General features: G+C 39.6%; 2 protein-coding genes across 2 annotated transcripts; one reads left to right on the forward strand and one right to left on the reverse strand.

Annotated features, from left to right (window-relative positions):
• Positions 1-5223: 5223 nt before the first annotated feature.
• LOC139711525 (uncharacterized) lies at positions 5224-33519 on the reverse strand. The gene is made up of 10 exons (XM_071623402.1): positions 33385-33519; positions 22033-23222; positions 20882-20928; positions 18670-18878; positions 17329-17419; positions 16595-16926; positions 13116-13248; positions 8530-8626; positions 7044-7151; positions 5224-5476 (listed from the first exon to the last, which is right to left on the reverse strand). Exons 1-10 carry the CDS (start codon positions 33517-33519, stop codon positions 5224-5226), a joined length of 2595 nt encoding a protein of 864 aa, XP_071479503.1.
• A 379-nt stretch (positions 33520-33898) lies between these two features.
• LOC139711535 (vacuolar protein-sorting-associated protein 36-like) lies at positions 33899-58473 on the forward strand. The gene is made up of 14 exons (XM_071623412.1): positions 33899-34030; positions 36638-36709; positions 38310-38377; positions 42332-42446; positions 43218-43301; positions 44139-44222; positions 44961-44993; positions 45858-45935; positions 49194-49328; positions 55086-55151; positions 55535-55599; positions 56883-56967; positions 57484-57560; positions 58268-58473. Exons 1-14 carry the CDS (start codon positions 33902-33904, stop codon positions 58365-58367), a joined length of 1191 nt encoding a protein of 396 aa, XP_071479513.1. The 5' UTR covers positions 33899-33901; the 3' UTR covers positions 58368-58473.
• Positions 58474-65377: the final 6904 nt, after the last annotated feature.

Below are 65377 nucleotides of genomic sequence, written 5' to 3' on the forward strand. Positions count from 1 at the left end.
GGAGAATTGAATTTATCGTAAATTAAAGAAGGCACAACCACCTGACAGCAAAACTTTCATTTGGCAATGCTACTACAAACAGTTTGTTAATTTATCAAATACAAAATAATAATACTAATAACAATGATAATAATAGTGATAATAATAATAATAATAATAATAATAATAATAATAATAATAATAATAATGATAATGATAATAATAATGATAATAATAATAATAATAATAATAATAATAATAATAATAATAACAATAATAATCTTAATGCTTCCCCAAGAACAGTGTTGATTGCCGGATCATTTTGGTCACTTGGTATACCCCAAGTTCATTCTTTGTTTGAAAATTAATTTCATTAACTGTCACGCCGGGCAAGCTTATGATTTATCTCGCTTGGAAATTGAGTGAAGTGCCTAACCAAGGAGGTTCAAGAGAATGGAGTCACAACTGTCGTATTTCCTTTGAAGTCACGTTCGATGCCGCCACTCGAAAGTATTTGAAGCATGTGGCAAACTGGATCTGCCGCGCAGATAGGAAGACAATTGACTCATATCTCATTGCATAATCATCAGCCACTTTCTAACGAAAATGTTTTCGCGATGGTAATTACTTTTCGCCATCCCTACTTATAAAAGGTATGGTAAAGACACGGGGATGCGCGAATAGAAATTTGCGCAAAAAATGATGAAGTGAAAATGAAAATTATTCGGCTGGCCGTACCCGGCCACTAATCTGATACAGTGTACATCTATCAATATAGAATTATACTCGAAGATTATCCATATCAGTTTTATTTGGAGGAATTAAGTGGAAAAGTGATAAAACCGGCTTTCCGGGAGGGTACTGTTTTAAACACTTTCACATGATACAGCTCTGATTTACACTTTTGCACATATTTCTTGAAGGGATTGACCTTTGTTTAATGAGCTTTATCATTAAGTGAGATTTCGTTTCATTTGATAGATAAACAAGCAAAATATAGCCAACATTAAGTTAACGTTCAAAATGAATCTTCAGATTGCTCAGCAAGACGGCAGCATCAAACCCCGTCACCAAAGGCACAGATGCACCTGTGGAATTTTTTTGTACATCAATAGAAAAGTGACAACTGTTTGAATAATTACAGCCAGTTGGAAAGTCTCCATCTCTTAAACCTCCTTGGCCTAACCAACTGCACATTAAAAAATAGTGAACTGGCTTATTGCAATGATTGACCAAAATAAGAGTCTGCAATGACTGAATACTTCACCAAATCAGCATCGGTTATCTTCACATCTCACAAAACACATGGTGATCGGACATTTCGTAGTGCACGAAATGATATAAATGACGAATATTTTTCCTCGAGTACGTATTTGTTTTGTGCAATCGGCTACTTTACCCCCCCCCCCTTTTTTTTTGGGGGGGGGGGGCGTCACTGAAGGACATCAGCTTTAGCGGGGCGAAGAACTTGTCTTTGTTTCTCAATTCGATTCAACGACAAAATGGAAAAGAAAAATACAACATAGCCCACATAGACGTACTTCCAGAGTTCCGATTTTGAGCTTGAAAGTTTCGTTTTTGACATCTTTTATGCTCCATTATACCGTAAAAGAAGAGCAAGGACCGGCAAAAGCAAAGCTGATTGTTAATTGTACTAACGAATTTGTTTTTATTTTCTGCAGTTTGTTCCACCTCGGTATGCCCTTGGTTGTACACCTCAATGAGATCTGCGATCTCCACGGCCGCCAGGGCCGGCACCTGCTCCTCGTCGCTGTACTCTCTCATTTGTAATGTGTAAAGTTTAAATTAAATGATGTTATTTAACTGATCACTAATTCGATTCTGTGATTTTTGTTTGAGCTTTAGCAGGCAAGTTTTTACGGGTTTCCTCTGAGGACCACGCAACAATACCCGAGGAGAATGTGTGTGTGTGTGTGTGATTTTTTTCCTTTTCTTTTTTTATCACCGTAAATGCTCATCAGCTTATATTTCTTAATGCAAAGTTCACTGCAATGGTATGGGAGAGTTCAGGATGAAACAAGCACATTTGTCGGAATGTTCATGCATATATATACATGTCCACATACACACATTCATACGCACACACATGCATACCTCTCTGCCTCTTTATCTAGATTCACAAACGCATATACTGTACATACAAAATATTAAACTATAAAATCAACACTTCTGCTTACTAAGGAAATGGAGATATTAATATAAAACAGATATTTATTACAAAATCTTGAAGGTGGTATGGCAATGATTATGAAGCTTATGATGAAGGTCATCATTACTGGACTATTAAGTGCTCATCATTCATACATTGTAGTTGGTAACATTATCACCCTGTATGAGGTTCACAAATAATTCTATGTAGGCGATGTGCAATGCAGCAGTTGGCATTGCACACTAAATAATGCATATAAAGTTTAAAAAGCTTAGACTGGAGAAATAACATTTAACTCTAGGTGAGCCCACCCCTTGTTAGTCTCAGACGTGGTTAAATTAAGGCCCAGTGAGGGTCCTTTTACATTAATTGTATAGAAGATTAGAAGAAGAAAAAGAAGCAGAAGAAGCAGAAGAAAAAGAAGATCCAAAGATCCTCTAGATCCAAAAACGCACTGTTAGTGGATTTTCAGGGTTTTTTTAGTTCTCTACATAGCAAACGGTCACAACCTGCATCTTGCCTGTACCAAGCATATAATCTATATGTGTAAAAGAAATATGTTTGAATTACTCATACAATTTCAGAGAGATTTTCTTTAAAACTTCTTTTGATTTCTTTTTGTGAGAAACTAGACTGGAAGGGGTAAAAACTGTAGATAATACTTTGGAAACACAGTAAAATAACTACAGTGCAGTGATGGATACCTACAAATAAAAAACACACCAACACTGAATTAAGGGCACTGAATATGACTAAAACTTTAAATTTCTAAAACTACACACTTTCCACACTTAGAAAATAAATGATCAGACATGGTGAACTTGTTTAAAATACCACACACTGCTGGATAATTTGCCTTTGTCAGAAAGCTCCCCTAATTAAGGGCTTCCCTTTGTGTCAGCATATGATTTCATATTTGAACAGGATTATAGAAAGGCAAGTTTATATATCCGAAAACAGGCAGTTACAATGGCACAACACCACTGCTTTCATGCCATCATAAATCATATCATTGTACGAGTTAGCAACTTAACACTGGCATACAACACCTTGTACTGTTTTTAATACATGTATTGCAGTGAATATAAAGGATTCGGTCATTTTCTTCTACCATAAGAGAGAGAGAGAGAGAGGAAGAGAGAGTTAGAGAGAAAAAGAATACATTTCCTCTGTTTCAGTATTGTAAATGATGCAATCCTTTCTTCTTCTTTTTTCAGGCTGCTTGATTGAAAAGTTCTGAATTTCATTCCTGTTCTGCTGATCCATGAAGAAAAAATGAAACATAACAGAAAACGACATCCAAAGTAGATGCTCAATTTCCAAAGGAATCTTCATCTGAATTATGTGCAAATTACGGAATGACAAACAAGGATTTTTTTTTTTTTTCCGAGAAGCCTTGCCTAGACAACTTACACAATAAATCGGTGCTTCACAACAAACATGCTAGATTATGCCACCGAATATGGAATGTTTCATGATGTGTAATTTTCAGGTCTACATGCTATGCAATACCAGGAAAAATGAAGACAAATACATGTAAAAATAAAAACATGCAAACATTCTGTATCCCATATTCAAATATATAAATAGATTCCACTCCATCTCATTGCATTTTGAGATGCAGTGAAATTTAAAAAACTACCTTTCGGTAGATATATCGCTACGACGACTGATATGCCTCCGTCATAATGCATGGTTCTCCTAATAGGTCTATAGTACAATGTCTTGACAATGTGTGATGACAGTTTCACACAATTGGCAAAATATTAAAATGACAGGTTTGCCACAAATGTGCTGAATGTTCACTTTCCTAGAACTAGGTTCAATTGGATGAATGATTAAAATGTCAGAGTGCAGGTATTTGGGGAACTGATGATTTTTACTTGACTTTTGACCCTTTTATAAGTTTATGCATTGAGTAATTTTCAAGGTATTGAGAAAAAGTATAATTTCAGTATCAAATGGGAAAATAGCATTATCTAAACCTGGCCTTTGACATTTGACCTCACAGTTCCAAAGAGAATCGCTGTTAGGTTGAACATGCATAAATATGTAAGTTTCATGATGATACCTTGAGTTACTTTTGAGATATGAAGGAAAAAGTGCAATTCAACACTTTCACTTGACCTTTGACCTTTTGACCTTTGACCTTTTGGCAAGAAACTTCCCACAGAATATATGTCGGGTAATACATGCATACATCAAGTTAAAAAAAAAAACCTTCAGGCATTGCATAAATATAAGGAAAGTAGTGATATTTTGAGGAGTTGACCTTGACCTTTGACCCCCTGACCTTTGAACCATGACCCCCAACTTCCCTAGATAATCACTGTCCATTGGAACAAGCATATATTTGACCCCGTGACCCTAAAATCCAAACAAAGTATTATCCCCCCAGGATATACCCTCATACCAAGTTTGATGTAAAACCACCACACGGTTCTTGAGATATCGACAAAAACAAAACGGGACGGACGTACGTACGGATGGACGGACGGACGGACGACCCGAAAACATAATGCCTCCGGCCACTTCGTTGGCGGAGGCATAAAAATGTTCACATTACTGCCGGATCATCCCTAATTATTGGTGATTACTAACAAATTATCCATTACTATATAAAAACAGAATTTCTGAAAGTCGGTGCAAATGATTTTACACACATAATATAAGAGGATATGCAAAAATAAACAACACTTGTAATCTGCACACAAGGGATGGCACACACTTATATGGAATAACACAATAATGATTATTGTTAAGAATTGTTAAGAAATTTTCGATTCTCAAAGTTGCAATTATCATTAATATTTATTAATTTATTAATTATTACTTTTTACTATTCTGTAAAAGTGACAGGAAAGGGTAATTCCAGAGTGCGATAGCAATCTATAAATACAAATCGATGACTTTCCATTCTGACAAGACATAAGCACATCAAACAATCACTGAGCATGATTAGACCTAAGTCCAATCTGTAAAAAACAGACATTAAAAAATGCTATCTGCATACTAAACGTGGTGTTTTGATTGTGAGTTAACTACAAAAGGAGGCAACAGAACTAAACAGCACCTCAAGACTTGGCGATTTTTGCCTTGTCGGCAAACTCCTGACTGAGGAGGCGCATGACATCTGCATGATTTGTCGCTGAGTGAGTCTTCTTAACTGATGCATAGTTCTGCTTAACAAACATGGCGAAGGGATTTGGGCCCCGGGCCTTGGCAGGGGTGCCGTCCTTGTTGAGTGTTGGCTGGAGCTCCAACCTGCCACTGCAGTAGGCACAGCAGAATCGAGAGGTATCCACCGACTTGGAGTGGCGGCCGATGCTACAGAGAGAGAGAGAGAGAGAGATAAGACAGATACATGCATAGATGGGGCCTGTTTCGTACAAAGCACATCACAAGTACGAGAAGTAATAGTGTCAGCTATTGACACAATATCAGCTACTGTAAAAGTGGATATTTTCGCGCAACTAATTTTTTGCACTCGGCCGGGTAAGAAGACTTTCATGTGTTTTTAATTTCACGGAATCAAGACATCAACTACTGGAACAATATGGCAAGCAAAAATATGTGCTTTTCTTTCCGCGCTAATTTCTGGTTGCATGAAATGCGTAAAAATGTCAACACTGCAAAAATTTCCACTCTTACAGTATACATTCGTTTAAGCTTTCCATGGTGGTAAAACTTTTAGCCGTTGGTGGTTACACAATATACCATGTACTCTTGTCTTGGATGTGAATTTGGTCCGAAAACGGACCTACTCGGTCCTGGCATTTCCGTAAGCACGTTCTTACCACCCTTTCTTACTGTGTAAACACCACTGACCACAAACAGCTATTGAAATACTGGTAGCTAATTGGCTATTGCCCAGCTGCTCATCACAGAAACCCAAAAGTATGGTAAGTCATAATCATCGTGGATTGCTCAATGAAACAGGATCATGGTGAAGAATTCCCCCTCCCCCTCCATTTAACTACTGTTTACGCCAAATATTTCACGAGAAATGCATGTGTGCATGACACATTCATGACGGGACCAGAGTTAATATTCTAATATTCTTTTATTAGATTAATGAAGAACACCCAACTCACAAAATTTAAGAAAATAGAAACCTATCTGTAACATAATATTCAGCGAATACAGTATCTACTTGCTTATGTACATATGGACATGTACCATATACTTAATAATACAAACATACGTACACACACAAACAAATATACATATACAGTATGTACTTACATTACATGGCCGGTGGAACGGGGGGCTTGGGCCCCCCACACTTTTTGTGCACCACACAAAGGAATACATAAGGTGTCATCACTTTGGGGCCCCCCCCTACTTTTTTTAAACCGGAAGTACGTAAGTGGCGCTACAAAGAAATAGAGATCTTGAAGTGTGAGCGCGGTAAGGTTATGTTGTTCCGCTGAGGACCCTTTTTTTTTCCTTTGCTTGTCAGCTGAAGAAACCTGGAAGTGGTAGGGGAGAGATGAGCTTTTTTTTTTTTGCTTATTAGCTCATGAAATCCGGAAGTGGGCCCCGCCCCCCCCCCCCCCCCACACACACTTTTGAAAACGCTCCGCCGGCCCTGCATTATACATACTTCGGAATTGTTCTGGTATGTCATTACCAAGAGAGCTACACAGCATCATTCTGGGGCCTGTTTCATCAAGAGGTCAGCACTAACAGTCTGAAAGTTGCAACTGTTACAATTACCATGGTAGCAGCCAGATAATGACCAAGCACTAGCCCAGGGAATATTTAAGATTAAATGTTAGCTCACACAAACTGCACCTCTCCCAACTTACAGCACTTGTACGAAACCTCTTTACGAAACAGGGGCCAGGCGATTAAACAAACAAAAACAAAAACAGTGCCAGATTAGACTCACATGTTTCCACACTGGACACACTTGTACTTGTACTTGGTGTGGATCTCATAGGTGTGGCATCGCTTGATAATGGGGATCTCTGGATGAGCCAGATTGGCCTTGGCAGCCCTACAAACAAGGCCAGACAAGCATACACAAATCTTATACCATGCAGCCATACCTTTCAAAACCTGGGCATTAATTTGCAGACACTTTCAATTAAAAGATCATCAAGGAAAAGAGGAAAAGAAAAAGCAGAACATTGCTGTTCTGTTGAGTATTCTGAAGATTGCAGCTCATGTTGTGTACCAACAAAGATTTACAGCAGCAAATTTCTTTCCAATTTCTTCATCATATTTCTAGAATATGATTTTTTATGAATGGAAAAGGATTATAGTCCCATATGTCCATGTCCATGTTGGTACAATACTTGTCAGCATACAGAGTCTTCAGCATTTCTCCTGCGATTTCACTGAACTTTGTTAGTTCAATAGAGTCAGAAAACATAATAGCATACATTAGACCATTTGGAGCAATGCAATTGCTCAATAAATAGTTTTTTTACTGAAATTATATATGGGGCTTTTTAATACAAGGACATTACATTAAACATGGTGTGACTTTCAACAGACTCTCATCATGTCTAATGATACATTTGTAAAGAACTGTTTAAAAGGGGAAGATTCACAGCAAGTTGGTTCAAGACAGTCAAATGAAGTAATATTATGGTATTGAATATCAGAAGGCTTTGGGTAGTTAAAAGGAATGAAACCAGTAGTGCATCATTCAATTAAAAACAACTGAGGAATCCAGAAATGTGAATTTACATGAGGAATGCCTCCCCCCACAGTTCTGCATTCAAAATGGTTGGATTTTATGTGCTTCATGACATTGTCAAGAGCAATCTTCAAGCTTGTCAAACTTGATATTCTACAGTATTTGTGCTGTAGCGAATGGTGCATACACTTTTGCAGTCAGCAAAAGTTTGCTAACAAGAACACACCAAGTAAATTGTCTCACCCAATGACATACTGGTATCATGTCCAAATTGGGCTCTGTTCATTTCTGAAGCAAATATTCAATGCAAACAGGGTTTGAACCAAAATGCATGGGCTTTCACTTAATACATGTATGACATCAAAATGCAGTATAGTCACAAATACAATGGACCTTTAAATTAAAGTGCTCATGTCTGCTACTTACTTGATGGAGCTCTCTCGTCAAATGCTTTCATCTTGTCAACATGTCGTCTTCCTCCACAATAGCTAGCACTTGATTCACATAAATGACTTACAATAACAATTTTCATAAATCCTATAGTTGCCATTATTATGTCACCTGATGCCCAATTGTAAAGCACAGGTAGCATCCCAAAAACAAAGTTATTATGAATGGTACACAGACAGACATCGATGTGGTGGGAAAAATAGCCTCACATACAAACACAAAACTAAAGGAAATACTTATAATAGGATGCTACAACATGTAGGATACAAAGATGACCCACCAGTATTTCCAGAAGCGGCCATGACCATCACTGACCCCATGGATCAGCCATGCAGCAGCGTGACACAGCTCATGGATCAGAGTGTCTCTCAAGCGTTCTGTAGGAAATAAATTGGACAGTTGAATAGTGAAATGAGATTCAAACCATCAGACTACAACATCAGAATACCCTGGATGTGCAAGACCACACCATCAGACTACCCTGGGTGCACATGACCACACGATCTGACTACCTTGGGTGTACATGACCTCTCCATCAGACTACCCCAGGTGTACATGACCACACCATCAGACAACCCTGGGTGTGCATGGACGCTCCATCGGACTACCCTGGGTGTGCATGAACATCTGACTACCTTGGGTGTACATGACCACACCATCTGACTAACCTGGGTGCACGTACGTGACCACACCATCTGACTGCCTTGGGTGTACACAACCACTCCATCAGACAACCCTGAATGTGCATGAACACTCCATTAGACTACCCTGGGTGTGCATGAACATGTGACTACCTTTGGTGTACATGACCACACCATCGGGCTACCCTGGGTGCACATGACCACACCGTCTGAGTACCCTGGGTGTACATGACCACACCATCAGACAACCCTGGGTGTGCATGAACACTCCATCAGACTACCCTGGGTGTGCATGAACATCTGACTACCTTGGGTGTACATGACCACACCATCTGACTACCCTGGGTGCACATGACCACACCATCTGACTACTGTACAAGTGGTTTCTTTCGCGGTGGTTTTATTTTCGCGCTTTGATGTTGAACCGCGAATTTAACATCACGTGAAAATGGTTTGAAAAGTCGCGCGAAATCAACCACGCAAGGAAATGTTTTGAACTCGCTGCTTGTTACAACGCTAATGTGCACATGCACATACAAAGATTCCGCGCATTGAGTGTATTGATGGTCAACACACACACAGCGATACCGCGCAATGTAGGTCAACTCCTGTGCGCGTGCCCCACACGTGCGGTCATTGTACTGTTATTTACTAGGAATTGGGAGTGTGTTAAAACAGAAGAATTCATTCATGTACAGCAGTGTGCATTTTAAGAATGCATACAAACACTGTTAATCTCATTCATGTCACGTTCTCTTGCGCGTTGTCTACTAGTACTAGTATTTCAATTCCTTCATTATGCGTCGGTTTTTCAAACCAATTAATGCTAAAAAGGGTTTGGGATTGCCGAATCCTGCGGATGATAAGCATGGATTAGATGCTCAGTCGGTTCATGCTGCAAACGAAGAAGTTAGTTCTCTTGGTGATGAGCTTGGAGGGGCCGGGGACTCTAAACTGGACATATCCCAGCTACGAGTACTACAACATCGACGACTCGTAAGCGGGGCTCCTATGGGGTCTACCCGTCAGAGCTCAGGGCCAAGATTGGACGCTATGCCGCCGAGTATGGAGTGGCTTCAGCTGGACGCAAGTACTCCCAAGGAGTTTGGAAAGACATTAAATGAAAGCACAGTTCAGGGAATGAAGTCTACCTATTTGAAATGCAAAAGTGCTGATCCTAGTGTGGAAATTAAAGAGCTGCCCAAAGCTAAACAAGGACACCCTTTGATACTTGGGAAATACGATGATGATGTCAAGGCCTACATCAGAGCTATCCGTGCAATTGGTGGCATTATCAACACAAATATAGTTCTTGCCCGGCGTACGCGGTCTACTAAAAAACAAAAAACCGCCTGTTCTAGTAGAGCATGGAGGGGATGTGCTCGTTCCATCATGGATCGCATGGGCTTCACAAAGAGGAAAGGGACCAAGGGAGTCAAGAATCGTCCCGATGATCTTGCTGAAGTGAGTGGGAAGTTTTTCCGCCGCATTGGACGTCGAGTTCGCAAGTATAATACACCTGCATAAATTGGGACCAAACAGGAGTCGATGTGGTGCCAGCGAACAATTGGACTATGCATGTGCGTGGAGAGAAGAAAATTCCAATCAAAGGGATTGACGACAAGCGCCAATATACAGCTTTGTTGGCATGCACCCTGTCAGGAGATTTTCTACCACCCCAGATATTATATTAAGGGAAAACTGAGCAGTGCCATCCCCGCAATACACCATTTCCAGATGATTGGGACATATGGCACTCTGAAAGTCACTGGTCGACCAGCGATACCATGCTTCGTTACCTAGATGTGATCAAGCCATACATTGACAAAACACATGCTCGTCTGGGGCTTGATGCGAGTGTAAAGCCCATCTTGATTTTTGACGCTTTTCGAACGCATCGTACGGATGACGTCAGAGCGAAGATTGCGAAGACTTGGGAGCAGCATTTGTGTATGTCCCTGCCGCGTGTACCGATGCATTGCAGCCTCTAGATGCCACGGCAAACAGTGCGTACAAAAAGGAAATCAATGCACAATTCAACACGTGGTATTCGAGCCTCATGGCCAAGGGCATCGAAGATGCGAAAGACATGAGTGCCATTGTGAAGTCAATTGACTTGCGGATAACAGCAATCAAACCACCACCCGAGGTGGCTCGTATGCACGCACAGCATCGTGTCATCAAACAAGGAAATGGATTCAAGATGACGGATTTCAAAGGCCGTTGCTGAGGTGAGGATGGCACCGCTGCCCGACAACGAGGACAGCGACGCGGAAGGGGAGTGGGAGTAGAAAAACACGGCTATCATAGCTGAACATTTCCTGTAAATATGTTTGTTTATTTTGACTTCACACTTGGAATTGTTGAGCAAGATATCAACAGTGGGAACATTTCATGTACATTCCACATCAGACTTTCCTCCTTGCCGTATTCTACACAAGATTGGATGATATCAAGGAAATTTATTAAGGATATTAAAACTTTACAAGCATGTTTGTAAAGTACTCAAGAGACGGGATTTCAGGTAAACCTGCATTTAATTTTAATTTCTGTTTGAAAAATAAAAGAATAATTGGATTATAGTTTGGGTTTTCATGTGTAAAATAAAACAGGTTTTGCCAACTGTGAATTCACAGATTTTGCCGACTGCAAATTCAAACACACACGAAAAAGTCGGCACCGATGGAAACCATGAAAGTATTTGTACGCGATAGAAACCAGTAAACCATTTTTGCAGTACCTTGGGTGTACATGACCACACCATCTGACTGCCTTGGGTGTACACGACCACTCCATAAGACAACCCTGAATGAGCATGAACACTCCATTAGACTACCCTGAGTGTGCATGAACAAGTGATTACCTTTGGTGTACATGACCACATTATCTGACTGCCTTGGGTATACACGACCACTCCATCAGACTACCCTCGGTGTGCATAGCAACACCATCTGACTACCCTGGGTGTGCATGAACACTCCATCAGACTACCCTGGATGTACATGACCACGCCATCTGACTACCTTGGGTGTACTGTATGACCACACCATCTGACTACCCTGGGTGCACGTACATGACCACGCCATCAGACTACCCTGGGTGTACATGACCAATCCATCTCACTATCTTTTCTTGTACATGACCACACCATCAGACTACCCTGAGTGTGCATGACCACAACATCTGACTACCCTGGGTGTGCATGAACACTCCATCAGAGTACCCTGAGTGTGCATGACCACACCATCTGACTACACCGAGTGTGTATAACCACTCCATCAGACTACCCTTAGTGTACGTACATGACCACACCATCTGACTACCCTGGGTGTGCATGAACACTCCATCAGACTACCCCGAGTGTGTATGACCACACCATCCGACTATCCTGGGTGAACATGACCACTCCATCAGATTACCCTGAGTGTACCTATGTTTATATTTTCACAAATCCTGCTGTTTAATCAACATGCAGGATCGTGCATACACACTTTCCACCTACCATTTATTTGCATGGCTTCTTATTACTTTAGAATGAGTTATCATACACAAGAATTCCATCTAGATATCATCTTGTATTCAAAAGAGGTGAGGCAAATACCTACAAGTTGTAGATATGCATAACAAACATTAGAGTTTCAACTTTAAACATTAAAAAAAAGATAGAACTAGAAAAGCACTCTGAGAGCGCAGACCTCCGCCTTTCCACCAATTATCTTGTTCTTCCATAGTGATCAGTGATTTCCACTCATACGTATGCATGCTGAAAATTGCCCTATTTCCCAATATAGAAGCCTTTGTTGCGTCATAAACCCTCTACTGCGTGGCGCGCCATGCCCTAGCAGAAACTAGAGCACGCACTTTCGTGCGCGTATGAAAACCTCAAAAATGCGCAACTTGAACTCCCAAGTTCATTGACCCTACCTACCAAAATATCGAAAATCCTTCATAAAATCAATAAAAGTTTCTGGATTACTACCAAAGTTTAATCATTTGTTCCATGTGTCATTCTCAACCTTCCCTGTAAGTTTCATCTAAATCCGTTCCCAACTTTTGAGTTATTTTGCACACGGACAAACAAACAGTAACGAAAACATAGCCTTCCCCCTTGGCGGAGGTAATGAAGGTTTCTCCTTGCTGAAACCATTTCATAGAGATGGCCTTGTCTCAGCAGAATATAGTATAATTTGTCAATTGCTACAGTTTTTATATGGGACATATTTACCTGCAGAGTCACACACTTTTATAGAGAGTTCAATTCTGGCAGTTCGCTCATTCCCAAGCCTCTTCTTGTAGAAACAGAATCCAGCCGTCTTCCGCATCCTTGTGTTCCATGTGATGCTAAAATCTGCAGGAAGCTGCAAATATATGGATGTAATCATGTGACAACAGTGGGATGAATGTCAAGAATGACCTTTGAACCTCTCTAACCCTAAATGGATGATAGCTGTCTTCAACCAAAAATAGATCTTGGAAGATTCCTGCACATATCATCATTCTATTCCAGGAGATAGGCTGAGATAAAAATGTTTCTTATAAATGACTGAAAATTCATCCATATTTATGCTTCTGTTCATGGATATTCATACATATTCATACTATCAAACTCAGTGGTCATTTTTTCAGCAATAGCTTGAAATGTTTTTATGAGTCAAAAAAGTGGAGTGGTATTCTGAAAATCTTCCTAAGTTTCTTCCTAAATCAGAACTTAGGAAGTGCCTAGGAAAGACAGAATTGGTATTCTGAAATTTCTTCTTCAGGACTTCTTAATGCAAAATAGGCAATCCTTATCCCCGCCCACGTCCTTTAAGCCAATACAAAATGCCGTATCATAAGGGACCAACCAATGACAATCGCAAATTACTATGACGTAGGGTCAAATACACGTGTGCGCAGCATGTTCCCTTTCTCACGCTCATTTCGTGCATCAAAGTACATGTGCGCGCAGTTAATGACAAGTGCGCCTATCACAATGTTTGCAGCTTGCTATTCTGAACAACGTACTTGGGACAGGGGTGGAGCTTTTCTAAATATTTTTCCTGAAATTCTTTCCTCAGTGCATTCTAGAATACTAACTTCTTCCTTAGTTAGAAATTTGCATGCTCCCACCCCCTTCCTAAGTTTTTTCCTAAAGCAAGTACAGGAAAAACACTTAAACTTAGGAAGATTTTCAGAATATCACTTAGGAAAAAATCCTGACTTAGGAAGAAATTTCTTCCCAGGAAGGATTTCACCTATCAACAGCAAGCTAAGACTTAGCTTACACGCCATCAAGAACAGCTCAATAGCTTATCCACGCCTGAACAATTCTGCATCATGCATTCAACCTATTGATTTCTTGCAATGCTGGCATTGTTGCATTGTTGACAATGAATACCCTACAATTCTAACACTTTATGTGCTTTGAGTGACAATTGGTACAGAAAACCCCACAGCTAAATTTTTACATTCTGTCCGAAGTCCCCGGCAAAGAGAGCATTAATCAAACCTGTATAACACCCTTTTAAAGCGATTGAACAAATGAAAATCAGCAAAGCAGCAGGTGTGGATGGAATCCCCCCAGAGGTATGGAAGGCTGGTGGAAAAGCCCTACACACCAAGCTTCACGAGTTCTTCACGCTTTGCTGGAACCAAGGCCAACTACCTCAAGATCTTCAGGATGCAATTATCATCACCCTGTACAAAAACAGAGGAGAGAAATCAGAGTGCACCAACTACAGAGGAATCACACTGCTTTCCATTGCGGGCAAAATCCTTGCTCGAATTCTTCTCAATAGACTAACGCCTAGTGTCGCAGAAAGTGTTCTCCCAGAATCTCAGTGTGGTTTTCGTGCAAACAGAAGAACTGCTGACATGGTCTTTGCCCTCAGACAGCTCCAGGAAAAGTGCAAGGAACAAAACAAGGGACTTTACATTACCTTTGTTGACCTAACCCAAGCCTTTGACACAGTGAGTAGGAAAGGACTCTGGCAAATTCTGAAGCGCCTTGGTTGTCCCCCGAAGTTCCTCAATATGATCATCCAACTGCATGAAAACCAGCAAGGCCGGGTTAGGTATAACAGTGATTTCTCCGAACCCTTCCCAATTGACAACGGTGTAAAGCAAGGTTGTGTTCTTGCACCGACCTTGTTCACCATTTCTTCAGTATGATGCTCAAACAAGCCATGGAAGAGTTCAATAATGAAGATGCTGTTTACATCCGGTACTGCACAGATGGCAGTCTATTTAATCTGAGACGTCTGCAAGCTCACACCAAGACGCATTAGCTACTCGTCCGTGAGCTACTCTTCGCAAATGATGCCGCTCTTGATGCTCATTCAGAGTCTGCTCTCCAGCGTTTAACGTCCTGCTTTGCAGTTACTGCTAAAGCATTTGGCCTTGAAGTAAGCCTGAAGAAAACCGAGGTTCTTCATCAGCCGGCTCCTCGACAGGATTACCAGTCCCCCCACATCACCATAGGGCAAACAGAACTCAAAACAGTTGATCAATTTACTTACCTCGGCAGCACCATCACATCAAACGCAAGAGTCGACAAAGAAATTGACAACAGACTTGCTAAGGCAAGCAGCGCCTTTGGTAGACTGCATGAGAGAGTCTGGAAAAACAACCACCTGAAAAAGCAGACAAAGATCAGCGTGTACTGAGCCGTTGTCTTACCAACTCTCCTGTACGGATCCGAGTCATGGGCCCTCTACCGGCATCACCTACGCCTTCTTGAGCACTTCCACCAACGATGTCTCCGTTTCATCCTAAACATCCACTGGAATGACTTTGTCACCAACATCAAAGTTCTTGAGCTGGCAGAGACTACTAGCATCGAAGCCACACTGATGAAAACTCAACTGCGCTGGGCTGGTCATGTCTCGAGAATGGAAGACCATCGCCTTCCAAAGGTCATGCTGTACGGTGAGCTCTCTTCTGGACACCGAGACAGGTGGACCCAGGAAGAGATACAAGGACTGCTTGAAAAAAACCTTGAGCACCTGCAACATCGATAACCGACGGTGGGCTGCTATCGCCTCTGATCGCACATCTTGGCGCCTTACTGTTCGACGAGCAACAGCAGCCTTCGAGGATGATCGCAGGGCCCGACTCAACAGAAAAAGACAACAGAGGAAAAACCCAACACCCAACATCAACTAACCGACTTTTCCGTGCAACCGCTGCAACCGTGCCTGCCTGGTCCCGCATCGGACTCATCAGTCACTTGCGAGCCTGCAGCAGACGTGGACTTCCTTAAATCTTCGTTCGCGAAGCAAAGCCACACTATAACACCCTTTTCACCCTGCTGGCATACCAAGAAAATCCAAGTTGATTTCATTTGGACTGCAGAGTAGTTTCAACTTCAATATCTCAATATCCATTCATTTTTCATTATTTTATTCATCAATCAAAGACTGACTGTAAAACCACATTATTGCTAGTTTCAAGTACTGTATAAGCCACTATTTTTGCGTACAGATAATTTTGCGAAATAAGGAGGTCACAGACATTTTCGCAAGATGTTGTTTTCATGAATTGACACTGAGGCTGTCATAAGTGCACTATCACCCTTGCGCATAGCGACATTTTTGCATGTTGTTAAACCTACAGTCCAACAATGATTTGCAAAATTAAACCCTCGTGAAAATAATGGCTTATACAGTGGGCAGATATCATAACTTCCAGACAGTTGACTTGTGTATTGGTGACTATCAAACGAACCTTGTCATCAAAAATGGTCTTGTTATACAGCTTGAACAACCTCTGAGTAAGTTCGTCTCTGTTCCTCTTGAAGTCACTGACATATCTGGATCTGGTGGGCATTCCTTTGCTTGGGGTTGACAGAGAAGCGAGGAAGGAGGGCGTTGCCGTGCCACTCGTTCTGGAAGGGGTGGCGAAAGACGGGGGAAGATTTGACGATGAGTTAGTCTTGACCTGCAGTGGACGTCTGGGTTTGGTGGATGTGGTCTTTGCCGATGTAGTCTTCGCAGATGTAATCTTTGCAGATGTCTTCTGTGAGGGTATTGATGTTGAAAGGCCCGTAGAAGTGGTGGCTAGGGACACGAGGGAATCGTAGAAAAGAGAACTGTGACTGGAAAGAGTATCTACAATCTCATTCAATTCCACACATATCATAGATATGTCCAGGACTTGACTGAATCTACAGGTAATTTTGGTAAAAGTTACAGTCTGCACTAATGTGCACACAATGCCATCATATGGAAAACACCAATATCTGTCCATCAAAAGTATCAGGATATCTCATCTCTTTCTCCCCCCCCCCCCCCAAGTGTGTGTGTGTTTTTTTTGAGGGGGTGTTGGGTTTTTTTTTGTTTTGTTTTTTTAATTCAATTTACAGGATTAACTCAATATGATATTTGTGCTGCTGAGGATGTTATAAAAATGACTTGTACTGTACAAAACAGCCCACAAAACACAGGTGGTGTGTTGCCTACCTTTGGGTCTCTTCTGCTGTGGAGCTGGAGTCCATCTTGGAGGAGTGAAGTCATCGTCGTCATCAGAGACAGGAAATGGACTTATTGGAGTCTGATAAAAATTTTAAAAAAAAATAAGACATCTGAATCAGCAACGGTACATGCCATACTAGTACAGATTACAACAACACAATCTTCACAGGAAATACAGCATAAAACTACCTACAGGATATTTCTATTAACACTCATCCCACAGTACAAAGCTAAAAACAGTTAAACTTGAAAAAGTCACAATGTGCTCCATTGTGCCAAATCCTCAAATTCAACTTAAAAGTTCCTGATAATTACCTCTGCCAAGGGAGGAGGTTATGTTTTCGTTACCGTTGGTTTGTGTGTTCGTTTGTTAGTTAGTTAGTTCCATGTAGTTTGTCCGTGTGCAAAATAACTCAAAAAGTAGAACAACGGATTTGGATGAAACTTGCAGGAAAGGTTTAGAATGATTAAATGATTACATTTTGGTAGTGATCCGATAATTTTGGGGGAATTTATGAAGGATTTTTGACATTTTGGCAGGTAGGGTCAATGAACTTGGGAGTTCAGGCTGCACGTATTGAGGTTTGCATGCGCGCACTAAAGTGCGTGCTCTAGTTTCTGCTAGGGTGAGGCGCCCCATGCAGCTGAGGGTTTATGACGTACAAAAATGTAACAAAGGCTTCTATATTGAGAAATCGGGCAACATTCAGCACACAATGCTATACATACATATGGGTGGAAATCACTGATATCTCTATGGAAGAACAAGATCAGTGGTGGAAATGAGCTGCATGATTGGCAGAGGTCTGCGCTCTCAGAGTGCTTCTCTAGTTATTAATGCTTTGACTTTATGTTTACACAAGATTTCAAGTCAGTGCTTTCTATCTGTGGGTTTCCTCTGCAATTTTGCCAGTCTTCAGCACTCTATCATCATATTTCTTTTTTCTGTGTTTGAAAGGAATGACCTTATAAAGGGAATGATCATAAAGGGAGAAACATTTTAATCTTATCTACTGTAGTCATACAAATGAATCAAATGAAAGATGAACAATTTGCTTAAATGATAAGAACTTTTTCAAATTTTAAGTGACTGCAAGCTCCACAGGGCCTACACCAAATTGCTGAGAACACATGAAGTTGGCTTTCTGGCATCTGCATGTCTATGCATGAGTGAATAAATATTTGTGAGGATGGGCAATTTCAAGCATAATCATACAACAAAGATATCATTATCCAACAGGGAGTATTACAAAGAAATGTTTTGATCTGCACCAAAAAAAGTTCATTGATTGAAAATGATAGAAAAAGAGTTATTAACATATCACATACCTTTTCCTGCTGGCTGTTTAGATGATGTGTTAGTGGATTATCACGATTGTTTATTTTCAGGTAAAAAACGTCGTCATCCTCGTCATCACTGTTACTTGTAAGAGGTGTATCATCAATGAAGTCACTGTCGTCAGCTATGACAAAGACTTCTTCGTCAGAAGCCACCTGGTCACTGGCAGGTTGCTGAGGGGTCTTGATAGCATTCAAAACTATGATAAAGTATTAAAAGGAGACAGTCACATTTGGTACTTAGTACATCAACATGACATACTATAGTTTATGTTACAAGAGCTGATGTATCTCACAGTGACTTTGTTTCAATAGTCATTATACATATGAAATCACTTGAAGTTTAAAACCATTCTATCCCTCAAAAAAACTAGAATTATCACTGAAGGTGATTAATACCCCCGCCCCTAGTGTTGCTTTGTAGTATGTGATGTCATGAGGGCAATGACGTTGATACCAAGTTTGTGCACTTGTCGAATTGGAAACAGAGTAATTTTAGTTTACTGTACAATTACAGAGTTGATCATGACACTGAGTTTAAAACTTACAGCAAATGGAAACATGCTTTCCCCCAGCATCACTACCGGTACACTTAAAGACCATCATACACACCAAATTTGACCTCCATAGCTAGAATGGTTTATTTTGATACAAAAATGAGTAGTTACCATGGCAACACATTTTCCTTAAACAAACACATTGGTGTCTTGCAAAACTACACTTCTAGATCATGATACATACTAAATTTGACATTAATTGATTGAATGATGGAAAAGTTATTCGATCTGCAAGGATTTGGTAAAATTGTGGTTACCATGGCAATGGTTTGTGTGACAAACACAAAAATTATGTGTTCCACATCTATACCTCAGGGCCATAATGCCTACCAAATTTGGTTTCAATTGCTTGAAAACTGGAAGAAGTTCACTCCACAGGATTTAAAAAAAAAATGCGGTTACCATGGCATCGCATTGTCCGATACAAATACAAAGGACATTTTGCAAAACTACACACCAAATTTCACCTTCACAGATTAAATGGTTCAATTTGATACAAAAATGAGTGGTTACCATGGCAACACATTTTTCTTATATTAACACATTGGTGTCTTGCATAATTACATCTCCCGATCATCATACATACTAAATTTGACCTTAATTGCTTGAATGATGTGGAAGTTATTTAATTCACAAGGTTTTGGTAAAATAATGGTTACCATGGCAACACTTTGTCCGACAAACACAAAAATTATGTGTTCACATCTATGCCTCAAGGCCATAATGCCTATCAAATTTGATTTCAATTGCTTCAAAACTGTGGAAGATATTCACTCCACAAGATTTCGAAGAAAACATGCGGTTACCATGGCAACGCTTTGTCAAGTACAAACACAAAGAGTGTCTTGCATGACTACACCTATAGATCATCATAGATACCAATTTGGAAATTGATTGCTTAAATACTATGGAAGTTATTCAATCCACAAGGTTTTGGTAAAATTATGGTTACCATTGCAACGCATTGTCCGACAAACACAAAAAACATGTCTTGCACATCTATACCTCAATATCATTATTTACTCTAAAGTTTCATTTAAATTGCTTCAAAACTGTAGGAGGAGCTCGCGACGCAAGATTTTGCAACAGACCGACTGACCAACCGCCCACCCACCCGACCAACATCACAGTGATTCCTATATACCCCCTTCACACTACGTGTGGCGGGGGTATAATAAAAATATGGTAGATGTTTTATGGTCAGAATGTGATATTCATAGGGTTTTTTTCACTCAAAGTGAATGTAAGAGGTTTGAGGATCCTACAAAAATTCAATTAAAAAAAAAAAATCCCAATTTCTTACCGCAATAACATTGTGCTGTATTTGGATCTAGAATTTTGCAAGCATTTTGTCAAATCAATACTTACTCTGAAGGCCATTTTTCTACTTAAAAGACACTCTTTGAATATTGGAAAGGAAAAAAGATGAATTCACAATCTGTTACATCTGTCCAATTTCTTACAGACGTCTTCCTCATCATATGGTTCTTGGGTAAATATTAAGTATATTTAACATATATGCTGGTAATTTATAGCCACACGTCTCTGAGAAACACTGCACATTTGATCAATGCTTTGAACATTAACATTTTCAAGTTTGAATGTTTCTTTGAATGCCATGAAGGACAAAGAAAAGCAAGACTTACAGGATTCAAAGTCATCGTCACTGCTTGAGTCCATGTTCCTTGTAACACTAGGTGAAGAACATAAAAGGAAATATAATAAGTCATTGGTGCAATATCTGGCCAACATAAAGTATTGTATGTGGAGGATTCTGTGTGTATTAAAAATGAACAGCAAATACTGTACGAGATCCAAGTTGATCTAAAAATAACAGTGGAATGAAGAGTCATGAATATGGGCAATAATTCTACAGTTGTTTCAATGCTATTCACTATTCATATTTTACCATGTGACTCAGTACATGGCACCTCTTTCTTTTCAGCAGAGCAACTTGGCATTTGTTTGAATTGACACTTGTGACTAAAATTTGTCTTCACAATCATTAAAAAAGTAATTTGGCACTGCAGATAAGCATTATAATAGTAGCCATTCACATCTTTGGGAATATAGGGTTAGCATGGTTATGTAGGTTATACCACATATATATTTTCATCCAAAACCACTGAACTAAAGGTCAAATTCAAGTGCATGCTCCTTCATTCAGCAAAGCAACATGTAGTATCGATGACAAACTATGACTTGTTTTCATTCAGCTATAAAGAAATCTTCCCATAATGTACTATAATGAAGCATTGTACTTCCTGAGGCAGTATTTTACACTAAAACCTTGTCATCAACTCGCAATCTCTTCATGCGTAATAAATTATATAGCATACTGTATACGCCATATATTTCGCGAGTCTAAATTTTCGCGAATCAGGAATTCCCGACAATATCGCAAGTGGTTAAATTCGCGATCATGGAGTCCTGTACTGAAAGGAGAAATGTACAAGCGTACGTCACATCCAAATCAGGATCAGAGCAGGGAGGTGGCTCCCTGATCAGAGTCAATATTTTTGTGTCTTTACTTTCCCGAATAAAACCTGACTCACGGAATTCGAGAAAATAAAAACCTCGCGAGATATTTGGCATATACACTACATCATACAAAGTTGGAAACTCAAAAATTTTACAGTAAATGAAGAATTTCATGTGAAACTGAACATACAATGCAGAAATTCACTTGTTAGTTCTACTGAAAGGATTGAAGAATAAGAGGGCATTAAATCTAAACTGGCAGTAATAACAAGCTGAGTGACTTGTTAATTCCTCAGTGTGTGTGTGTGTGTTTTACCTGATCTCTTTTAGCAATCTTGAATCAGCTTCTTTACTGCTCTTCTCAGGATCTGAGTCTTCATCAAATTTCATAGTACCACCCTTCTCCAGCTCCTCCTCCTCCTTCTCATCTTCATCATCAGCTCCCCTTTCCCCTTTAGCCCTCTCTCCTTTCGTCTGGTTGCCCTTGTCATCATCTTTCCTGCCATCGTCTGAGTCTTCGTTGAGAAAGACGGCAGCAGATTTGGGGTTTGCACAGCTTCTTCTTCTTCTGCTTTTATGAGAGGATGAAAGTTTGATTTTACGACTTCTGTGTTTTTCAGCTAGCCGCTCTGTCAAACTCAAAACGTGCGTGGGAAGCAAATCTTCAACTTTGTCATCACTGCTGTCACTGTTATCTTCCTGGCCCTCTGCCTGCTGACCACAATCACCATCATAGGAGATTGGTTTGCCCACAATTTTGTCAGTGCTACGTGTCCCGCGGCAGCGAGGGGGGCTCATGAGCCATTGTAGCAGCTCGGGAGACTGGCGATCACTTGACCTTGGAGTCACCTTTTGGGGCTCGGTAAAACTGTTATTTCTCTCAGATGTTTCGGCATCCTTTATATTGCTACAATCATTGCATAATTGAAAGGAGTGGACGTTTGCACGACCTTCTGTCACAGCACTATCAAAATTTTCTCCGGCATTTGAGTCTACAGCACATCTTTCAGTTAGCTTTGTTGTCGTGCAATCCACTGTGGTTCCATTAGCTGCTGGCAGTGGATCTATGCTGGACTTGATTGTATCAATACTGACAACGCTGCTCAGGTCTAGACAGGAATGAAGTTCGCTTTCTACACAGTCTAAATCCTGCTTGCGTGAATCTTTGCCCACCTTCTCTTGCTCTGGGAAGTCACAATGTCTTGTCTCTAGCTTGCTTTTTGAAACCTGCTCACAAACCCAAAACTTGTTTGTGCAATGACGTGTTGTGTGGTCAGCGATACAAGGAGACACATTCAGCCTGTCTGTATGATGAGCTCGTTTACTGTCAGTAAGTTTGAGAGTGGGGTCTGCTCTGGAAGACTGTTTGCTGGGCTTTCCCGAAGAGTTGCTGCAGCTTTCTTTATTTGCTTCCAGCAGAGACCTGACTTCCTCGGAGGGCTGCACGTCATGTTGTTTTCTACTTGCCTTTCTTGCCTTCTTTTTCTTCTTTGTGCTGTGTGACAGCTGTATGTAATGAAATAACAACAAAAACCCAATGATTTGAAAATAGATTGGAAACTATCAGTATGAAAACTAAACTAAAATGATGCATGTTGTACAAGTCTTTACTCTTTGACATATACTGGGCATCATCATATTCAACGGTAAGCCTAATTCAGGTAATTCAGGTCATCCATGGCAGCAAGAACTGAACCTATGGGAGTTAGCCCGACGTCGACCAGATGCTGTGCTTCGTATAGTGTCCCAGTGTGCCAGCACGCGACACTTGTGTACGGAGACAGGGCTGTGTAAGTTACAACACATGTACACGGGACCACCACTGGGAGCAAGACTCTTTCACTATTTCACAAGATTTCACTATTGCACAAGCTAGAATATCATGTGTATCATAAAGGCCAATTTCATACAGTATGTACCGTACAGAGCATTTTTTTTTCTTCTTTTTTAGTGAGAGCAATCGAGTAGAATCCTCACCGGACCTCAGTTGTTATTCATCATTTAGTACCCGCAGTCTCTGTGTCAGAATCAGAACATTCAAAGTTAGGAAGTCATTATTACCAGGAGATCAACATGAAAGAATGATTGATCATTGATATGCAGGCATATTCGTGAAATAGACCCCACCACTGCGTGTCCGTACTATTAGAATACTACGGCGGCTCGCCTGTTTACACTCGTGAATTCAGCCCCACCATGTGGCGTTCATCGGTACATAAGCACGGCAGCGGGGCTTTCTTCCACAGTTTAATACTCGTGAATGCGGCCCCACCAAATGGCGTTCATGCAAGATTGTAGATACAGCAGCGGGGCCACAGCATAGCATCTTTCGTCCTCCCTTTCTCCCATTTCTTTTTTTTTAGGTCTTCAACTTTTTATTCTTGGAAGGACTTCGTAAAGTCCCTCAACTAATTTATAGGCCAATTTAACCATAAATACAACCCTAACCTAACCCTAAACCCTAACCCTAACCTTAACCTTGCTTGCTATACGCACGGGTGCACGCGCACTGTGGTGGGGCCGATTTCACGTTTTTGCCGATGCCTTTAAATAGATTAATCAATTTAAATACTATGATGATGTTTAAACACACATTCCTATTCTAAAATTGAAAAAAAAAAGGTGATACAAATCAAAGACAAAGTAATATGATTAAATTTTATTGAGTTTGGTTTAAGCAGTGTACTGCGACCAGTCTCACAGTAAATTGTGTGAAGCAGGAGCTGTCCAATGCATGGAGCACCCCGGGCCCGGGGTCAAGGGTTAGGGTTAGAGTTTAGGGAATAACGTTAAGTTTAATTTAGGGCGAGGGTGAGGGTTAGGGCAGTAAATGTTATTAACTTAAGTTAGGGGCTGTGCTGACAGCGAAGTTAGAAAGAGAAGCCTAACAAAACAAGTAGTGAAGTACTGCACTCTGCAGTAGCCAATCTTTACGCACTGCCACTGCCTAGATCCCTCACATAGAGTCACGGATCATGCTAGCTAGCCCGAAACGCCATTGTTTACAACAACTGCGCTGTTTAATACTGCACTATAAGTATAACCAGTAGGGGCCAAGGGACCTACCTTGACCGAAAGATCGGTCTGTATCTGGGCCCCGTTTATAAGATGCTGGGATGACAGCTCTTTGAGTCTTGCTGGAATGGCAACTTCCAATAGCAATTACAGCCAATCAGGAAGCTGGATTCTTGTCATTACGATGAGGATGACAAATCAGTTCGGGAAACCCACTCACAAGGGGGGTCCCTCCTTATAAGTAACCCGTCCCCCTTATAAGTAACCCCGTCCCCCTTATAAGTAAGTCAGTCGACTGAGTCTGCCACTCAGTAGCCACGTCTGCACTCAAGCATTGCCGCGCCGCCGCGCCTGGCGACACTCACGCCAGTAATCGCTCGCATTTCAGCATTCGCATGGGTCGTTTGACATCGCATTTAAATCCATGATTTTAGATATGATGCCTCAAACCGATTTTGCTCAAATTTCGTGAGTAACTAGGAAACTTGTGAAGCTTTATGGACATAATCAAGCGAATTGCCGCAGTCCTTTCATTTTCGCGTTGCATTGCAAAAAAGCGTGGAGACTCCTTATAAGGGGTGCCCCGGGGGTTACTTATAAGGGGGACGGGGTTACTTATAAGGGGGACGGGTTACTTATAAGGAGGGGCCCCCCTTGTGAGTGGGTTTCCCGAACTGAAATTGTCATTCCAGCAAGAGTTGTTAATGTTATTGTATCAACCTTTCATGTTATATGAAATGGGGCCCTGGTCGCCGAGGAAATGTTCCGCGGAGACTGCGTCTGGCTTCACGGATCCCCTCCTTATTATAAATTATATAAATTAAATACGGTTACGGAGGAGAGCGATAACGTCCAAAAAGAAAAAAAAAAAACTCCTCCGGCCAGACGTGAGACGGATCTTTCTGTCTACCCAGGGCTAACCCCGTTGCGGGGCGCTGTAACATAGTACGTATTTGTCCGTATAGTCCGGGAGCCAGCGGGGGTCAGCCTAGCTGAAAAGGTTACCAATTTTTATGTGTATAGCAATTTAGTACATATGCCCCTGAGTATGGAAATGCACGTCTGGCTGGTCATCGGTGGTGGGTGTGGCCAGGAGGGCCACTAAAAGGACCCCCCAAAATTAGGCTAGCCTAGCTGGAAAAGTAACCCCATGAAAACAACTGGAACTTGTTCGTTACACTTACAGGATAAATGAATGACCATTGCCAGACGTTTTAAGTGGTGGGGGGTAGCCGCCAGACGCTCTTAAAGACCCAACTCCAGCTAGGCTAGCCTAGCTGAAAAAGTAACCTCATGAAAACCACTGGAACTTGTTCGTTACACTTACAGGATAAATGAATGACCATTGCCAGACGTTTTAAGTGGTGGGGGGTAGCCGCCAGACGCCCTTAAAGACCCCAATTTTTCCAGCTAGGCTAGCCTAGCTGAAAAAGTAACCTCATGAAACCCACTGGAACTTGTTCGTTACACTTACAGGATAAATGAATGACCATTGCCAGACGTTTTAAGTGGTGGGGGGTAGCCGCCAGACGCCTTTAAAGACCCCAATTTTTCCAGCTAGGCTAGCCTAGCTGAAAAAGTAACCTAATGTAACCCACTGGAACTTGTTCGTTACACTTACAGGATGAATGAATGACCATTGCCAGACGTTTTAAGTGGTGGGGGGTAGCCGCCAGATGCCCTTAAAGACCAAACTTTTTCCAGCTAGGCTTGCCTAGCTGAACAAGTAACCTTGTGAAACCCACTGGAACTTGTTCTTTACACTTACAGGATATATGCATGACCGTTGCCAGACGTTTTAAATGGTGGTGGTGGTGGGGGGGGGGGGGGGGGGGCAGCCGCCAGACGCCCTCAAAGACCCAATTTTACCAGCTAGACTAGCCTATATATAGCTGGAAAAATAACCTCCTGAAACCCACTGGAACTTGTTCTTGTGATACACTCAAAGGATAATTGAATGATTGTTGCCAGACAATAGCCGCCAGACGCCCCAAAGACCAAACTCTTACCAGCTAGGCTAGCCTAGCTGATAATTAGGAAAGTAACCCCATGAAACCCACTGGAACTTGTTCTTACACTTACAGAATAAATGCATGACCGTTGCCAGACGCTTTAAGTGGTGGGGCGTAGCCCCCAGACGCTCTCAAAGACCCAATTTTACCAGCTATAATGTTCACATATTTCAGAAATGATAGCAGTGTAATTCCATAACAATACCGCTTGCTTGCGAGTTCACCTGTCTATAAACATTAGATGCATTGCCTTATTCTTTTGTTCTGCTTCCTTGAGCCCCAACTCATGCATTCTTGTGGTGACTCTCCCATGTCATCATCCTTGTTCATTGCAATTTGTTCTATTTTTTGAAAATATTCTTATTCTTCATCCCAATTATCACAAATTCTGAAACTCTGTCCTCAGTATAACTAATTCATAGTTGTACAAATGTAAAAATCTGAGAATCACCCGGAGGTCTCCTTTAATGGGGGAGTTTCTTGAGCGCACAGGGAAACATGCTTTGAAATATCAATAGGGCAAGTGTTGAGACGAAATACTGTAGAAATATGAGAATATACAGTGCTGTGGTTTTGGTAGAAGAAATAGGGTATCTGTATTTGTCCTCAGTGATAACCAAAAAACTTATTTGGAAAGAATAATAGACATCAAAAAAGAATTGCCCAATCAAACATGTCGGGATTTTTCTCAAACATCAGTGTTCTCGTTTTCTTTGCAGTGTAAAACAAAAATGAAAAAAAAAAAAAAAAAAAAAACAGGGCCGGGTACAGTATCCGGATGAAAATTGGTGGGATGGGCGTAAACCCGCGGGTATTATAACATACTGACGTAAAAAAAATAAAAACAAGACCAAAAACTACTTTCTTTCTGTGCCCTGGGGAGAAATATTCATCAATTGCATTTTGGAAATGTTGAAAATCATAACTTTTGATGAAATTGTGTCCTACAGTATCTCTTCTTATATGAAGGCTTTTTTTATAATTAAGTTTCTTTCCTCTATGACCATGATAAAATAAACCCCTGATGATTTAAACAAATGAACTCTTTGGACATTAGCAAAAGGGAATACATTAACAGTTTTTGCAAACACTTTATATAATTGTCTAATACTCCATCAAGCTCATAAAAAATACAATTCTACTGCAACAAGAAATCCATTCAGTAAGACTCGTCCTCGGTGTACATAGCTTAAAATGCCAACTTTGTAAAAATAATGCCCCAGCTCTTAAATTTACTTTAAAAAGGGGAAGTAAAGCTCCACACCTTTGGCCTATGACTTTTTAGGTACCGTATCACCTTACGGTTGAGGAGATGGGTAAAGAAAAATTATTAACGAAATATAGGAACATGCTTCACATGACCTCACCATTTTCTTCTCTTAAGAAAGAAACGAAATCTGAAAATTGTTCAAGAGTGTTTTTGAACATAGTACATTGTAAAAGCAGAAAAAATCAGTGTTTTTAAGAAACATAACTCACAACAACAAGGAATTCCTGTCGTGTCTAGTATTGCACGTTTTTGGTTTGGAGGGTTTTGGATGCTAATAATTCAAGACAAGTTTATGCTCCGGCACTTCAATGAACTTAAATGTAAAGTAATGATCAACCTCTCTTGCCAATAAACTCAACATTTGCTGTTCTTCAGTAAAGCATATGACAGAAACATATGATAAACATGTCTAAAATTCATATGAATAAGCTCACAGCAACAACAAAAATATTATGTTATCTATAAACTAATACTGCATGTACTTAGCTTCGAGGGATTAAGATGCAAAATGTTATGACAAAAGCCCCTACGTGGCTACCAGCAATTAAACATCCTTCAACTTCTTTAGCAAATGAGCTCATGTGTATCATCTTCTTGTTGAGAAGACGAAGATGAGTAATGATAAAATAACCAAACTATCAACTTTCCTTAACATGTTTTACATGAAATCATTATTGCCTTCTCGTAACGAAATTGAAAAAACCAGAACATCTGAAATTGTTCAAAATCGCTTCTTGATAACGATGAAAGCAAAGGAAACTATAGTGTTTGTAACCACTACCACACGTGTCTACAGATCTGTCATGCTCATAAGAAACGTAACTCACAGGAATATAATTTTATACAGTAAGTACTTGGTTTGGAGGACATTTAGATGCCAACTTTTCAAGAATAATACACCAGCACTGACATTAACTGATGAAAAAAAAAAAAGAATGCTCAGCTTCTTTATCCAATTAGCTCATAGGTAATTCCTTGTAGTTGAAAAAAAAACGAGTACACATAAAGATATAGACTTCCCGTAACATGTATCACAGGTCATGATCTCCACATTTGCTCCTCTTAACTTAAAAGAAATAAATATATACTTAAATTTGTTTTAAATGACCTTTAAACAATATGAAGAAAAAAATTCTGTGTCTGCAAAGGCTTGACACGTGTCTAATACTGGGTCACGCTCATATTAAACGTAGCTCACAGGAACAAGGAATTCACGTGTGTATAAAATAATACTGCAGAGAGGGTGCAAAGTTGAACCCTTTATTGAGGGTGTGAAAATGTTCCCTTGAGTACATCTTTCCACCCACACTAAGTGGTGCTAGATTGCACATCTTCTTGAGGGTGCATCTTCCCACCCACACTGAGTGGTGCTAAGTTGCACATTCTTGAGGGTGCGATCTTGCACCCTTTACCTTTCGGCGCACCTTTGCACCCCGAGTAGCCTTTACATCTTGGTGCAACTTTACATCCTTTCGCGAGGGTGCAAAGAAACACCCAAAGTTCCAAGATTTTGCCTTGTTTTGAGGGTGCAATCTTGAAACTTTGGGTGCTACTTTGTACCCGCAAGAAAGGGTGAAAGTTACACCCTCGGGAGCAACTTTGCCCCCTTGAAAAAGGCGCAACCTCGTACCTTTAGGTGCAACTTTATGCCCGAAGGATGCAAGAATGTACCCTCTCTTGAGGGTGCAATCTTGTGCCTTATTGGTATGATGTTGCACCTATGTGGTGCTTATTTGCTCCATGACTGCTGCAAAATTGCTCCTTTAAAGGAGCAAGTCAGTGTCACTGCCTGCTCCTTTATAGGGGCAATATTGCCCATCATCTCAAGATGCAACTTAGCATCACATAATCGGGTACGATTTAGTTCCTTAACTACTCTAAACCTTGAATAGTGCGAACTGATGTAAGCCTATTTGCTCAGTATATAACTTATGTTGTTGTTGCACTCTGCAAAGTAAATAGGATTAGTGTAACTTGAATCTTGTGAATCATGAAATGTGTGTGCGTGTGGAATTTGTGAGTTGTGAAAATGTTAATGTAAAAGTTAACTTAGTTGTGTTTGAATAATATACTGAAACCAAAAATTTACCCAATTACCTTTTCAATAAGGTGAGCACTATATCTATCAAACAGTTAACCTTCTCGGCAAGAGTATACATCTGCATGAAGGAAGAGGTGAGAATATGATATGCAGTTGTCTAGATACGTTTTATTCGAAACGTTCTTGAATGCGTACTTATTCACATAATCTATAAGAATAACATATGCTTCTTACCAGTACTCAAAGCCTCTAAAACAAGAGCATGCTTCTTACACTTCTAAAGTATACACCATATTTTAAAAACAAAATGTAAGAGGATTTAAGAAGCTGTTTGTATGCATTCAAACGAATCCATATTTCTATCTAAAATCTAAAACGTGTCTTGTAAAAGGGGAATTCGTTTTATAATGACGATCCCAAACCGTTTTTGTCTTAAAGTCCTTATCTCGACATGTCTTGGAGTTCACGCTTATTGAAAACATGAGATTCTTGGCACGTAGATTACAACTATGGTTTAAAGAGTTAACTGAGATACGCATATCGTATACGGGCATTTCGATGAAAACATTAAAATACAAGGTACTGTAAATGATATGAAAATCAAACTTGATACCAGCCCTTATCGGCAACCAATACAGACTATGGAGGACTGCAGTTATAATTGTGTTCAGATATTGTTTTGGGTGATACACGCATGCCGACTGATTTGGGATCAATTCGAGTCCCTCGAGCTGAGATTCCGGAACTGCAATGAGCAAACCATCATTATGCATAACAAAGTGACTGAGAATAATGCATGCACCAGTTTCTGTTTCGTTGTTCTATACACAGAAAGTTGTTTCGTTTTCCAATCCTGTGCAGGCACACAGAGATTTACAGAATTCAATCATCTTTGGCTATAACGCCATGGTCGCGTGCAAAATGAATGCAGCTTATCTAACTTAACCTGTAGTTACTGAATAGGGGACTACTGTATATTCAATTTATACATTATTAATCGGATGATAGAACCTGTCAAAGAGTAAATTGCGGATATCATATACCATTGTCAAATTCACTTTCTGTTCTATACATAGTATCAATTATGGAATGTTATGAACCACTTCAGCATTACCAATCATTATCATAATTATTTCCCTGAAACGGCTGCATTTGTATGAGCGGGAAGAGTTTGGCGTCATACATAGCAAGAGTCGTGACTACAAAACTAAATACATGTATTATACAAGGTTTTAGGACACTTTGAATCATGCCCCCCCCCCAAAAAAAAAAAAACAAAAAAAAAAACCCAACAACTTAGTGAAATGTTGTATACAATGTATGCCCTACTTCCATTAACCTATGATCTTTGACCTTTGAATACATGACCCGCATTTTTTCAACGAATAGGCATTTGGATGCAACGTAGGTATTATATAAAAGAAAAAATGTTTTAGGAAAATACCTTTAACCACTTCAGAAATAATTATGGAACAAATAGCAAAATATTGACACGTTCACTTCTTCCGTAATGACATGACAGAAAACTTTCCTCACCGAATCGTTCTGCCGTAATTCATGAGCAAGTCATGGATATATACTTAGTTCGATTAAAAGTATACATTGAGTCATTGCAAAAGCATAATGAAAAGTATGCTTCAGAACTACATCATTGTCATTTATTCTATAACACTAATAATATAGAGCTATTGGTCCGCCATATTGCCTAACAGGTCGTTGTCCTCCTACCACGTTTGTTTAGCAAATAAGGCACAGAATTTAATTTTGCACTTGCTGCCAAAGACTCTAATCTTCTTTACCGCTATTCTCAGACATGTATGCTGGTGCTGTATGAATTAGAAACGGAAGCTTACAAAATCAAGGCAAAAGCGAAGTGATGTCTCGTCCACGTATCGACTTTGTGATTAAAGAGATTTTCAAATGGCAAAGGCCTATTTCATTGACTTTTTGACTGTTGACGTAGTCGGACTTCACCAATATTAACACTTGACAGCAATCATTAGATGATCTGAGGAGTGAATTTGGTGGTCATATAGCTCAAAAGTGTGGAAAGTTATTGAAAGAACACCAGAATACTATGTCGACAGTGTTTATCAGGTGAGATACAAACATAGAACAAGTTCCAGTGGGTTTCAGGAGGTTACTTTTCCAGCCAGGGCTATAGTCTAGCTGGTAAAATTGGGTCTTTGAGGGCATCTGGCGGCTACCCCCCCCCCCCCCACTTCTTAAAACGTCTGGCAACGGCCATGCATATATCCTGTGCGTGTAAATAACAAGTTCCAGTGGGTTTCATTAGGTTATATTTTCAGCTAGACTAGCCTAGCTGGAAAAAGTTGGGTCTTTAAGGGCGTCTGGCGGCTACCCCCCACCACTTCAAACGTCTGGCAATGGTCATGCATTTATCCTGTAAGTGTAACGAACAAGTTCCAGTGGGTTTCATTAGGTTACTTTTTCAGCTAGGCTAGCCTAGCTGGAAAAATTTGGGTCTTTAAGGGCGTCTGGCGGCTACCCCTCACCACTTAAAACGTCTGGCAATGGTCATTCATTTATCCTGTAAGTGTAACGAACAAGTTCCAGTGGGTTTCATTAGGTTACTTTTTCAGCTAGGCTAGCCTAGCTGGAAAAATTTGGGTCTTTAAGGGCGTCTGGCGGCTACCCCCCACCACTTAAAACGTCTGGCAATGGTCATTCATTTATCCTGTAAGTGTAACGAACAAGTTCCAGTGGGTTTCATGAGGTTACTTTTTCAGCTAGGCTAGCCTAGCTGGAAAAATTTGGGTCTTTAAGGGCGTCTGGCGGCTATCCCCCACCACTTAAAACGTCTGGCAATGGTCATTCATTTATCCTGTATGTGTAACGAACAAGTTCCAGTGGTTTTCATGAGGTTACTTTTTCAGCTAGGCTAGCCTAGCTGGAGTTGGGCCTTTAAGAGCGTCTGGCGGCTACCCCCCACCACCTAAAACGTCTGGCAGTGGTCATTCATTTATCCTGTAAGTGTAACGAACAAGTTCCAATTGTTTTCATGGGGTTACTTTTCCAGCTAGGCTAGCCTAATTTTGAGGGGTCCTTTTTTTGGCTCTCCTGGCCACACCCACCACCGATGACCAGCCAGACGTGCATTTCCATACTTAGGGGCATATGTACTAAATTGCTATATACATAAAAATTGGTAACCTTTTCAGCTAGGCTGACCCCCGCTGGCTCCCGGACTAGTATGGGGTCGCTGCTGCGGATAACCCAGGGCCTACCGTGTATGTAACCCAGGCCAGGCCAGTTGTAATACAATACAGTGTCAGTAGTACTGAGGTCCATACACAGGATCACGCTTACCCGCTCGAACAGGGCATCAATACTTTGTTGACCGGAGGTCGACCATCCTAGTTTACCAGCAACCTGGTCGAATAAGGCGTCCAGGTCGTTTTCGTCGCCAGGTCCAGGGATTGAATGTTGATCCTGCTTACCCATGCTAAAACATACATTACATAAAAGCTTTACATTACAGGCTCATGAGTCATATCTCTAGAACCGGTTCTAGCGATTTTGCATCGCGTTTGAATATGTGGGATACTCTCATCTAGGGCCTAGATCTGGTAGCAGACAAGTTTAAATCTGTCAATATAGAAACATACCTTTATCGTAAATATATATATTTTTTTACAAAAGATAAGATTAGCTAAATTTGTTTTAAAAAATTGTTTAATAATCTAAAATATTATTAATCAGAAAATTATAGAGAAATTAAATATCTATGTGAGTAAACATAACAACTTTGAGAAGCAAATTGGACATACCGTAAATTGACGAACTAGTCTACTACGGAACAGACCCAAAGAATTGTCAACAGTAGATGCGTGGTGCGTCTTCCTCTGTTTGCGGCAAGATGGATAGGTTTGAGTGGACAAATGACGCACTACTTCCCCATGAAACTTTCGTGAAGCAACAGCATGGTGTTCGTTTATATGATGGAATGCAGAAGGTGTGTTATCTTGGTGCTGGTGTGGACGAGATTCAAGGTTTACCTTGCATTATTCCCTGCGCTGGCGCTGCTGGTGTGATTGATACCTTTTCCAACATATATTTCAATAGATGGGGCAATAGAATTTCGGCTACTCAGTATATCAAACACAAAAAAATTGAACAGTCAAATGGTAGGGAATAGAGTCTATACGTGACTATGAGAAAAAAAATGCTCTGAAATCTTGCAGAGCCATTCTTTTGTTCAAGTTGATAGTGGCTAGTGTGATTACCAGGGGCGAATCCAGGAATTTCGTAAAGAGGGGGCGCGTTTACAAAATTAAAGGGGGGGGGGGGGGGCGCACGCACCCCTCCCCCCATTTTTTTCTTTTTATTTCTTTTGTTTCAACAAAAAATAAAGGGGGGGCGTGCGCCGGTTGCGGTCCTCCCTGGATCCGCCCCTGATTACCCAGTGGCAGTGATACCAGGTACTCGTAATATTGCTTTGTCTAACAATACTTTTCTTCTAATAATATGAAGAGGGAATCTAACACTTACACTACTACTAAAACTTAGATCTAAATGACATGACTGTTGTTGTAGACGCATAGACCTATTAACAGATAACACAATGTTAACGTTAGAGCCTACCCCTAGCTAGAGGGCTAACATCGACATTAGGCCCTAGCGTTAAACTCTACTTTTACTTGAAACAGATGTGGTCTAGCTAGTATAGGCCTGATTAAAAATTATCAAACAGGGGTTGTAGTATATAGTTAGTGTGTGTGTGTGTGTGTGTGTGTGTGTGTGTTTGGCTAGAGAAGAGTGTCTACGTGTGAGCAAGGTAGGAGTTAGACATTCTAGTATCATTGTACATTCGTATCTGGTGTGAGTTATCTGCGACCAGCCTGAACGTGAAGTATTAAAGGACAAGTTCACCTTCATAAACATAAGGATTGAGAGGATGTAGCAACATTAGTAGAACACATCATTCAAAGTTTGAGGAAAATCAGACAATCCGTTCAAAAGTTATGAATTTTTGAAGTTTTTGTGCAGTACCCGCTGGATGAGAAGACTACTGCAGTGTATGAATAACTTAGATGTCACATGTGTACAACAATATAAGGAAAATATAAAGAGAATTTCACAAAATTCCATCTTTTGAAAAAAGTACACATTCCCCTGACTCGTTACCGATAAATGTTATGGGTAATATTATTCCCCCTGCCTTTAGAAAGAGGCAAGTCAATTGCTCTTTTATTATGCGAAAAAAGTGAAAATATGTTGAATTTTCTTTTATATTTTCTTTATACTGTTGTACGCATATGACTCACAAGCTGTAGTAGTCTCCTCATCCAGCGGTTCCAACACAAAAATTTAAAAAATTCATAACTTTTGCATCGATTGTCCAATTTTCCTCAAACTTTCACTGATGTGTTCTACTAATATTGTTGCATTTTCTCAATCCTTATGTTTATGAAGGTGAACTTGTCCTTTAAGTATAACTGTGAAGGAGCGCCCCGGGGTAACACTTGTAGTTGTGCATATGTGACTGTGAGTGCATCATGGAAGCTACTACAGGTTATGACGTATGAGCAGACAACAATATAAAGAAAATATAAAAGGAATTCCACAAAAATTCACTTTTCTAGCAAAATGAAAGAGTACTTGACTAACCGCTTTCAGAAAGCAGGGGGAATAAGTCACAGTGCTACCCTTACCACATGTCAGTATCAAGTTGATGGAATGTGTGATTTTCATGAAAAATGAATTTTTATTGAATTCTCTTTATATTTTCTTTATATTGTAGTCCACTCATACGTCATAACCTCCAGTAGTCTCCTTACCCAGCAGTTCCAACACCAAAACTTTAAAAATTCATAACTTTTGCACCTATTGCCCGATTTTCCTCAAACTTTCACTGACGTGTGCTACTAATGTTACTGCTTTCACTCAATCCACATTGCTGTTTGGGTTTGCGTTCCCTTTAAACCTAGTTCAAGGAAAGTGAACATTCAGCACATAATTATGACAAATCTGTCATTTTACTATTTTGCCAATTATGTGAAACTGTCATCACACATGTCAAGACATTATACTATAGACCTATTAGGTATTAGGAGAACCATGCATTATGGCGGAGGCATACCAGTGACCATAGCGACATTTCGAGGTTTTTTTTCTTCTGAATCTATTGTTGATATTCCATTTTCACCTCGTATCTTGTTTATCTCGCCTTCCTTGGTATGTGTATCGCTGTAAAGTGCCCAAGGGCAATTCTGATAATAAAATGGGACAAAGGGGGCACACTAGTTTTACATATATTTTATTTTATTTTATTTTTTTTTGGGGGGGGGGGGGCTTGCTTGCTTGCTTGTGTTTTACACAAAGTTTAAAATAAGAAATTGTATTTACTGGGGAACCAGTGGCAACCCTTGGCCAGTGAGGCTGGACAAGGCTGATTTTTTTTTTTTTTTTTTTTTTTTTTTTTTTTTTTTTTTTTTACTAGACAGAGATGGATTAAGGCCAGACTATGCAAGCACGCAAGGCCTCTCATTTATCGCACATAGTAAGTATAGTACTTATCACATAGTAAGGAGATGAAATGACTGTTGTTTTTCTATTTCAGACCCAATTTGACTATGGAATTGCCATCGTGACAACTCACAGACTCCTATGGAAGGACACAGTGCAGAGCCAGGTTAGTCTCAATACCAGACTCATGTGAATATCCCTGTTGTATCAGAATATTGGAAATTTATGCTTCATACTCTTTATATGCTGTTTGTCAGTCCACATTTGACAGCTAACAACAAACCTATCGCCTGATGAGCAAAACAAACAAACCATGAAGAAACTACATGGGCAGTTTAATAGTGCAATGTTGTGTGACTCGTGAAATGCTAAATTATGAAATGTGTGTGTGATAGTTCTGATTGTTCTTTTGTTCATTGCAGAACAAAAAACAAACTACATCATGAGATGAAAATGCTGTATGTCACAGGCTTTCAAGTTCTTCAAATAGTGAAGGATTGAAATCTGCCATACCTTTTCAAATTCTGCAGAAAAAAAAGCATTTTAACATGCTATTAAAAAAAAATAGACATATGGAATAATAGTATTGGTGTTATTGCTAGTTTCTTTCAGCAGAATTTTACCGTAATCGGCCAGGATAGATTAGTGAGACGTATCCAGTACCTTCTTGTTGTTGAAGTGTTTAAGACTTAGTTAATTTATTTAGAAAGCTACCAATTTAGAAAACCAGATATTGAAGTGACAGTTTGTTCATCTTGCAGATTTATCACTGAATTTGGTATCTTGTTTGGCTTCTGCATCAGAAAAATCATGTTTAAGCTCCTAATGCTTTCCAATTATGTTTTTCTCAAAGATTTTGCCCATAAACTGTGGTATATTATTTGAGAAATACGGAAAGATTAAGAGGACAGAATATTCTACTCATATGTGAATGTTCCAGAGTTGTGCATTGAAATATGTCAGTTGCTGTAAATCATGGTAGCATTCCTCTTGACCATATTCCATTCTGCCTGTGGATGATGAGAACAAGACAATAGGACATCTCAATATGCCAAGGCACGGCATTTGAAAATTCATTCGTTGAATATGTTCCCACAATTTTTTAATGTAATGAATTTCTGTATTCACAGCAAATACTTATTTCTTACACACAGCATCGCTATATTGCTCTGTACAACAGGATATCCAAGATTTGTTACTCTGCGTATTTTGAATTGATTTTGCTTTGTTATTTTGCTACAGGGTCCCAAAGAATAGCAGTGTATAAACCACTGATGGGGCTACCCTGAGTAAAGAATACTGAATAGATAAATGAATAATTTTTTTTTAAACAATTCCGACAGACTACAGGCAGAGATTTCAAAACTCATAACTGTTCAGCCTTCATTGCTTGCCCTTCATCATTATCTCTCTTCTCTCTCTCTCTCTCTCTCTCTCTACTGTTCAGTCACATATTCAAGGTCATAATTTTCGTGATTAGCTCAGTCACTATTATGTAATCATATATACCTAGTGAGGGAAGCCTCTTACAAGAACTTTTTTGGTAATTCTTCGATACTATCAACATATCTTCTTTTTTAAAATTTATGATTCAAAGTTGTTTATTCCTGTTATAACTGTGTAATTGGAAATGATATTATGATAGGAACATGAAATACAAAACATGTAACACACTGCATTTGAAAGAAACCATTTCTGACTTTTAAAACAGTGAAAGTGTTTCATAGTTGCATGCTGCATGTTGTTTCATCTTTGCTCTTTGACAGGGAGTGATAGGACTGCACCTTGGCCTAGTCATCTATGCTGAAGAAGATCCAGAAAAATCTGGTAAAAGGTAAGATCCACAAATCTTGCATACATTCCCCACCCCATACAGAACATATTTTGCTGCTGCTTGTAATGTAAAGCATGATTATTGTCCCCGCCGAACGAGTTCGAGCAGGGGACTATGAAACGGGCTCCGTACGTGTGTGTGTCCGTGTGTCCGTCCGTCCGTCCGTCCGTCCGTGTGTCCGTGTGTGCGTCCGTGTGTGCGTCCGTGTGTGCGTCCGTGTGTGATCAAAATCTTCAATTTGCTACTTCTCTGTCATTTATGAGCCAATTTTGATTCTGTTTGCTTCATATGATAGCACTACATGGGAGCTTTGAAACTTCTACACAGAATTTCAGTCGTGACCTTTGACCTTGACCTTTGACCTATATCGTACATTTTGCTACAAAATGCTACTCCTTCGCCATTTCTAACCCGATTTTGATTCCGTTTGCTTTATGTGATGGCACTCGGTGAGGGCTTCAAAACTTCTACACAGAATTTTGACTTTTGACTTCTTTGACCTTTGACCTTGATTTTTGACCTGTATTGTACATTTTGCTACAAAATGCCATTTCTAACCCGATTTCGATTCCGTTTGCTTTATGTGATGGCACTAGGTGAGGGCTTCAAAACTTCTACACAGAATTTTGACCTTTGACTTCTTTGACCTTTGACCTTGATTTTTTGACCTGTATTGTACATTTTGCTACAAAATGCTACTCCTTCGCCATTTCTAACCCGATTTCGATTCCGTTTGCTTTATGTGATGGCACTAGGTGAGGGCTTCAACACTTCTACACAGAATTTTGACCTTTGACTTCTTTAACCTTTGACTTCTTTGACCTTTGACCTTGATTTTTTACCTATATTGCACATTTTGTTACAAAATGCTACTTCCGGCGGGGACATATATTACGCACCGCGTAATTTCTACTTTTCCTTGTTACCATGAGCATTGTGATAATCTTTGAAGTGATAACAGATTGTGATAATATTGATAATACATGTAATGATAATGATAATGACAACAATAATAATAATGATAGTAAAATTGATAGTGATCATAAAGATGGTAATGATGATAATAATTATTATAATAATAAGATGAATAAACCCCTGTAGGGATGCTGAAGAACAGGGCAGCATAAAGGGCAGCAGCACATCAATATCTAGCTTGTGTGACTACCTGTAGATCATTTGCAAGAGGATTTTTTTTTTTTCACCAGGTCAATTTTAGTGAAATCCCATACTTGTAATTTTGTGGATGACAATAATGTAGAACATACTTCAACATCTCTCCCAAATAATTTTTTTTTTAGAGCTCTCATTCCCTAGAAATTCACTCCAATTTCCACACCACAAATATTCTAAATTTAGAGTTGCTTCGAGTGCATTCTATTGCAGCCTTTATTCAATCATTACTGTTTGTCAAATGTTTATCAACATGTGTTAAATGTTAAATATATTGCACGTAATATATACATGTTTTGCTATTGATCCAGGGATTGGATCCAGCATTACAACTGAAAAAAGGCACACACAAAGAAATGTATGATGATAATGAACCTGGCACGTTGCACTTACAAAGCTCCTACCGTAAACTGGGGGGACATTGGACAGGCGGGTGACTTTGGACATTTCAGAAAAAAAAGATCGTTTCACTTACATTTGTTTTGCTGTTGGGTTTTCTGAAAATATTTCTGTAGGTTATGAAAGGGGGATATGTGAATATTTGAATGACTGCACTTCTCTTGTGTATTGCATTACCTTATATGTTTTTTGGTTTTTTCTTTGCAGGGTCCATGGAATGCTTGAATTTTGTGGCTGTCGAACTTTTGGTACTCTAGGAATACAGAACTATGGAAGCTTAAGCCTATTCGTTGGATAGTGAACATGAAGTGGTCATGAACCCACCTGTATACTCAGGATACCTGACCACCCTTACAAATTTCAAAATAGGTCATGTCCAATTTCACCCCTGGATTTGGGGTCACTTACGGGGTGACTTTGGACACCACAAAAGTACCAAATGTTCGACGGCTATGCAATGTCTTTTCTTTCTTTTACAGATGAAATAATTAGTTAGGATGGGGAGATCATGTAAAAGACGATCTGGGTCAAGAGACTATAGAAACTCTTCAGAAGAAAGCATAAAAGATGCTGTGAATGCTTGCAAAAATGGAATGTCGATCAGGAAAGCATGTGCAGAATTTAACGTTAAAAGAGGGACTTTGTGTAACAGACTGAACAATTGGCACACAGGCACACAAGATTTCCAGTAGACATTGGTTTTCAGTTTGTGAACCTAGGTCCAAGAATTTAAGCAAATATTTCCTGTATTTGGTTTTACTTTTGTGATTCCTAGGGCAAGGAAAACTTTGTATTTCCAATAGACATTGGCTTTAAATTTGTGATAACTAGGGCCAATAAAAACCTTGTGTTTCCAGTAGACACAATTTTGTTCTTTCTTTCCAAAGGCATTAAAAAAAAAATGCATTATTTTGCAAACATTTCAAACTGACCTAAAGTTACAATGAACATCATTCAAAGAAAATTACGAAATTTTCTTGTAGAACTACATACCCCAGTACTTGAATCTGGCCAACCTCATGTGTACATGCATTTCTTGGGGTAAAACCCCAAATTATTCTTTGAAATGACATGAAAATGATCCATGACCCATTTAAATAGTAGTTTACCTTATTAACATCTGTAGAATTTGACAACTCAATGATGGTACACGTACATTGTATAATACCTCACTATCCATGTGATCAAAGTTACTTACTATCCTAATTGCAAGAAAATTTATGCAGTGCCTTGTTTAAGTAGCATCCTTTTTAATTTTTGTTCTAAACTATAATAAATATTTAGGTTTTTTGAAAATTCAGATTTTCAAATGTAGGGGCACCAGTAATTCTAGTACTAGTATCTTGAAAAATTGTGCAAGCAAATATCTGTGAATGCCTATCAGCTTTAAACTGAAATTCTTCACATGTTCATTACTGCAGAATTTTGCTTCTAAAAACCACCATACACAATGTATAATTCATTAATGTGTATTTTTTTGTTGTATTTTGTAAGTCATATTTGCTGGTTGTTATGAAACATTTCAACTTGTTAAAGTTGTTAAAACTTTTTAAAAAACTTGTTAGTAGTCAAAACTACCCCCATAGGGAGTTTCTCCTTAGACACTCAACAATCCTGCAGAGTATATTGACAAGGTCGCTATAGTTGTCCAAAGTTGCCCCGAACCCCGGGGGCACTTTGGACAAACTTTGACCAAAAAAAATTAGCATAAAATAGAATAAACTGAAGAAATCTCTATATGGCATGATATCCTCTTTATTAGTACTTGTTAACCCCCACATTAACCCCAGAATTCCTTTGTTCTTAATGAAGATATTAATAAAAATAGTTCAAATTTGTCCAAAGCCACTCCGGTTTACGGTACTACATAAGTGTGTCTGAGCACTTATTCCATCTTTTCAGTTCTGCTAAACTTAGCAGACCTATTCTGTTGGAATTCTCTTTGCCGAAAATCCATTGTGCAGTGTACACTGCTACTCCTACAAAGACAAAACCTTCTTGGCTTTGCGTTCTCAATTACCTGTGTGTGCCATGTTGTAAATCTAGCATGTAGTGATGTATGTGTTGTGCTTGTAAAATGTGTGTAAAGAAAACTCCAATACTCCAATGAGAACAGATGAGATTTCTACTGTGCTTGCACAAATGCTGAAAATATACCTTTTCATTTATTTGTATTGTATGTAGATATATGAGAACTTCGGTAAATGAAATCTGTTTGTAGATCCGTATGACATATCGGGTGATGAATTATGAAATATGCGTTTTTATGCCTCTACCACAAAGTGTCGCTGGAGGCATTATGTTTTTGGGTTGTTTTGAGAGTATCCAATTTTTCACTATCTCTTTCCATTTCAATTTTCCAATTACGTACATGTGACCTGCTAGTCCCAAAGTGGTCATCCACCTCCAACCTGCCCCTCCCAACAAGGCGCCAGGACCAGCAATGAGCAGTGTCAACACTTACATCAGACTCTCCTTCAAAGAGGCAGGCAAGACAGAAGTAAGTACAGTTAAGCCTGTCTATAGCGGCACTTCAGGGAGACAAAAAAAGTGGCCATTATAGAAGGGTATGTTCACTAATACTAGACATGGTCTCGAACATGGCTTTTTCTCGGGAGGGAATTTTTATTTTTGGTGGCCATATACAGCAGTCAGCTGCTATAGACAGGTGGTCGAAGGCAGGTTTGACTGAAGTAGGTTTTCTCATTATCGTTCATTGATGTTTGTGTGTATAATCATGATTTAGGAAGTCACTGTCAGTACCTTGCACTAGATATCGTCAGGTGAGAATGAGAAGGACGTTGAGTTGCCTCTAAAGTCATAGTGTTCGAGGCACCTTAACGCTCTTCTCATTCTCACCCAACAATATGAGCAGTGGGCAATAAAAAGTGAGAAATGTGAAGTTTTAAGCGGAAACCTAGCCTTACACTGTACTTGCCTATATTTTCACATACAGATATGTTCAAGAACAATAGCATTGTCAATGTTAATGTCCTTTGATACATGGCAAAGCTCCCAAACCTCCAATGTAATGCAGATTTTCTTTTGGGGATCTTTTTTTTTTTTCCAAATCCCATTCAGCTGCAAGCTTTCCAGTGAGGAGATGAGATATTAATGCCACATGCCAACCCACACATGTACCATGCATATAAGACACAGACAGAAAGAGGAACCTTACTCATGTTCGAATACTGAAATACACCCATCTATTTGGCCATGAGCTATCTTGCAAGTGAACACATACTGACACCTCCCACGTGTAATTTGACAGTTTTTCAGGTGCTTGTCGGAGCAGCTGTGCCGAAGACTGTGGGAATTCATGCCTGCCGCCCAGCCAGCAAAACCCACAGCTCAGGTAGGTGACTGGGAAATGGACTGGAAGAAAGCATACCAGATTTACATATCAAAAAAGAAGAGCATCCTAAGGGATGATCGTAGTAGATAATGTAATGACCCCAGGACGTCATTTAATTTTGGACAACAGTACAAAGAAAATAAAAAGAGAATTCCACAAAATTGAATTTTCATGAAATGTACACATGCCATCTGCTTTGTTACTGACATACATGTATGTTAAAGGTAATATTATTCCCCCTGTTTTCTGAAAGAGGTAAGTCAACTGCTCTTTATCATGCTAGAAAAGTAAAAATATATTGAAAATCCTCTATATTTTCTTTGTTGTCCATTATGACATCATGAAGTGTAGTAGTCTCCTCATCCAGTGATGATGTCACCAAAACTTTAAATATTCATAACTTTTCAATCAATTGTCTGATTTACCATAAACTTTCAGTGATATGCTCGACTAATTTTGCTGCTTTCACTCAATCCACATTTGTATTTGGGCTTTGGTTTCCTCTAATGTAATGAACGCATTGATTACTGAATACGCTGAATATTTTGTGAGGTTTTTATATTCATAGATTTTGTGAGTCGCGTTTTGCGAATTTGAAAATGCACAAAAATATTAACTCTGATCTCAACATGAATGTGACGTGGACACAAACTTTTCTCTATTTAATACTGTACCTGACAGTGGCGATTTAACCATTCACAAGATTGTCAGGAAGTCCTGATCATTAGCACTGGGCATATACAGTAGTTGTTGTGGTCGAGAACAGATTGAAAATGAAAGTTTCAAGAACAGGAAGAGAAATATTCAGCAGAGTTTGGATGCTTTCTCTGTTTGCAGCCCCGTTCCATCCACAAAGGCATCGTGGGTATCGAGCGAAAGCTTGAGGAGAAGAGGAAAGAGACAGATCAAAATATCACCAAGGTAACGTGGTTAAAGATGTGGGTTCATGAGAGATGTTGGACATGTCTTAGAATTGAAGGTCAAGTTTTTAGACCCGATATGTCCTAAATCTATCTCTTTGAAATATATGTACATATAAATACTTTTTTTTTTTGTACTTCAGAATATTTTCAAAAGTATGTAACATCATTGTAAAGTATTGTTATCTACATGTTATCAGTCAACTTAGTAATTTGTTGATACAGTTGTTTCTGCTAGATAAAGGGACAAATAATGACTCTTAAATGTTACATTCTATTAACCCCGAAGTGTATAGAAATGATAATTTTTACACCATTCATGGAGGGTATAACATCATTATGCAAGCATTGTTATCTACATGTCAAAGTTATTTTCTTTCATGTTGGTAGTGCTGATAATCTGCATATATACTGCAGCCACCTTTAACCCTCTGTCTATGGGAACCTGGTAGATGTGTAAAATCTGTAGAGATTTCACAATCAGGCAGGGAACAGGGTAAAGGATTGTCAGTGTAAGAGCATTGGACTGCTAAACGTGCATCCACCACAATGGAAGTCTCCTTTCTGTCAGAGCGTAGTCAAACGAAGGGAAGACATAATTTACAGTTTGATGTTCAACCCATGAAACACTTGACTGGCATTTTGCTCTCATCTTTATACAGCCAGTAGGCCTCTGATTGCATCTGTTACACCGCTTTGTTTGTCGTATCTTGCATTTGCACCTTTCTCTTTTCAATAGGCATTTGAAGATTTGAACAAGCTCATGACCAAGGTAAGATTAAACTTAATGCAAGTTAATGGAAACAATCAATATCTGTTGTTGATGATAATTTGTTGTTCCTGTTAGAAATAAAGAAAGAGACATGTAATAAATCTCATCTGTCATATTCTAAACCTCAAGTACCTGAGGTATGTAAAACTGATAATTTATGCCCCATTTGTATTGGGTATATATTTCCAGCATTTTAAAAGAAAACAATGATTCTGTTTTGAGCTTTCAGGTGTATCGAGGATATGCATGTGTTTTAGTGCTCTACCATTTGAATTCCAGTGCTACAAACCTAAAATAGATGATTAAATTTTTGACGGCAATGTATGTGTTCTATGTAGAACAATTCCAAATGTTTACCTCTCCCTTTTGGAAATACAGAATAAATTTAAAGTGCAATGCAAGTCAGTCAAAATGAAACTGAAACCATGGATGAATAGTGAAAAAAAAAGATGTCAGTGTGTGTGTGTGTGTGTGTATCCATCTTGTAGAATGCATGTTTCCAAAATATACTTGAGTGTCTTGAGAATGAATCAAGCTTCTGAAATGTACTGCCAGTTTGTAGATTGATACAAGTTGTACACTTTTATTTCTGTGTACTTCTAATTTTCCCAGGTCCTCTATGTATTGGCTTCTATAGAAAATATTTCACAAATATTGTTTTTGCTCCATTTACCATTATACTTAAATTTTTTCAGTTCTTATTGATGTGTATCCAAAATATATATCAAGTCAGTATGCATGTTATTAGACTGTATTCACGTATGCTACTTAATTGCTTTGCTCTTGAAATAAACTCTGCATCCATGCATGTATGGTCTCCTGTGTATGAATATCTCTCACCTCCGCCCACCTACTCTCATACAGGCAAAGGAGATGGTAGACCTGACAAAGGTCATCGCAAACAAGATCAAAGAAAAGCAAGGAGACATAACGGATGATGAGGTAATGTCAACAAAAAATATGTGCCATTTTATGCCTCAGAGCAAAGGTTGCCATCATTTCATCTGTCAAAATGTTTATTCTTTTATTTATTTATTTATTTTGAGTGCAAGAACTCAAACAGTTAGAATAAAAGTTTCATCAAATGTCCAGATATCAACTCCGGTCACAAAATGATAAGACAGGCCTACAATTCCCACAAGCAAAAACCAAAGCTTTCGAACGTACATTTTCATACGCTGGATCTGTTGTCTGTTGTCTACCAAAGCAACTCCACCTATGTATTGTAAAATTGGAAATTTTCGCGGTGTTGAAATGTTCGCGCATTTCGCGCAACCAGAAACAAGCGCGAAAATAAAAGCATGCAAATAATTTTGCTTGCTATATGTTCCCGTAGTTGATGTCTTGATCCCGCGGAATTAAAATCACGCGAAACTCTTCTTACCCGGCCGAGTGCGAAAAATTAGTCACACGAAAATATCCACTTTTACAGTATGTAATTCAGAAGAAATGTATAGAAGGAAACTCAAGACTGAACTGTTTCAATTGTAATTATGTTGTTCCTACACTTTGTGAATGTTGTATGTTGATGTATGTACAGTGCCTTGATCAGGTCCTGTAAAAGCGCTCAATAAGAAATAGTTGTTACCCACGCCGATGAAAATCGGCAGGGGGTTATGTAAAGGGTTCCGTATGTTTGTTTGTTTGTTTGTTTGTTTATTTGTTTGTTTGTTTGTTTGTTTGTTTGTTTGTGTACAAGATAACAAGAGAACGGGTAAACGGATTTGCACGAAATGTTATGGGGATGTTTGGATAATGGCAGGAAAGAATCGATTAGATTTTGGTGATAATCGGTTGACCCTTGCAAATTCTGTGTGACCTTGAAGTTTTGACCCCATGGTATAGTGACCATTCCGAAAATTTCCCGTTTCTCACTTTGCGATTTTCCGCTACCATACGAAAACATAAACTCCCCAACGATCCGACTTCGCTGCTCAAATGTTCGTAAGAATTCCGAAATTTACGTTTAGGCCTATTTGAGGGACTATGTCCTTCTAGATTTATGAAAGTTCGTTCTCCGTCATCACAAACTGGCCCGTATTTTGATGATTTTTCAAATTAACATTGATTGTTTTTTTCGTTGGAGGAGCATTTTGCTCGGTCGCAGTCACACTGCACGATATGCGTGCTCAATGTCAATGCGTGTGCAAGGCCGCTGAAAATGCATCGCGCTCTACACTGTTGGTGCAAAATTGCACCGGGGACGTTGCGGCGCTCGTTGGTGGCCGAATACTGGTGCAGTAGACATTTGCATTCAACCCTTGCATTGAATAATTCCCGTAGACACTAATCATAGGGGTAATTGCCTAGGGGGTACGTAAATTTTGTTTTTCTTTTGCGCTTTTGTGGATACCATCAAAGATCGTACACTCATACGACCTTTGATATCATCACACTCTCGGCTTGCTATAATCAAAATATCCCGCAAGAAAACGGCGTATTTCTCGATTTTTAGCGCTTTTTCCGCGACCTGTCGCGTAGACAATACTCTTAAAACTGGACTTAATTCGCGCGCGCTTGGAAAAGTTCCGATTCTGCACTTTTGACGGTGGAATTTGGGATTTTCGATGGATTTTTGGAGGAGACTTAAGGACTTTCCTGTACGTGAATGAGTGTTAATACCGTATGTGTAATGATGTGATTTGCGTGTGATGTGACTGTAGAACCAAAGATCGTACACTTCAGTGTACGATCTTGGCTGGTGATAGCAATTAAGTGGCCTCACTGGCTGGTGATAAAGCACACTGGCAATTAAGTGGCCGAATTCTGGTAGATGACCGAATGCACATTATGTTTACTCCGACTTTGTACTTAGGCGTGGGTCTGCCGCCTTTGACGGCCCCTCTCTAGTTATTATTATTATTGTTGTTGTTGTTGCACATGTGAAATATGACAGTACAGTCAACAGACATTGTAGTTATAACAGTTTACTGATAAGACATGGAATAAAATTCAGCAAAGAGCTGAAAGTAAAGATGAAAGTGAGTGTGTCTTCAAAATTTCTGCTGCATTTGCAGTAGTGCAGAGAAATCTGATTGTTTTCATCAGACTTGGTGTATGGATATGGCATATCAAGGTATATATTCCTCACAAGGTTTAGAAAAAGTCTGATCTGAGGTACACTGAAGATAGAATATATGTGTTGCTCAGGTGTGGTCAATATTTTGTGTTTTGAACTCCTTGTTTTGCATGCAACGTTACAATAACTCCTGTAGGATCCAGTGTAATGTTTATGTAATCATTCATTCAATATTTGTTGGAAGTTCACCTCATTTGGTATCGGATCATAGTATAGTAAGGCAATAAAGTACTGAAGTGACGATGCCGTACAGTCTTTGGTTAAAGCTCAGTGCTGGTTTCTCACAAAATACCCTTGCACAAGGCTTCGGGCATTGTGTTGGAACTGGGTACAAGCACAATGGTTAGTGTGTTCACAGATATTCAGGTTATGTGAGATTGTTTATAACCAGTTTCCATGCCAACGAATGGCTATGACATCACACTACAGTACTCTATAGAGTGTGTAGATTTGTGTGAGTTACCTGACAGAGAGAGGAAATTTAGATAAAGGGAGTGGCTAATGCAAACTTGGCAAACTTGAGCAAAGTCAGACAACGATAAGAAAGATATGATTGTTTGAAAGTTATTTGATTTTCTATCATAGATTTGTGGTGATAAACTTTCTTGAGTATAAAACTGTACATTCACTTTACACATGGAAAGACCAAACTGAAATGATTTTCAAACTTTGTGAAGGATTCTACTCCATATTATTTTGCAATCAAGAGCAAGAAAAAAAAGAAGTGTTTCTTTTGAGAAAGAGTGAAGTCATGATATTCTACATAGAGCATAGGTGTTTATATGCTGACAAAGTCATTGTTGTGTGCAGATGACAAATGGAGAAATCTTGTCAGCAAACTGGTCATTGTTTGGGTGAATCATTTGAGTGTCTACCTGACAGGAGACAGAATGTAGAGGCCAGTTTATTTCCTTTTTAAACAACATAATGCATGGATAGCCAATGAAACATTGAGAAACTTTTGGATGTATAGAGTATGAAATCAATATTTTTACCTTGGCCAAATCTTGAAGATAAAGTTTCTTTTTTTTCTGATATGTTTTTATGTGTCAATTTAGATAGCTAAAGCAAAAGGGGTACACTGTACTTGATAGATGTGTTGTTGATTTATCCGTGCCCAGACGGTGAAATTCAAGTCCTACCTGCTGAGTCTTGGCATAGCCAACCCCGTGACGAGGGAGACCCACGGCTCAGGGCTGAAGTACCATGAGGAACTGGCAAGGCAGCTGGCAGATGTCCTGACGTCGCCTGTAGAGGTGTGTAGAGATGTCAAAAGCTCTGCTCTCGTTTCTTTCAAATTTGCTTGTAATCTGCTATCTTCTCAGTTGTCAGCTTATAAGACTGTGTATGACGCTAGAAGCAATTGCTAGAGTACATTTACTAGTATTTGTTTTATCAATTTCTTGGAAGGCAGGATGTAAAATTCCCAGTTTGTACACATTGTACACATTACAGCCACTATTCAAATACTAGTACTGTTACTGCTACTATCAGCACTACTACCTGTACTGCTACTACTTCTCCTACTACTACTACTACAGTACTCTCCACATAATTGGGTAGGCTCGGGCAGAGTGTTTCTTACCCGATTAAGCGGAGTACCCTATTAAAAGAAACCTGTACTGACATTTTCTACTTGTCTGATAATTCTAATCTACATTTTTTGATGCCTACAACTGGAAAGAGAGGATTCTAAAACCCAGGATAAGCCTGTAATGATTTTTTGAAAAAAATGAAAACGAGCAAGCCAAGGAACGATCCACAAAATTTGGCATACGTCACAGGTGCCAACCTCCGACTTTAGCAAAACGAACTAGAAAAGTTCTACACATGTCAATTTACTGATGAAATCTCACACGAAGTACTGCAAAAACTGTTATTTAGTAAGATTGCAATATGGAGCTGAAATAAACATGTTAAACAATATTTATTAATTTTTACAAGGAATCTCTTCAAAAGCTTTTTATTTAGATCAAATTTGTGGGGAATATTCCAGATATGCAAAATGAAATTGGCATCATTGTCCGAACGTGCTGCCCATAGAAAACTGTCTGTAAGTAACATTGCACTAACTATGCATTGATGATGAGCGATAATGGTTCGACATCACAGTTCAAACTATCTAACGAAGATGAGGACTGAGTGATTCTTAAAATCTAAATCCAAAAAATAGTCAACGGCAATCACGGTTTACGCCTAGTTAGAAGAAAACGGCACTCAGTACATATAGACTCTAGACTAGAACTAGGACTAGGACTAGTGAGCAGTCAAGGACCGAGAAGATTCTACTCGCCGCTCCGTCGACAGCTGTACGTGCACAGCGCTAATAACAGGCACAGCGTAAACGTTTAGTGTGCAATACATACCCCTGCTGCCAGAACTTGAAGAAAGTCCAGATGAAAGTCCAGACTCCAAGGTCTAGCGTTGCCGCTAGAGGCCCTTGTGCTGCAGGCCCTGTTGTTTCTGTGCTGAATTTTGCAGGTAAGGTATCTGCTTTATGGATTTTCAATGTTTTTGTGGTCGAGATAAATCTCATGGTGGTCGTATTAACACCAAGGACTAACTTAGATCTAGTTTTAGTAGGACCCATACCTCGGAAGAGTGGCCCGACCACGTAGATACAAACAGTGCCACCGCTTCGCGATCCAAGCGCTGGTGTAGGCATAGTGCTAGAGTACTTCCGTATCCATGTAGATATCTCAAAATTCACCCAACCAAATTGCACCAAAATCACAAGAAGTATTTTATGACTCATGTCCACTTGCTCACGCTAATTGGAACCAAATGGCAAGTTGAGAAGCGTAAGTGAAGTTGTCGACTTTCCTGTCGTCGCTAAAAACAATTTGCTCGGTACGACTAAACGAGTGATCGCGGCGTAGTAGCCCTACTTGCCTGCGCACGCACAGACTGAAGTTAGCCATCTAATATCATGAGACAAATCTTTCAAGTAATCGGGAGCAAAAAATCAATTTATAAATTATTTGAGCTAAGTTGAATGAAAAATAAAGTTCATAAATCACACAAATCGCTAAAATCATGACATTTTTATTCTCTGGTGAAAGTTTGGGTCATAAGGTCAAAGGTCAAAAGGTCGAGTAAAAGTATTAAAACTTCTTTTTTTTTCTGTAAATTGGAAAATTGTTCAAGGTATCTTCATGGAACATAGTATATACATGTACTGACTGGCAGTGATTATCTAGAGAATGTAGGGTTCATGGGGTCAAAGGTCAGGGGTCAAAGGTCAAGTGCAACACTTCAAAATTTTACTATTTCCCTCATGTTCATGCAATGCCAGCAGGATTATTATTATTTTTTTTTACACTTGGTGTATGCATGTGTAACCTAATAGAAATTCTCTGGAGAGTTTTTTTTTTCTTTTTTTTTTACCTCAAAGGTCAAAAGGTCAAAGATCAAGTGAAAGTGCTGAACTAACTTTTTCCTCCATATCTCGGAAGTGGCTCAATTTATCGTGGAACTTACTGCATATTTATGCATGTTCTACCTGAAAGTGATTATCTTATGAATTTTAGGGTCAAAGGCCAGATGAAAATGTAGTTCCCGCATAAATTCCCCGTTCGCACAGCACTAGTCGGCTAACTTCAGTTCTAGATTGTGCATATCGCGTTTACCAAGATCTCTCGCGAAGAGTGAGTTTGTCCGTCCGTCCGTCCGTCCGTCCGTCCGTCCGTCCGTCCTTCCGTCCGTCCGTAATGAATTTTGTGGACAGGGTAACTACCAAAACCTTTTGAGGTATCCTAATGAAACTTGGCATGTATGTGTATTAGGGGGTGAAGTTGTGCCTATTAACTTTTGGGTGCACATGCTCAAGGTCAAAGGTCAAAAGGTCAAGGTCAAATGCTTAAAATTTTATAATTTCCCCCATATCTATGCAATGCCTGAAGATATTTTCTTGAAACTTAGTGTATACATGTACTACCCAATTAAGATTCTCTGGTGAAAGTTTGGGGTCATGAGGTCAAAAGGTCAAGTAAAATGTTAAAATTTCACTTTTTTCTCTGTATCTTGGAAATTGTTCAAGGTATCTTCATGGAACATAGTGTATATGCATCTACTGACTGGCAGTGGTTATCTAGGGAATTTAGGGTTCATGGGGTCAAAGGTCAGGGGTCAAAGGTCAAGGGCAATACTTCAAAATCTTACTATTTTCCTTATATTTATGCAATGCCAGCAGGATATTTTTTTTTTTTAAACTTGATGTATGCATGTCTAACCCAATAGAGATTCTCTGGGATTTTTTTTTGCCAAGAAGGTCAAAGGTCAAAAGGTCAAAGATCAAGTGAAAGTGCTGAACTTACTTTTTTCTCCATATCTCGGAAGTGGCTCAAGTTATCTTGAAACTTAGTACATGCTGAATTTATGTATGTTCTGCCTGACAGTGCTTCTCTTATAAATCAAAGGCCAGATGAAAATGATAACAAATTACTGTTCAATACAGAAATTGCGCTTTTTCTCCATACCTTGAAAATTACTCAGTGCATAAACTTATGAAATGGTCAAAGTCAAGTTAAAGTTCTTAAATCCCCAAGTACATGCTCTCCTATTCATCCAATTAAACATAGGTCAAGGAAGGTAAACATTCAATACATTTGTGACAAACATGTCATTTTAATATTTTGCCAATTTTGTGAAAATGTTTTTTTTTAGTGACAACTTGAAATTCAGCGTCAATATTGATACTTCTTGATTACCGATTTCGTTTAAATATAATACGGTATTTTGAAATATGCTCAGAAGTATATCCTGTAATTTTGGTGCGATTTGGTTCAGCGAAATTTGAGACAGCTGCATGGATAGGACAGTACACAAGTGCCGCCTGCTAGCTAAATTGGGCCTAAGCGTCGTCTGCTACTCGGCACGATTTAACGCACGCGTATGCGAGGGCTTGTAATCAGTGAAACATTTGGCACCTGTGACATCACGACATCCGGGCTCGTCAGCTCATTAGCATAATTCTCGCCCAAAAATTTTGATTTTCAACATGAAATTACGGACTAAATCGTTATGAAATTTTGATTCTGTTTGCACAGCTAGGTCTTTTAGAATTAAAAGAACAACATATAAAAAAATATAAAACCGGTACAATGCCCTTTTAACAGAAGAACACGTGTCTCATTCACAATGGACACACACAATGTGTATTCATATGCATTGTACACTGCACCAAGCACCTACACTGTACAAGTGTATGCTTAACACGCGTACTTGCATTGCACATTATACATATCTTACATGTGCTCAGTCACCAGCAATAATTTACACTTTTTTTATGGACAAATATGTCTTCAAAAAACTTTGTCGTTTGACGTATAGAGTCCTCGCTAACACGCATGTGTTTTCCGAAATGAACACGTCTCTTTGCGTGCACTAGTAACGTAGAACGTCGGGTTACTTTTCGAGAATTGACTGGGGAAAAGCAAAATTATGAAGCTGGTGCATGGCCTGATTTTCGTTGTAAAATTTTCGTATTGTGAATGTTGTTGCGGAGCAAGGGAGGAGCGCAAGTGTGTTCAACTCCTGTCTGTCTATGCAATTTTGAGTGCCAGCTACATGTGTAATGTTCGTTTACGTGTGGCAAGTTGGTACGTGTACATGTGTTTTCATGTTTAATCACTCCCCAAATGATCGGTTTTCTTTGTAAATTAAGCAGGGAATGCGATTAGCCGTGGAAAATTTGACATGCATGATTTCTTAAAGTGTTATATGTGATAAAATGTGGGTGTAAATTAGATTAGAAGAAAATTATTTACCCGTTTATGCAGAGAGGCAACCCGATTATCAGGTAATTTTAATGTGCATTGGAACTGACTCTGACATTACTACCCAATTAAACGGAGTACCCGTTTAAGCGATACCCGATTACGCGGAGAGTACTGTACTACTACTACTACTACTACTACTACTACTACTACTACTACTACTACTACTACTACTACTTCTACTACTACTACTACTACTAGTAACTACTACTACTACACGTGGCAACCTGATTATCAGGTAATTTTAATGTTCATTGGAACTGACTCTGACATTACTACCCAATTAAACGGAGTACCCGTTTAAGCGATACCCGATTACGCGAAGAGTACTGTACTACTACTACTACTACTACTACTACTACTGCTACTACTACTACTACTTCTACTACTACTACTACTACTACTACTACTACTACTACTACTACTACTACTACTACTCCTACTACTACACGTGTACTTCTACTACAATGTACTACTACTACTCCTGGTGCTACTGCTGCTACTACTGTTGCAACTACTGCTGCTTCTACTACAGCTTGTACTTGCACTAATCTTTTCTATGCATTGCACAGCAAATCGTCATTATTGATCTCACTGTTCTCTCAATTTAGTGATATTTGATGAGATAAAAATGCTATGTAGCAACATGTCAATCCTGGTGATGCTCAGTACAGGAGAACTACTCCCAGCAAGGTCCCCTCTGTTTGTCAGAGAATTACCGGAGACGGTATCCATGTGAACATTGTCACTGAAACCATCAAGTCCTCAGGAAATATTGTTGCAGAAATCATCATCTTGTTCTTATTAAAGTGGCAACTCTTAATTTGACTAATATGTATCCTATATTGGAGAGAGATTGGATGGAACTGGTGAAATTCAGAAAATCTACAGAAAAAACAGAAATTGACAAATGTTGAACAATTTCAGATAGAAATTGGTACTTAAATCTTCTAATCTGTGTGGCCAATTCAAGAGTTTTAAAAAATGTAAGAGTTGTAAATTAGTTATTACTTCAGCAGTTTTGAAAATTCTCCAACTGAAATGAGCAATCATGTGTGGACAACAAATGGCTCACATAAAAGAAAACATCTTCTTTACATTGTGAAACACGTACAATAAATATCAAACCACAAATATTAGGCTTCTAGTGCTTGAAGGGTGAAATCCTAAGAACACTTTACCGAAGTATTGATGTGTTCATATTTCTCTTTGTTTGTGCGATCTTACACTCTGTAGGAGAATGGAGGTATGATGGCAATTACTGATGTGTACTGCAGAATAAACAGAGCTCGAGGGATGGAGGTAAGTGATTAGCTGCTCTGTGTCTGTATCAAAGGAGAATAGTCTGTAGAGAAAGATGTATCAATCTTCCTTCTATTAAAAACCGAAACTAGAGTAATACTATGAAAGTCGTGGCCATTGGGATGACAGTAAGTCAAGAGGTGAATCAAAATCATTAAACATGCTGTTGTTGTTTGAAAGTTTAATGTTGTTGGGGTTTTTTTAATTCAAAGTGGAGCTAGAACTTCTACATGTACGAAACACTGTGCTTTATCAGTCACAGAGTATTATTAGATTATCTGACTGCAGGAAGGAAAGAGAGAAAGAAGTCCTCTTTTAGTATACATGTTGCTTGTGTTCAGTCAGATGTGAGAGTAATAAATGCTGTCGTGGTCTCTTCACAGCTTCTGTCGCCAGATGACTTGATTGATGCCTGCCAGCAGTTTGAGAGGCTGCGGCTTCCACTCAGGTAATAACAACTGCTGTGATGCCCTGTCAAAAAGTATACAGGACATTCCTATTATAACGAATACAGTTATAGCAAAATTCTCATTACAACAAGGTAAAAATTAAGGTCCCAAAATTATCATCTATATTATGTTGATATACTTTGCCTATTTAAACAAATTCAAATTTAACAAAAATAAACTGCCGGTCCCCTGGACTTTGTTATCATGGAATCACCTTTATTGAATGACCCTTGTATTGTAATATCACTCTCACTTTCTTTCTATCTCTTACTCCTCCATCATCATCATTATCATCATCTGGGTTGAAATTATCCAGTTTGGTATTAAATCAGTTATATTTTTTCACCCAGTGCTGTTTCTGTCATCATAGAGTTATATCCCTCCTCTAAAGCTGTGCTAGTTTTATCAAATTCCACTGACAAATGACATTTGACAGCAGAATGATACGCATATTTGATATAATTAACAACATTTACATATATTGGAGTGAAGAGTAAGATTACTTTTGGATTCTCCTTTGAGGTCCTTGAATGTTTAGCACATCATCTAGTTACTCCAAAGAAAAGAAGAGGATCTTGTTTGTAGGGCGAATGTTTCATTTCTATCCTGAAGTTAGTCCATATGTATACCCGTCTACTATTAAACAGTGCCTCAAGTTAGGTCACAAAATGCCTTTGTCTTTTGGAGAACTCCACAGAAGAAATGTAACTATCATTAAAGAGCAGTGAAGAGCAAGTATATATCCTGGTCTGTCACTTATAATTGTGTACAGAGTGACTGAACCCAAGTTGACAATCTTTCCTTCTCAGTCAGGGCTTAAAGGTCCTCTTTACCTTTGGGAACAGTGATTTAAAAAATTTTCAAGATATGACATTTAATGCACATGTGTAGGTCTGTTGTACCACAGAACATCCTATCATATAAAATTTTCGCGATAAAGCCTAAAATACAAGGAGATATATGTGTATTTTTCTCTGTAAACCGTAACTGTAGGCGGTTTAGTCTGGAAACATTTTTATTATAACTATTGTTCACATTTTGTATATTTAACAATACTTCACATCGATTTTACCGATTCAGATTTTTACAGTGGTTGTTTCTATCCCTAACTCACATTTTAGAACTATTTTAAAGCACTAATGCTAGGTTCTTGTTTCATCTGCAAATGGTAAATTATGCCTTTAAACCTGGACCTTAAACCTGAACCGAAGTTATATTTTTAAAAAGAGCATTGTCAAAAGAAGTCACATTTTGAGCATTGAGATGTATTTGCTCTTTCCAGGTTACGGAAATTCACCAGTGGTGTGATGGTGCTGGAATCTGTATCTCAGGGAGAGGAAGCCGCAATTAATGAGACAGCAGAGCTGGTGAGTACTGAACCCTTCTTCCAATATCCTTCACATTCCACCCCCTCCCCAGTACAGCTTGATATGTGCTTTCCAAATGGGCTTAACAGCTTGGTAGTTTGATATGGTATTGGACAACTGCTACTTATCGTTGAGGATGGACCATGAAAGAAGATTCGGTGTCTGTTAATCATTTGGGACACAAGTTTTAGCTCACATTACATCAGATTTGCACTCTGGTTTGTTCATTTATGAGAAGTGAAGCCTGATCCTTTTACTGGTAACTGTTGTATGTCTTGTTTTTGCTGTAAGGAACTCAAAATGAAAAGACCCTCCACAGTCTACCCCAAATCATGGGAGCTTCACTTGTGATCATGTCCTCGGTGCACTGCATGTTGTGAAAAGCTGCAATATCTATTACAACATTCATGTTTAGTATATGTTCACAGATGTGTCGAAACACATTGTATCTATGATCCATGTCATTCCATATTCTTTGCCCAACTTTGTTCCTGTCCTTTTCCTTGCCTCATGAAGCTGAAAAACTTGGGTTCAATAAGTGCTGATGAACTTGCCCAAACTGCTGGAGTGTCAGTGATGTTGGCAAAAGGAAGGTGAGATGATAATTCACATACAATTGAACACAGCAACAGTGTTTCTCTACAAATATTTGATAGGCATTTCTTGGTGAGTTGTCAAGGCCTCTAGAGGATTATGAGGAATTGCAAAACTAATCTAATGAATCAATCAAATGAAATGATACATGTGATGTAAAGTTTGTTGTAGGTCCGTGAGTTTAGAAAGCATTTAGGAAAAGTGGACAAAACTACAATGAGAGCATCATCAGCATGGACTACTCAAAGAGTGATAGGTTTTCTTATTCCCTGCAGATAATACATGTGCTTGTCTCTCACACAAATAAAGCATTCAAATGAAATGATACATCTGATGTTAAGTTTAGAAAGCATTTAGGAAAACTGGACAAAATCTGTAGTGATAACATCATTAACATGGACTACTCAAGGACTAGTAAACATACTAGGTTTTCTTATTCCCAGCTGATGATGTCTTGTGTTTATCTCTCAAGCAAGTAAACATAAATATTTGAAAATATGCATGTTCAATGATGTGATTCTCTGTAATTCCTGCAGTTTGTCGGCAGTTTTAACCCATGTCGTGTAAGTGTACTGTACAGGAATCAGCTATTCACTCATTCACTGGCTGTAGTAACCAGTTAGGCATAATTTTGTCCTCCTGTGATGTCTCTGTGTGCTATGGTCACCTCCCTGATGGTGTCTCTTCCTTCTTTCTCCCACGGTAGACTGATGGCAGCTGAGGAGGTTGGCAAGGCGTGTCGAGACGAGTCAGTGGAGGGGCTGAGATTCTACCCCAATCTCTTCTTCAACCCACCTACCAGTTGATGAATCATCATCAGCTCATCCCTTACACGTGATGAAAGTCTATGTTTGACTGTGTTACCCAACATTTCATTTTCTGCTTTCTACCAAATGATCTATGTATTTTCTTTGCAGCTTTGCTGATTCATATGAGAGCAGCTCATACACACAGGATAAGTTCAGAGTGTACTGCACATTATATTGACGTTAAAGACTGCATTGATCTGTCCTCTAATATGTGCAGAATTATTTGTCGGTGACAATGCTGCTTGTAGAGTTTGAAATATACAGGAAAGAGAGAGATAGAGTGGGATAGGTCAAGGAATCAGGAAGAGATGAGATGATGAGAGGTAGGAGGGGTTGGGCTTGAGGCGACTAGACAGGACAGAAAGAGACAAAATAATCACTTTATATGAGACTTGTGAGTCTGGGAGGAGCAGGTAAGGCGAGTGTACAATCAGCAATAAGTTGATGCTTATTGCATGCCCCTCCATCATTCACACACTGTGAGATCCTATTGCAAGACCATAGTGAATTTTTTCTTCCCCCTTGGTGGAGGTGGGGGGGTGGAGAATGATTCACAGAAATATATTTGTAGATGTGGACAGTTTGACATCTTTAGGAAATATAAAGAAATGAGATTAAAAATTAATTTGATCAGAAATGTCATTTGTAGGTTATAAGTCAAAATGGAAAGTTTGACAATACCTTTATTTAGGATTATGGAGCAATCTGTATAGTGTATCATCAGTAGATCAACACAAGACGTATGAAGTAGTTCTATTCCACTTCTCATTTGACAAAGACACTAATGTGGAAAAAACTGATAGTCGATTCTGCTCTTCAGATGCTTTTTATATGAAATTGTCACAATTTTCATATGTTCCATGAGCCTGTATGCTAAGGATATTTGAGCCCAGAATATAATGCTAGTCTTAGTGCAAAAGTTACCGGTATTGCAGGGGCCGCGGAAGCGGGGGGGCTGGGGGGGCTGCAGCCCCCCCACACTTTTGGATCGTGAAAAAAAAAGAAAAAAGAAAGAAAGAAAGAAAGGGAAAAAATCGGGGGAAAAATCACACTACCCGAATTTCTCACAAAAAGTGTGCTTCAGATCGCTTTATCTTCATCTTAAAAACGCAAAAGCTCCGGCGAGTGGGAGGGGGCATCCCCCTCCCACACCCTCCCCCTCTACCTCATTAGACTTTATACATACACACAGATGATGCACACGCGGAATAAGAGCTAAATGCCGTGATTTTGCTATTAACACTTTCCTGAAAAAAAAGTCCAAATCATTTCCATAAATATTTTTTTGGGGGGGGGGTGGGGGAGCTAGAAAAAAAAATCCAAGTATTGCACCGAAAGTTTGCACCAGATTGCTGAATTTCAGGTCTGATAGTGTAAAATCACCTTCGTGTGGGAGGAGAAATATCCCTTATACACCCTCGTGAGCATGCCTTTTCTGTTTGATTGCTTAACAGACAACGTTCATGAAATTAATTGTAACAATAGATTAATACAAGAAGTTTGTTTAAATGCTACCACTTTATAGGCAAATTGTTCAATAATAATCCTCATCAAAATATCCTGCTACCTTAAACAAGTGGGGCCGTTTCAAGTCGATAAAACACGCAAAAACATACATCAAATTGCACCATTTGCAACATAAAAATGCAAAAGGTTCTCACCGTGGGTCACACCCTCCCCCCCCCCCCCCCCCCCCGTTCCCTCCGCTCGCTCGGGCTCAGTCGCTTCGCTCCCTCGCATCGTAACCAGCTCCCTCCCAATATCACAAGATCATTATCCAAGCTATACGCCAGTGCGTCTAAGCGGGGGTTTCAAGTCGATAGAAGACGCAAAAGATGCATCAAATTGCACCATTTACAACATCAAAATGCGAAAAGTTCTCCCTGTGGGAGGGGGAGAATCCCCCTCCCACACCCTCCCCCCCCCCCCCCCCCCGTTCACTCCGCTCGCTCGGGCTCGGTCGCTTGGCTCCCTCGCATAGTAACCACCGCCATCCCAAGATCACAAGATCATTATCCAGGCTACGCCGGTGCGTCTAAGCGGCTGCGCAGCCCCCCCAAACTGAAAAACATTCCGCGGCCCCTGTATTGTAAGTGCTTTTTGCAATAATATATGGTAATTCTCTTACAGTATGTGTGAAATTAGTAATATACTGTATGCATCATATATTTCCTTGCACAGTATTTTGCAAAATGGGACTTGCAAAATAATTTTACGAGAGATTCGTCATGTGATCTTGAACTGTAGTAGTGGACTAAAATTTAAGTATCATCCCAGTTTAGGAGGCAGTGTTTACAAAAGCTCGTCTTGGAGTTATACACAATGAATTTATAAACATACTAAAAAAAGGTGGTGTTATGCCCTCCTTCTTCTTAGTCATTTATTCTTTTTAGTTATTTCAAGATTGTGTGAAAAATAAGAAGCAGTTATTACATGAACAGCAACGTATGAAACTAACACAATGGACTACAGATGTACAGTCAACCTCGCTTACCTTGACGTCGGATTAGCCGAATATCACTTACCTCACAGGCAAAATGAAAGTCCCAATTGTTCCTATGGAGTTTCCATGCGTTGCGTGTCTTGCGTAGCTCGAAAAACTAACTCAAAGATCGGTTACCTCGGAGGGAAATCTAATGTCCCGATCTTAATTAACTTATTATTTTTCCCAGCATGTCGCTCGAAGCGAAATTCAAACATCGCTCAGCATTTCCAACAGCGAAGACATGTCACAAATCTTTTCACACTCGATTGTATCACAAATGAAGTATCAGAAATGAACTCATGTCTCATGGGACATTTGCTCCTTAAACCTGGGCTGGGGAAACTGGGTCCATGGTAGAACCAATCATCCATAGCATGACCCACTTTTATCTTTTTCTACCTGTCGTTTTTGTTTTGTTTTGTTTGTTTGTTTGTTTTTTTCACACCATTTTAATTGACATATTCATAAATAGCATGTAACGTCACCTACATTGCAACTTTTTTTCTTTTAATCAAGAAAATCTAGAAATGCTCAATCAAAGCAAACATACATATACCTTCTCCTGCTGGGAAGCTGTCGTCCATGCCACTGCCGCTGGTGCCAGTAGCACTGCTAGAAATGCTCAGCACCAACTCGCGTCCTGATGTTGAGGCTTGAAGTTCACCTTCATCTTCGTCAGAGTCACTGTCATTTTCTTCATCTGACATGATAACCTGGTCCTCTGGGTTATCTGCACCTGCCTGTGCAATGATTACAGGCTCTGGTAGAAAGCCAAAAACCTAAAATGGCATCTAGCTCTTCGAACCATTTGTGAATTTCGGTGTAACGCCACTTCTTGTGCTGTGGTCCTTTAAAAGTTTATATTTTTACTTCAGATATTTCTTGCGTTTCTGTTTAGAATCAACCGATCGGTTTAAACATATCTCCTTCATCTTGTCACATATCATCACGTGTGTGGCTAATTTCCTGGGACCATCCAACATATCTCTTATTGTTGATGTTGCCCATGTATCCAGTAAAACTTCAGTCTCTTGATCGCTCCACTAACGTCCCTTGTCGTCTTCTTCCCGATCTTTTCTGTTCGTTTTTTGCTGTTGCCTTTGGCATCTTCTCTCTAAGTATTCCAGTAGAACATATGTTACGACAAAATTCCCACATCAAAACATACCTTATCAATGCACGATCCAAACACACAAATCACATTTTCGAGTACCTATACTCGGGGAATGGTGCATTGATGCACCAGGAAAACCCACATGTGGATGTTTACGTTCACAACACGTGCGATGACCGATGACACAGCGGAAGTGGTTTTTGACAGCAGATCTCACGTATGCGCATATTTGCTGAAAACAGGTGGGGCCTTATCAATTACGAGCACAAGGTCACTCTCCCCTCCAAATCTTGTCCCCGTACCCAAGGGGACGAGGGGACAAGTTCCAGCGAGCGTTCACGTAATGGTTTTCGAGGAGAAAGTCCCACAGGGCAGGACTTTCCCCGCGTCACGGGGACTAATGTGAACGTGGGGTGTATGATGTTCGCCACATGTATGGTGCATTGCTGTTCTCTACATTATAGTTTTCATTTTCTCAGTTTCTCATCCATATATAACCACGTGTTCATGTCGTCAAAACAGCATAGCTAGCTAGGCACTACTCGCTGACTGTGAGTGCTGCTGGTATAGACACACGGAAGACCGGTACATAGTGATGCGACATTGCCATTGCTCCCTGTAGCTCTAGATTTCTTGGTGAGCTACATGTACACCCATGTCGTAAACATAATAAAAGTTTGCAAAGATTAGAATGTGATTATCGTGTAACTGTCTGCTTGGTAAATTTAGTTTGTGTTTTGACGGGTTTCTGCACGTGACGTGTACAAGTATTATGCTAATGCATACACAGTATTCTGTAGACACTCCACATCCACACGCAGTGTACATTCAGCACACATGTTCTGCAACCCCGTCTTGCACTCGATCACGTACCGTTATATTTTTTTTTTTAATGGTGATAGGTGATTTAATTGTCCACCAGAAAAAATCGATGAAAGAAGAACATCGATTTCCATTCAATTCATTCATAGTCAAGTCAATTCAATTCAAATCGACAAGCATGCAAACAATCGGTAGGCACTATAACAGATACCATGTTGAACATCGATAAACGTCGGATAAGTCGAAGAAAATTTGATGTACGCGGACCTCGAAGTTCGTGTACGTTGAAGCAGTTTCTTAAGTTCCGACTAATTTTTGGTATGCGAGGTTGACTGTATATTGCATACATATGTACAGCAGGTGAAATGATGTGCACATATAGTGCCCCACCCCCCTTTCAGCTGATCTTTGGGTGCTGTGGTCGGCAATGTCGTAGGCTTCCTTCATCCGTTCCTTCCACCTTCACCCATATACAGGGAGGTCCTTGGTTGGCTCAGTTTACCCAGAGCTTATCCCATGGGTGAGATGTATTTAGAGCCTATGTGTCCTAAGAGTACAAAGTGTACGGAATAACCCATGGATCCATGTCGAGTAATGTTGTATGCAATCATGTATAACTTTATTCACATACTGCTTCCAGTCTTCGTTCTATTGTCTGGTCAGGGTCCTTAGCATCGCCAGGAGTGTTCTGTTGAATCTTTCCACTGGACCATTTCCTTTGTGACGAAATCAGTCATTTCGTCAACAAAATTATCATTTCGTCAACAAAATATTCATTTTGTTACAAAATGATCATTTCATCAACGAAATGACTGATTTCGTAACGAAATATTCCATGGAACTCTTGGCGCCCCATGGTCTTTATCCATGATTTAAACCATGGACAAGATTGTACCACCTTCATGAATTGGGCCGTCATGTCTAGGGTGTAACCATGAGCTCTCTTTCACTGGTGGCAGGGCAGAGTTGATACACATATTATTTCATTCAAAACGCAAATATTACATGATTACCAGTACTGGTCTGACTTTATAACATGTACTTCCCATGGTCAGTTGTTTGAGGAGTTAAAAGCCAATTGCTTGGACACCCAACTTTGCCTTTTTAAGCTAACATAAAATTAGCACATACATACATTTGTATTTTAACTGATTCTATGACTTGCAAGTGCAAGTTCTCGTCATATCATGCCATATCAGACATTTTACATCTGCATTCCCATTTTTGCTACCACTACTGTGCTCAAGTTTCATTGAGTGTGTCTCTAGTGCCAGACTCCATCTCATCAGGCTTGGGTTTTGATTTTTCATCATGTGGAGCCATTTCAAAGGATTGTGGTCCGTTTGCATGAGGAACTGTCATCAAAATAAGTATGGCTGGAATTTTTGGATGCTCCACACGATTGCCATATGCTCTTTCTTGATGGTGGCATATTTTTGCTCTCTTGGCAGTAGCTTTTTGCTTATGTATGCCACTGGGTGATCATCACCTTCATCATTCCGTTGACTCAAAACTGCTCCAATTCCCTTTTCTGAAGCATCTACCTTTACAATGAATTCTTTGGAGAAGTCAGGGTTTTTGAGCACAGGTGAGCAAGCAAGGGACTTCTTCAGGGGCTCAAATGCTTGGCAACATTCATTGTTCCACCTCACTAGTCTAGGTTCACTTTTACGTGTGAGGTCTGAGAGTAGGGCTGCCACCTTGCTATAATTTGGACTGAACTTCGCGTTGTAGCCTGTTAGGCCCAAGAAGGCTCTGACACCTGACTTCCGTCTTCATAGCTGGTTGAGGGTAATTCATTACTGCCTCCACTTTTAGGAATAGCTGGTTTGGGTTTCACACAGCCCTCTCCCAAAACGAACGCAAGATAGAGCACCTCCCTCCTGGCCACTTCACACCTACTCGGTTTTGCTGTTAGGCCAGCTGCTCTCGACCTTTCCAGCACTTCCCAGACATGGGACGGATGCTGCTCCCAAGATTCACTGTAGATGATGATGTCATCTATGTATGCAGTTGCAAACTCGCTTAATCCATGCAGCACCTGATCTACAGTGTACAAGCCACTGAAAGGTACTGTAGCTGGTGTGCCAAAAGAGGCATTACTTTGAATTGAAAGAGGCCAAATGGTGTAGTAAATGCAGACTTCTCCTTTGCATCATCAGTGAGGGGCACTTGCCAGTACCCTCTTGTCAGGTCAATCGTGGTCATAAATTTTGCCTTTCCTAGCTCATCAATGATGGCCTCAATATTTATTAGGCATTGGGTAGGCATCAAATTCAGTCACTTGGTTTAGTTTGCGATAGTCGACACAGAGTCAGCGAGTACCATCTTTCTTTTCACAATGACAAGTGGACTAGCATATGGGGAATCAGAAGGGGAGATAATTCCCACCCCCAGCATCTCATTCAGTTCCTTCTTAACTGTATCTTGTAGTGCATGTTGCAGTCGGTATGCCCTCTGTCTGAGTGGGCAGTCATTTGTCGTTACTAAGTCATTTCTCACTACATCCGTCTGTCCAGGTTTGTTACCAAGTATGTTGCTATACTCCTCCATTAGGCAACTCACTTGTTTAGTCTGTGCATCTGA

The sequence above is a fragment of the Diadema antillarum genome, unplaced genomic scaffold, assembly GCF_040938485.1.
Source record: "Diadema antillarum isolate AM-2024a unplaced genomic scaffold, OU_Dant_1.0 seq00001666_RagTag, whole genome shotgun sequence".
Classification (NCBI taxonomy): Eukaryota; Metazoa; Echinodermata; class Echinoidea; order Diadematoida; family Diadematidae; genus Diadema; species Diadema antillarum.

Bases quoted from the DNA above. Each gene is read 5' to 3' on its own strand.
- LOC139711535 (XM_071623412.1), top strand. From the start codon at position 33,902: ATGCGTGGTGCGTCTTCCTCTGTTTGCGGCAAGATGGATAGGTTTGAG. The intron at 49,329-55,085 runs GTGTGTAGAGAT...TACACTCTGTAG, and splicing joins TCCTGACGTCGCCTGTAGAG to GAGAATGGAGGTATGATGGC. The intron at 55,152-55,534 runs GTAAGTGATTAG...GTCTCTTCACAG, and splicing joins ACAGAGCTCGAGGGATGGAG to CTTCTGTCGCCAGATGACTT.
- LOC139711525 (XM_071623402.1), bottom strand. From the start codon at position 33,519: ATGGGTAAGCAGGATCAACATTCAATCCCTGGACCTGGCGACGAAAAC. The intron at 20,929-22,032 runs GTAAAACACACA...TTCTTCACCTAG, and splicing joins AGATTGCTAAAAGAGATCAG to TGTTACAAGGAACATGGACT. The intron at 16,927-17,328 runs GTAGGCAACACA...TCGTGTCCCTAG, and splicing joins ACAGCAGAAGAGACCCAAAG to CCACCACTTCTACGGGCCTT.